We start from the raw sequence: 72,089 nt of genomic DNA, 5'->3' as shown, positions 1-72,089 counted from the left end.
ATACCAAACAGGCAGTCCCGCTTCCTCCCTCTTCCACCACAGTGTCTTCCATTGCCCCCTTATTGAATTCCCATTTTTTTCTCTCAAAAGATGTGTTTGAAGTGTGCAGATTTACCTAATATTTTGCTTCCTCTCTGAGGAAGAGGCACATCCCAGCTGCATTTGGTCAACCGTCTTTATTCTCAATCAAAATAAGCAATTCTGTCTGATAAAGCCATTGAAAAATGCAGGAGAACACTAAGAAAAAAAGAAAGTATGTATGTTGAACAGATTTTTTTAATGGTATTTGAAAGACTCCCACATATATCAAGAATATTTAAGGAACTCTATCATATGCAAAATGCCAGATTTTGGATTGAAAAAATAATAATTCAGAAAATTTTCAGTCTTTAATTCTGGATTTTTCCCCAATTCCTAAGGTATATCCACCTCCATTGAGGTAATATTCAGAAAGGTATATTTCATCTTTAATAACCAAAAATGAGTATTCCTGTGAAAGCTGCTAAAATGACAATCAGGAGATTCAGTAAATGTGGCAAATTGGCCATTATGTAAATGCATTAATTTGAGGAGAATTGATTGTGTTGTCACCTAGCATCACTAAGCATATCAGGGAGAGTCGTGAACATGGAGGATCTCTCTCCCTGGCCACTTTACGTCCACTTATTCTAAAATTGACCACATAATTGGAAGTGAAACACTCCTCAGCTAATGCAAAAAAAAAAAAAAAAAAAAGGAAATAGTAACAAACTGCCTCTCAGACCACAGTGCAATCAAACAGGGGAAAGGCAGCTCACTGTTGGTCAGGTGAGGCAACTGGATTCCAAATCTCTTAATTTGGGTCACTAAAACAGACTGGGTATTTATGGCATTAAGGGGTTGCTCACAGGGAGATCTGGCAAGATGGTCAAATAGGAACAGCTCCGGTCTGCAGCTCCCAGCGAGATCGGCGCAGAAGGCAGCTGATTTCTGTATTTCCAACTGAAGTATCCAGTTCATCTCGTTGGTACTGGATGGACAGTGGGTGCAGCCCACGGAGGGCAAGCAGGAGCAGGGTGCGGTGTCGCCTCACCCAGGAAACACAAGGGGTCGGGGGATTTCCCTTTCCTAGCCAAGGGAAGCTGTGATAGACTGTACCGGGAGGAACGGTACATTCCAGCCCAGATACTGCGCTTTTCCCATGGTCTTCACAACCAGCAGACCAGGAGATTCCCTCCAGTACCTGGCTCAGCAGGGTCTCACCCCCACGGAGCCCAGCAAGCTAAGATCCACTGGCTTGGAATTCTCAGTGCTAGCACAGCAGTCTGAGGTCGACCTGGGATGCTCGAGCTTGGTGCGGGGAGGAGCGTCCACCACTGCTGAGGCTTGAGTAGGCGGTTTTACCCTCACTGTGTAAACAAAGTCGCTGGGAAGTTCGAACTGGGCGGAGTCCACCGCAGCTCAGCAAGGACGACTGCCTCTCTAGATTCCTCCTCTCTGAGCAGGGCATCTCTGAAAAAAAGGCAGCATCCCCAGTCAGGGACTTTTAGATGAAACCCCCATCTCCCTGGGACAGAGCACCTGGAGGAAGGGGCGGCTGTAGGCACAGCTTCAGCAGACTTAAACGTCCCTGCCTGACAGCTCTGAAGAGAGCAGCAGTTCTTCCAGCACAGTGTTCGAGCTCTGCTAAGGGAAGGACTGCCTCCTCAAGTGGGTCCCTGACCTCCATGTATCCTGACTGGGAGACACCTCCCAGTAGGGTCCAACAGACACCTCAGACAGGAGAGCTCTGGCTGGCATCTGGGGGGTGCCCCTCTGGAACGAACCTTCCAGAGGAAGGACCAGGCAGCAATCTTTGCTGTTCTGCAGCCTCTGTTGGTGATACCCAGGCAAACAGGGTCTGTAGTGGACCTCCAGCAAACTCCAGCAGACCTGCAGGAGAGGAGCCTGACTGTCAGAAGGAAGACTAACAAACAGAAAGGAATAGTACCAACATCAACAAAAAGGACGTCCACTCAGAGACCCCATCAGAAGGTCACCAACATCAAAGACCAAAGGTAGATAAATCCACGAAGATGGGGAGAAACCAGCACAAGAAGGCTGAAAATTCCAAAAACCAGAACACCTCTTCTCCTCCAAAGGACCACAACTCCTCACCAGCAAGGGAACAAAACTGGATGGAGAATGAGTTTGACTAATTGACAGAAGTAGGCTTCAGAAGGTGGGTAATAACAAACTCCTCCAAGCTAAAGGAGCATGTTCTAACCCAATGCAAGGAAGCTAAGAACCTGGAAAAGGGGTTTGACGAATTGCTAACTAGAATAACCAGTTTAAAGAAGAACGTAGATGACCTGATGGAGCTGAAATAAACAGCACGAAAACTTCGTGAAGCATACACAAGTATCAATAGCCAAATCAATCATGTGGAAGAAAGGATATCAGAGATTGAAGATCAACTCAATGAAATAAAGTGAGAAGACAAGATTAGAGAAAAAAGAGTGAAAAGAAACAAACAAAGCCTCCAAGAAATATGGGACTATGTGAAAAGACCAAACCTACGTATGATTGGTGTACCTCAAGGTGACGGGGAGAATGGAATCAAGTTGGAAAACACTCTTCAGGCTATTATCCAAGAGAACTTCCCCAACCTAGCAAGACAGGCCAACATTCAAATTTGGGAAATACAGAGAACATCACAAAGATATTCCTCGAGAAGAGCAACCCCAAGACACATAATCGTCAGATTCACCAAGGTTGAAATGAAGGAAAGAATGTTAAGGGCATCCAGAGAGAAAGGTCGGGCTACTGACAAAGGGAATCCCATCAGACTAACAGTGGATCTCTCTGCAGAAACCCTACAAGCCAGAAGAGAGTGGGGCTCAGTATTCAACGTTCTTACAGAAAAGGATTTTCAACCCAGAATTTCATATCCAGCCAAACCAAGCTTCGTATGTGAAGGAGAAATAAAATCCTTTACAGACAAGCAAATGCTGAGAGATTTGGTCACCACCAGGGCTGCCTTACAGGAGCTCCTGAGGAAAGCACTAAACATGGAAAGGAACAAACAGTATCAGCCACTGCAAAAACATACCAAATTGTAAAGACCATCGACGCTATGAAGAAACTGCGTCAACTAACAGGCAAAATAACCAGCTAGCATCATATTGACAGGATCAAATTCACACATAACAACATTAACCTTAAATGTAAATGGGCTAAGTGCCCCAATTAAAAGACACAGACTGGCAAGTTGGATGAAGAGTCAAGACCCATTGGTGTGCTGTATTCAGGAGACCCATCTCACGGGCAAAGACACACATAGGCGCAAAATAAAGGGATGGAGGAAGATTTACCAAGCAAATGGAAAGCAAAGAAAAGAAGGGGTTGCCATCCTAGTCTTTGATGAAACAGACTTTAAACCAATGAGGATCAAAAGAGACAAAGAAGGGCATTACATAATGGTAAAGGGATCAATGCAACAAGAAGAGCTAACTATCCTAAATATGTATGCACCTAATACAGGAGCACCCAACCTCACAAGGCAAGTTCTTAGAGACCTACAAAGAGACTTGGACTCCCACACAATAATAGCGAGTGAAGCAGACCTAATAGACATCTACAGAACTCTCCACCCAAAATCAATGGAATATACATTCCTCTCAGCACCCCATCGCACTTATTCTAAAATTGACCACATAATTATTCTAAAATTGACCACATAATTAGAAGTGAAACACTCCTCAGCTAATGCAAAAAAAAAAAAAAAAAAAAAAAAAAGGAAATAGTAACAAACTGCCTCTCAGACCACAGTGCAATCAAATTAGAACTCAGAATTAAGAAACTCACTCAAAACTGCACAACTACATGGAAACTGAACAACCTGTTCCTCAATGACTGCTGGGTAAATAACGAAATGAAGGCAGAAATAAAGATGTTCTTGGAAATCAATGAGAACAAAGACACAATGTACCAGAATCTTTGGGACACATTTAAAGCACTGTGTAGAGGGAAATTCATAGCACTACATGCCCACAAGAGAAAGCAGGAGAGATCTAAAATTGACACCCTACCATCACAATTAAAAGAACTAGAGAAGCAAGAGCAAACAAATTCAGAAGCTAGCAGAAGACAAGAAATAACCAAGATCAAAGCAGAATTGAAGGAGACAGAGACACAAAAAGCCCTTCAACAAATCAATGAATTCAGGAGCAGGTTTTTTGAAAAGATCCACAAAATAGGTAGACCACTAGCCAGACTATTAAAGAAGAAAAGAGAGAAGAATCAAATAGACGCAATAATAAATGATAAAGGGGACATCGCTACCGATCCCACAGAAATACAAACTACCATCAGAGAGTACTATAAATACCTCTATGCAAATAAACTAGAAAATCTCGAAGAAATCAATAAATTCCTGGACACATACACACTCCCAAGGCTAAATCAGGAAGAAGTCAAATCCCTGAATAGACCCATAACGAGTTCTGAATTTGAGGCAGTAATTAATAGCCTACCAACAAAAACATGTCCAGGACCAGAAGGATTCACAGTCGAATTCTACCAGAGGTACAAAGAGGAGCTGGTACCATTCCTTCTGAAACTATTCCAAACAACAGAAAAAGAGGGACACCTCCTTAACTCGTTTTATGAGGCCAGCATCATCCTGATACCAAAACCTGGCAGAGACACAACAACAACAACAAAAAGGAAATTTCAGGCCAACATCCCTGAAGAAAATCGATGCCAAAATCCTCAAAAAAATACTGGCAAACCAAATACAGCAACACATCACAAAGCTTATCCAGCACGATCAAGTCGGCTTCATCCCTGGGATGGAAGGCTGCTTCAACACACACAAATCAATAAACGTAATCCATCACATAAACAGAACCAATGACAAAAGCCACAAGATTATCTCAACAGACGCAGAAAAGGTCGTCGACCAAATTCAACAGCCCTTCATGCTAAAAACTCTCAATAAACTAGGTATTGATGGAACGTCTCTCAAAATAATAAGAGTTATTTATGACAAACTCACAGCCAATATCATACTGAATGGACGAAAACTGGAAGCATTCCCTTTGAAAACTGGCACAAGACAAGGATGCCCTCTCTCACCACTCCTATTCAACATAGTATTGGAAGATCTGGCCGGGGAAATCAGGCAAGAGAAAGAAATAAATGGTGTTCAATTAGGAAAAGAGGAAGTCAAATTGTCTCTGTTTGCAGATGACATCACTGTATATTTAGAAAACCCCATCATCTCAGCCCAAAATCTCCTTAAGCTGATAAACAACTTCAGCAAAATCTCAGGATATGAAATCAACGTGCAAAAATCACAAGCATTCTTATACACCAATAACAGACAGAGAGCCAAATCATGAGTGAAACTCCCAGTCACAATTGCTACTAAGAGAATAAAATACTTAGGAATACAACTTTCAGGGGATATGAAGGACCTCTTCAAGGAGAACTACAAACCACTGCTCAAGGAAATAAAAGAGGACACAAACAAATGGAAGAACATTCCATGCTCATGGATAGGAAGAATCAATGTCGTGAAAATGGCCATGCTGCCCAAAGTAATTTACAGATTCAATGCTATCCCCATTGACTTTCTTCACAGAATTGGAAAAATCTACTTCAAATTTCATATGGAACCAAAAAAGAGGCTGCATAGCCAAGACAATCCTAAGCAAAAAGAACAAAGCTGGAGACAACAGGCTACCTGACTTCAATCTATACTACCAGGCTATGGTAACAAAAATAGCATGGTACTGATAGCAAAACAGACATATAGACCAATGGAACAGAACAGAGCCTTCGAAAATAACACCACACATCTACAACCATCTGATCTTTCACAAACCTGACAAAAACAAGCATTGGAGGAAGGATTCCCTATTTAATAAATGGTGTTGGGAAAACTGGCTAGCCATATGCAGAAAGCTGAAACTGGATCCCTTCCTTACACCTTATACAAAAATTAACTCAAGATGGATTAAAAAGTTAAATGTAAGACCTAAAGCCATAAAAATCCTAGAAGAAAACCTAGGCAGTACTATTCAGGACATAGGCATGGGCAAAGATTTCATGACTAAAACAACAAAAGCAATGGCAAAAAAAAGCCAAAGTTAACAAATGTGATCTAATTAAACGAAAGAGCTTCTGCACAGCAAAAGGAGCTATCATCAGAGTTAACAGGCAACCCACAGAATGGGAGAAAATTTTCGCACTCTATCCATCTGAAAAAGGGCTAATATCCAGGATCTACAAATAAGTTAAACAAATTTACAAGAAAAAAAAACTCCATCAAAAATGGGCAAAGGATATGAATAGACACTTCTCAAAAGAAGACATTTATGCAGCCAACAACCATATGAAAAAATGCTCATCATCACTGATCGTTAGAGAAATGCAAATCAAAACCACAGTGAGATACCATCTGACACCAGTCAGAATGGCAGTCATTAAATGTCGGGAAACATCAGATGCTGGAGAGGATGTGGAGAAACAGGAACGCTTTTACACTGTTGGTGGGAGTGTGAATTAGTTCAACCATTGTTGAAGACAGTGTGACGGTTCCTCAAGGATTTAGAACTAGAAATACCATTTGGCCCAGCAATGCCATTACTGGGTGTATGCCCAAAGGATTATAAATCATTCCACTATAAAGACACGTGTACACGTATGTTTATTGCGGCACTGTTCACAATAGCAAAGACTTGGAACTAACCCAAACGCCCATCAATGATAGACTGGATAAAGAAAATGTGGCCCATGTACATGGAATACTATGCAGCCATTAAAAGAAGGGTGAGTTCACATTCTTTGCAGGGACATGGATGAAGCTGGAAACCATCACTCTCAGCAAACTATCACAAGAACAGAAAACCAGACACCACATGTTCTCACTTGTAAGTGGGAGTTGAGCAATGAGAACACATGGACACAGGGAGAGGAACATAACACACCCCGTCCTGTCAGGGGGCGGGGGCTGGGGGAGGGATAGCATTAGGAGAAATACCTAATGTAGATGATGGGTTGATGCGTGCAGCAAACCACCATGGCACATGTATACCTATGTAACAAACCTGCACGTTCTGCACATGTACCTCAAAACTTACGGTATAATAAAAATGAAAATAAAAAAAGACATTGCTCAATAGTAACTAAACCTAATATTTTTTGAAGCATTGGCTAGCTGCCGGATAGTGCACCACATGCTTTACACGTGTTGTCATCTTTATTTCCTACAACCCCTTTAGTCTTATCCTCAGTTTTGCAAGTTAGGAATCTGAGGTTGAGGGAAACTAAGTCATTTATCCACGGTCACGGCAAAGAAAGTGGCAGAGCCTGGATTCAGAGTAAAATCTGTCTGACTCTTAAACATTATACTGTCATTTGAAGGCTCTTGGCAACTTTCCAGACATATTTATCCAAGGCACCAGAATACTTTGAGAAGTCACACCCTCAACAAACAGGTTGTGAGTAAGTTAGCAGCTTCAGTTCAAAGGGTTTCAGAGACAGGTTACTCATGTAAACTCAAGTCTTAGGTTACCAACGGGATCCCTGATCAATGACCATGTGATATTTGTTTATATGCAGAGGTTGATTCAAACAGAGAGGGATGGAGTTATATTTCCATGCTGTGGTGTAAAGAGCAGTCTCTTGGGTCCCTGCTGCTTTCTACTCAAGAGCCTATTAATAACTGCCCAGGTGGTGGGCTGCATCAATATAAATCAAGCCATTTCAGTGGGAAATCCTAGGTTGGTGCTAAGGAGTTATTCAAAACCAAGCCCAGCTGTTGAAATAAACTTCAGTTTCTAGCTCTTCATATGGGAGATCTCTGCGGCACCTCATCTGCACTCTTACTCACTGAGGCTCCCAGCCACTTCTGAAGTGAGTAGGAATAAAACTAGTTGTGACAAGAGACACTAGCCAGGCTGCCGCCAAATATGCAGGTAAAGGCCTGGTCATATTTAAGACACGGTGGTCAAAAACAGCCCACATCCTTGATCCTCCATCCCTGCCCCCATCTTACTGAATTAAGACATAATTTGGTGACCAGGTTCAGGCTTGATGATCATACGGTTTTAAATGTTTTGGTTAAATGGAATCTACTTGAGAATGACAACTTTGAGATGAAAGGTGGTAAGCTATATGTCTTTGCTTCTAGAGCTCCGGTTGTGGTCCCTTTCACATGGTCGGTAACCCATAAAGTGATTATTGAGAGATACGTAAGTTCCAAGCACAGAGGACCACCTAACAAGAAACACCCTCGTGGGCAGGTATAATGAAAAGTCTTTCAGAGAGTCAGCAAAATCAGCAACGTAAGGACCTCTAAAAATTCTCCCTTTCGTAAATGCAATGAGAAAACTGGCAAAAATGGTCAAAATGAATGGTTTTGGAAACCTGCAAATTCACCTAAAGCTGAGGGGCAACCTTGGGCACGTTTATTCAAGAAAAACAGCAGAATCTTGGCAGGAACAGTGAACTATGTGACATTTCAACTAGCCCTATCCTCATGGCCCTTTATGCAACTCCATGGTAGCCTTGAATACCAACAGCCTACAATCATGGTGAAAACCAGCAGCCTGGCAGCCACCAGAGGGAAGAGAACAGGGTTGGAGCTCCTGCAAAACCGCATTCCTGAGCATTGTCATTATTTGATCTGTCTGGCAGTTCCCTGGAAGGCCCTACTTACATGGCTGTCTTTATTTGGAGTGACTCAGAATGTGCCCTGTTTGAAATGCCTTTTTCCCTGGATGCATTTGTCAACAAAATTTGGAGGCAGTTGCTCAACATTGCAGCTGCCTCAGGCAATGTATGACACTTGGGGCACACAATAGGCTAACCAATACCTTAAAAGGAAATCTAGGTAATGAGGTGTCCATTGGGACTTTTAAAAGCGATTACCTATTCCTGGGAATCTAGAAGGCCAGACACTTGCCTAGGACTATGACGTGGTCTGCAAAGACCCAAAAGGTGCCTAAACGGCCAACTCTGGTTTACTTTGAGGCTCTGTGAAAGAGTTGTCAATTGCCTGGCTGCGAGTTGAAGGCACGTCCAACATATGCACAGAACCCCATGGCAATGACTGGGAAACTTAACTTTCCCAGGCATATAGAGACATCTCTGTCCAATCACCAGGTCACCACTAAGCCAACCAAGCAGGGCATTCAGTAACCACACATAACAGAGGATACAGACTTTACGGAAGTAGTTCAGAAAAGTCACTAAACAAACAAATGACAGCAGGATTAACAGCACCAAACAACAACAACAATACCTTGAAAGAAGGGAGAATCTGAATTTCAGAGTTGCCACGTTCTATTACTTAAAGTGTCCAGTTTTCAACAAAAAACTTACGAGACGTGCAAAGAAACAGGAAAGTATGCAACACACAGAGAGAAGCCCAGACATTGGACTTACTAGCAAAAGACTTCAAATCAGCTCTTGTAAATATGTTCAAACAACTAAAGGAAACCATGTGAAAAGAATTAAAGAGAAGTATGAGAATGATGTCTAACATAATTGGAACTCAAGAAAGAGAGAACATTTGAAACAATAATGGCCCAAACTCCCCAAGTTTGATTCAAATTACTAATGGACACAAATGAGAACCACAGAAACTCCAAAGAGGACGAATTCAAGAAAATCTTCACCGAGGCACATCTTAGTCAAACTGTTGAAAATCAAAGACAATGAGAGAATGTGGAAAGCGGCAAAGAAAAACGGCTCACCACATACAAGGGATCCCCAGTAAGATTAACAACTGAGTTCTTATCAGAAACCAAGGGGACCAAAAGGTAGTGAGAAGTCACAGTCAAAGGGGTTAAGGAAAACAACAACAACAACAACAACAAACAGTTAACCAAGAATGTTCCATCCAGAAATACTATCCCTCAAAAATGATGATGAAGGAAAGCTATTCCCTGATAAAGAAAAGCTGAGAGAATGTATCGTCAGCAGACTTCCCTTACAAAAAAATATTAAAGGGAAATCTGGAAAAGACAGCAGACAGTAACTCAAATCCTGATGAACAAATAAGAACACCACTAAAGGTAACTGCAACAGCATTGATAAAAGACTGTACGAATGTATTGTTGTTTGTAAATCTTCCCTTCTTTTACCTGATTTAAAGGGCAATTGTTGCATAAAGCAATCATTATAGAACTATCTAGATGGGCATTACAGGCATAAAGAAGTAATTTTATGACAATAGTAGCACAAAGGAGGAGAGACTCTTGAGCTTTATAGGGTCACAGTTTTTGTATAATATTGAAATTAAGGTGGTATCAATCTGAACTAGATTCTTTTAAGTTAAAATGTGAACTGTGGGGCAACCACTAAGAAAACAACTCAAAAATACAATAAAGAAACAACAGGGAAATGAATAGAGTATATGAGAAAATATCTGTTTAGCAGAAAAGAATACCTCAGTGCAGGGACAGAGGAACATTAAGACGTGAGAAAGAAAACACAAGAAGTGGCAGGCATAAATTCTACCCCAACAGTAATTACATTAAGTTCAGTGTGAATAGACTGAACAATACGAATGTGTTTTAAAGCAGATATTGGCAGGATGCAGTAAACACATGATTGAACTAGATGCTGTCTACAAGATACACACTTCAGATTCAAAGGCACAAATAGAATGTAAAAGGATGAGAAAATAAATACACTGAAAACAGCAACCACAAGAGAGCTGGAGTAGTTTTGTCAACTCCAGAAAAAACAGAGTTTAAAACACAAAATATGACTAGAGATAAAACATGAACATTCTACAATTATAAAAGTGTGAAGAGGAAGATATATAAATTATAAATATATTTGCACTGCACAACAGAACACCAAAATGCCTGAAGTAAACACTGACAGTAATGAAAGGGGGAATAGATAATTCAGCAATCATTGTTTGAGACTTCAACACCTTGCTTTCAATCATGAATAGAAAAGCTAGTCAGATTATCAACAAGGATATACTAGATTTGAAAAAGCAATAAATCAAATGGACCTAACAGACATTTATAGAACACTACACCCAACAACATCAGAATATATATTCCTCTCAAGTACACCTGAAACGTTCTCCAGGATAGACCATACGGTGGGCTATAAAACACCATTTGCTGAAATCAGAAAGAAAGAGGAGACACTACTATCTACATTATGGAAATACAAAGGATTATAAAGAAATAATATGAACAATTGTATGCCAATAGACTTGATGGCTTAGATGAAATGGATGAATTTCTAGGTAGACATAAACCATGCAAACTGACTGGAGGAGAAACAGACAAGACAAATAGATCAATAAAAATGAAAGAGAATGAAAGAGTAATTAAAAAAAAAAACTACCCAGAAAAAAAGATCAGGCTCAGATGGCTTCAATGCTTAATTCTACTAAATACATAAATAAGAATTAATAGGAATTCTTTAATATGTCTTCCAAAAGAATAGAAGAGGAGGGAAAACTTCATAACTCATAAGCCTGGCAACCAAATCATATATAGACTCAAAAGCAAAACTACGAATAGGAGAGAAAAAATCCCCAACAAAATATTAGCAAACCAAATCCAGCAACATAAAAAAATTTATACTCGGTGACCAAGTGGCATTTATCTCAGACACATAAGGTTGCTTTAACAGCTACCCATCAATAAATGGATTTTATCATACGAACTGATAATCATTCAAAAAGCACGTGCTCATCTCAATTTATGCAGAAGAAGCATTTGAAAAAGTTCAACAGCCTGTCATGAGAAATACACTAAAAAAAAAAAAAAAAAAAAAAAACCAAGAAAAAACCTGGGAATAGGAGGGAATTTTTCTCAAACTGATAAAGAGCACCTATGGAAACACCCACAGGTAACATCATATTTGATGGCAGAAGACCGAATCTTTTACGCTTAATGTCAGAAACAGCACAAGGATGCCTGATGTAGCCACTACTACTCAACAATGTATTGAGGGTTGTGGCCATGGTAACTGGTTTTCAAAAAGATGGGAAATGAAGACATAAAACTACCTCTATTAGCATATGGCATCATCTTGTAATTACAGAATCTTAAGGAATCCACTAAAAGACTTTAAAGAGAATAACTGAATTTGGCAAGGTGAAGGAATACAATGTCAATACACAAAAATAATTTCTATTTCTATAGAGTAGAAAAAAGGACATTGAACACAAAATTAAGAAAACAATTCCATTTGCAATAGTATCAGAAATAATAAAATACATAGGAATAAACCTAACAGAAAGTGCAAAACTTATACTCTGCAAAACCACGAAGCATCATGGAAACAAACTAAAGGACTTAACATGTTGAAAGACAAACAATAGTTGGAGACGTCAGCATCCCATTTTGAGCATTGAACAGATCATCCAGACAGAAACTCAACAAAGAAATATCGGGCTTGCTCTCTTTGATAGACCAAATGAACCTAAGAGATATTTACAGAGCATTTCCTCCAACAGCTGTAGAATACACATCCTTCTCCTCAGCACATGGATAAGTTCTCAAGGATATACCATATGTTAGGCCACGAGACAAGTCTTAAAACATTCAAAAAATTGAAATAATATCAAGTATCTTCTGTGAACACAATGGAATAAAACTTGAAACCAATAACAAGAGAAATTCTGGGAACTACACAAAAATGTGCAATTTAAAGAATGTGTTCCTGAATGACCAGTGGGTCAATGCAAAAATTAAGAAGGAAATTGAAAAATGTCTTAAAACAAATGACAGTGGAAACACAAACTACCAAAACCTATGGGTTGCCGCAAAAGCAATACTAAGAGGGAAGCTTATAGTTATAAGCCCCTATATTAAAAAAAGTAGAGAAACTTCTGATAAACAATCTAACAATGCATCTTAAGAAACTAGAAAAGCAAGAGCAAACCACACTCAAAAAAGATCAGAGCAGAAATACATAAAATCTAAACGAAGAAAACAATGCAAAACATCAATGAGGCCGGGTGCGGTGGCTCACGCCTGTAAACCCAGCACTTCGGGAGGCCGAGGCGGGCAGATCACGAGGTCAGGAGATCGAGACCACGGTGAAACCCCGTCTCTACTAAAAATACAAAACATTAGCCGGGCACGGTGGAGAGCACCTGTAGTCCCAGCTTCTCGGGAGGCTGAGGCAGGAGCATGTCCTGAACCCGGGAGGCAGAGCTTGCAGTGAGCCGAGATAGCGCCACTGCACTCCAGCCTGGGCAACAGAGCGAGACTCCATCTCAAAAAAAATAAAAAAATAAAAAATCAATGAAATGAAAAGTTGGTTTTCTCAAAAGAAAAACCAAATGGACTCACTTTTAGCCAGAATAAATGAGAAATAAAAGAAAAGAACCAAATAAATGAAATCAGGGATGATAAGGGAGACATTACAACTGATAGTGCAGAAATTCAAAGGATCATTAGAGGCTACTGTGAGCAACTATATGCCTATAAATTTGAAAACCTTGAAGAAATGGATAAATTCCTACATACATACCACCTACAAAGATGGAACCACGAAGAAATTTAAAACCTGAACAGAACAATAACAAGTAATGAGACGGAAGCCGTAATTTAAGTCTTCCAGGAAAGTAAAGCCTGGTACCCAATGGCTTCACTGCCGAATTGCGCCAAACATTTAAAGAAGAACAAATACCAATCCTACTCAAACTATTTCAAAAGGCAGAGGAGGAGGGAATACTTCTGAACTCATTCTATGAGACCAGTGTTGTCCTGATACTAAGACCAGACAAAGAAAGACACACACACACACACACACACACACACACACACACACACACGCGCGGAAAACTATAGGCCAATATCCCTGATGAACACTGATGCAAAAAATTCTCAACAAAATACTCACTCACAAACCGAATTCACCAACACATTAAAGAGATAATTCATCATGACCAAATGGGATTTATCCCAAAGATGGACGGATGATTCGACATATGCAAACCAATCAATGTAATACATCATATCAACAGAATGAGGGACAAAAACATGATAATTTCAATGGATGCTCAGAAAGCATTTGATAAAATTCAACATCCCTTCATTATAAAAACTCTGAAGAAACTGAGTATAGAAGGAACATACCTCAGCATAATAAAACTCATATATGACACACCCACAGCTAGGATCATACTGAATGGGCAAAAACTGAAAGGCTTTCCTCTAAGATCTGGAACATGCCCAGATCTGGAAAGGATGCCCACTTTCACCGCTGTTATTCAACATAGTACTGGAAGTTCTAGCTAGAGCAATCAGACAAGAGAAAGAAATAAAGGGTGCCAAAATTACAGAGGAAAAAGCCAAATCACCCTTGTTTGCTCCTTGTTTGCAGATGACATAATCTTATATTTGGAAAAACCTAAAGACCCCACCAAAAAACGATTAGCACTGATAAACGAATTCAGTAAAGTCCCAGGGTATAAAATCAACATACGAAAATCACTGCCAACTGTGAACAATCTGGAAAAGAAACCAGTTAAGAAATCCCACTTACAATAGCTATCAATAAAATAAAATACCCAGGAATTAACTTAACAAAGGAAGTGAAAATCTCCACAAGGAACACTGTAAAACACTGATGAAAGAAATTGAAGGGGATTGCAAAAATATGAAAAGCTATTCCATGTTCGTTGATTGGAAGAACTATTGTTGTTAAAATATTCATGCTATCCAAAACAATCTACAGATTGCCAAAAGAAGAGCAAAAGCTGTCCTGAGTAAAAAGAACAAAACTGGAGGAATCATATCACCTGGCTTCATGTTATACTACAGAGCTATAGCAACCAAAAAGGCATGGTACTGGCATAAAAACAGGCACATAGATCAATGGGACATAATAGAGAACCCAGAAACAAAACCACACACCTACAGTGAACTCATTTGCCACAAAGGTGCCAAGAACATACACTAGGGAAAAGAGTCTCTTCAATAAATGGGCCTGGGAAAACTGGATATTCATATGCAGAAGCATGAAACTGGACCTCTATCTTTCACCTTATACAAAAATAAAATTTAAATGAATTACAGACTTAAATCTAAGACTTCAAACTGTGAAAGTACTAAAAGAAAGCATTAGGGGAAACTCTCCAGTATATTGCACTGGGCAAAGATTTCTTGAGTAATATCCCCCACACACAGGCAACCAAAGCAAGAAAAAAAAAAAAAAAAAAAAAAAAAGACCAGTGGGATCACATCAATTTGAAAAGCTTCTGCCACAGCAAAGGAAACCATCAACAATGAAAAGAAAATAGAGAATAGGAAACCATGGGGACAAAATCAATGAAACTAGGAGTCTCAAGTGGAATCCTTTGTTCATCAACAAAGTAAAGAGACAAACCCACAGAATGGGAGAGAAAATATTTGCAAACTACCTGTCTGACAAGAGATTAATAATCACAATACATAAGGAGCTCAAACAACTCTGTAGGGAAAAAATGTAATAATCCGATTAAAAAATAGTCGAGGGATCTGAATAGACACGTCTCAAAAGAAGACATACAAATGGCAAACAGACATATGGAAAGGTACTCAACATCATTGATCATCAGAGAAATGCAAACCAAAACTACAATGGGATAGGATAAACAGGACTTCATTAAAATTAAAAACTTTTTGCTCCAATTAATAAGACCATCAAGAATGTGAAAAAAGAAGCCTCAGAATGGGAGAAAGTATTTGCAAATCATATAACTTATAAGTGACTTGTATCTAGATTATAGAGATTAGTTTTAGAAATTAATAATAAAACATATAACCTCATTGAGAAATGGGCAAAAGATGTGAACAGCCATTTCTCTCCAAAAAATATACAGACAGAAGTAAATATAGGCAGAAGTAAAATGATACCACGTGGAAACTAGGATTGACCAAGAGGAATGAACGAAACCTATGGCCATATATAAAAGATAGCATTTTCCTCGTTAAAAAAAAAAAAAAAAATATATATATATATATATATATATATAAATGACAACTGACAACTGACAGTTTATAACAAACTACCTTCAAAGTGGAATGGTGTTTATAACATACATAAGTTATAGCAAATGTAGAAATAAAATGCGTAACAATAGCACTGCAAAAAAAGAGAAGAAAAATAAGGTATACTCTAGTGAGAGTCAAACATTGTATGTGAAATGGTATAGTATTACTTGAAGATAGAGTGTGATAAGTTGAGCAACCATTTAAATAAATTGAAATAGATATAGCTAATAAGACAGTAGTGAAGACAAATGGAATCCTAAAACGCCCAACGAAAATGTGATGAGATGAAAAAAAACGGATGAGAGGAGTAAAGAACAAATGGGAAAATAGAAAACAAACATCAAGTACATGGATTTAAACAACATATATTGATGTCCATTAAATTTATTTTTATTTTTATTTTATTTATTCTATTTATTTTATTTTATTTTGTTTTGTTTTGTTTTGAGACGGAATCTCTCTCTGTTGCCAGGCTAGAGTGCAGTGGCACAATCTCAGCTTACTGCAACCTCTGCTTCCTGGGTTCAAGCCATTCTCCTGTCTCAGCCTCCCGAGTAGCTGGGACTACAGGCGCCCACGCCCGGCTAATTTTTTGTATTTTAGTAGAGACGGGGTTTCACCATGCTGGCCAGGATGGTCTCGATCTCCTCACCTCGTGATCCGCCCGCCTCGGCCTCCCAAAGTGCTGGAATTACAGGCGTGAGCCACAGCGCCTGGCCTAAATTTATTTTTTATCTCCAGGAACTAGGAAAAGAAGAACAAACTAACTCCAAAGTTAGCAGAAGGAATGAAATAATAAAAATTAGAGCAGAAATAAACAAAATAGAGAATAGAAGACCATAGGAAGATAATCAATGAAAGAGTTGGTTTTTTGAAAAGATAAACAAAATTAACAAACCTTTAGCCAGACCAAATAAGAAGAAAAGAGAGAAGAATCAGGGAAATAAAATCAGGCATGAAAGAAGAGACTTTACAATTGATGCCAGAAATATAAAACGGACCATAAGAGACAACTGTGAACAATTACGCAGCAATAAATGGGTCAGCCCACAAGTGGATAAATTCATAGACACATACAGCCAACCATGCCTGCATCATTAAAAAACAGAAAATCTGTACAGTCCAATACGGAGTAAGGAGATTGAGTCAGTAATCAAAAACCTCCCATTAAAGAAAAGCTAAGGATCAGATGGCTTCCCTGGTGAATTCTACCAAACATTTAAAGAAAATTAACCCCAAACCTTCTCAAACGCTTCCCAAAGCTTGAAGAAGAGAGAATGCTTTCAAGTTCGTTCTATGAGGCCAGGGTCACCCTGATACCAAAGCGTGATGAAAACGCTTCAAGAGAAGGAAGCAGGAGGACACTATCTCTGATGAACATAGATGCAGAAATTCTCAACAAAATACGAGCAAACCAAACTCAGGAGCACATTAAAAGGATCGTTCACCATGACTAAGCAGGATTTATCCCTGGGAAGCAAGGATGGTTCAACTCGTGCAAATTAATTAATGTGATGCACCACATTAAAAGGAAAATTACAATTGAGGCACTAATTAATAGCCTATTGACCAAAAAAAGCCCAGGACCAGACGGATTCACAGCCAAATTCTACCAGAGGTACAAAGAGGACCTGGTACTGTTCCTTCTGAAAGTATTTCCAACAATAGAAAAAAGGGACTCTCCCTAACTCATTTTATGAGGCCAGCATCACCCTGATTCCAAAACTTGGAAGAGACACAACAAATAAAGAAAATTTCAGGCCAATATCCCTGATGAACATCCATACACAAATTCTCAGTAAAATACTGCCAAACCGAATACCGCAGCACATCAAAAAGCTTTTCCACCACGATCAAGTTGGCTTCATCCCTGGGATGCAAGGCTACTTCAGCATACGCAAATCAGTAAACGTTGTCCATCACATAGACAGAACCAATGACAAAACCACATGATTGTCTCAATACGTGCAGAAAAGACCTTCAATAAAACCCAACACCCCTTCATGCTAAAAACTTTTGATGAACTAGGTATCGATGGAACATATCTCGAAATAATAAGAACTATTTATGACAAACCTGGAAACATTCCCTTTGAAACCCGGCACAAGACAAGGATGCCCTCTCTCACCACTCTTATTCAACATAGAATTGGAAACTCTGGCCGGGACAATCAGGCAAGAAGAAGAAATAAAGGGAATTCAAATAAGAAGAGAGTATCTAAAATTGTCTCTATTTGCAAAGGACATGACAGTATATTTAGAAAACTCCAACGTCTCAGCCCCAAATCTCCTTCAGTTGATAAGCAACTTCGGCAAAGTCTCAGGATACAAAAATCAATGTGTAAAAATCACAAGCATTCCTATACACCAATAATAGACAAGCAGAGAGCTAAATCATGAGTGAACTCCCATTCACAATTGCTACCAAGAAAATAAAATACCTAGGAATAAAACTCACAAGGGATGTGAAGGACCTCTTCAAGGAGAACTACAAACCACTGCTCAAGGAAGTAAGAGAGGACACAAACAAATGGAAGAACATTTCATGCTCATGGATAGGAAGAATCAATGTCGTGAAAATGGCCATACTGCCCAAAGTAATTTATAGATCCAATACTATGCCCATGAAGACCATTGACTTTCTTCACAGAACTAGAGAAAAAAAAAAAAAAAAACTACTTTAAATTTCATATGGGATCAAAGAAGACCCCGTATAGCAAAGACAATCCTAAGCAAGAAGAACAAAACTGGTGGCATCATGCTACCTGTCTTCAAACTATACTACAAGGCTACAGTAACCAAAACAGCATGGTACTGGTACCAAAACACAGACATATAGACCAATGGAACAGAATAGAGATCACAGAAATAACACCACACATCTAAACCATCTGATCTTCAAAAAACCTAACAAAAACAAGGGGAAAGGGTTTCCTATTAAATAAATGGTGCTGGGAAAACTGGCTAGCCATATGCAGAAAACAGAAACTGGACCCCTTCCTCACACCTTATATAAAAATTAACTCAAGATGGATTAAAGGCTTAAATGGAAAACCCAAAACCATCAAAACCCTAGAAGAGAACCTAGGCAATACTATTCAGGACATAGGAATGGGCAAAGACTTCATGAGGAAAACACCAAAAGCAACTGCAACAGAAACCAAAATTGACAAATGGAATCTAATTAAACTAAAGAGCTTCTGCGCAGCAAAAGAAACGATCATCAGAGTGAACAGGCAACCTACAGAATGGGAGAAAATTATTGCAATCTACCCATCCGACAAAAGGCTAATATCCAGAATTTACAGGGCACTTAAACAAATTTACAAGAAAAAAACAAACATTCCCATCAAAAAGTGGACAAAGGATACGGACAGACACTTCTCAAAAGAAGACAGTTACGCCATCTACAAACATATGAAAAAAAGCTCAACATCACTCATCATCGGAGAAATGTAAATCAAAACCACAATGAGATACCAACTTATGCCAGTCAGAATGGCCATTTATTAAAATGTCAAGAAACAATAGATGCTGGTGAGGCCGTGGAGAAATGGGAACACTTTTACACGGTTGGTGGCATGTAAATTAGTTCAACCATTGTGGAAGACAGTGCGGTGATTCCTCAAGGATCTAGAACCAGAAATACCATTTGACCCAGCAATCCCATTAATGGGTATATACCCAAAGGAATAGAAGTCATTCTACTATGAAGATACATGCACACGTATGTTTATTGCAGGCACTATTTACAATAGCAAAAACTTGGAACCAACCCAAATGCCCACCAATGATAAACTGGATAAAGAAAATGTGGTACATATACACCATGGAATACTATGCAGCCATAAAAAGGAATGGGATCATGTCCTTTGCAGGGACATGGATGCAGCTGGAAGCCATCATTCTCAGCAAACTATCACAGGAGCAGAAAACCAAACACCGCATGTTCTCACTCGTAAGTGGGAGTTGAACAATGAGAACACATGGACACAGAGAGGGGAACGACACACACCAGGACCTGTTGGGGGGTGGGGGATGAGGGGAGGCAACCTAGAGGATGGGTCAATAGGTGCAGCAAACCACCCATGCCACATGTATACTTATGCAACAAACCCGCACGTTCTGCACATGTGTCCCGTTTATTTCTTTAGAGGAAATAAAGAAAAATAAAAATAAAAAAAAAGAAAAGAAGACATTTGAAAGCTGAGGAAAAATTTTTAAGCACACTCTTCCAATAACTACATATAATTAATTAATTGGTGGTCATCCCTAAAGACCTTGTTAAGGTTAAAAGAATGGTTATGTGGAGACTTTTTTCAATCAAATTTATAAATCATAAAGAAAACTTCAGTCTTCAATAGATTTACTGGTGAGCAGTATCATACATTTAAAGAAAACATAGTAGTAGTCCTAAAAGAACACATTTAGAAAATACAGGAGGGAACACTTTCCAATTCATTTTATGATGGCAGCATTACTTTTACTTTAAAAAAGATAGAAAAAAGATTCCAGAAGAAAAAAAAAAAGTACTACAAACCAGTGATCCTAATGAACGTGGATACAAAACTCCTTGATAAAATTTTAGCAACTTGAATCCAATAATATATGAAAAAAGTAATCTACTGCCAAGCACTGTCTGTCCTAGGAATGTAAGGTCATTTTACCATTAAAAATCCGTGAATGTATTTCGCCATATTAATGGAACAAAAGAAAAGAAGAGTTATTATCAAGATATATAACAGAAAAGTAATTTGATAACATGAAACACCCATTCATGACCAAAAAAACCCAAACCACTTGATAAGTACATAAAGCAACGTCCTCAACCTAATAAAGTGCTCCTACAAAAAGCCTGCAGCTGGCACCATACCTAATGGGGAAATACTGAATGCTTCTCCCATAAGATTAAAAATAAGGCAAACTCTTACCATGTGTACACAATTGTACTTGAGGTCCCAGCTAGTGCAATGAGCCAAGGAAAATAAATAAAAGGCATACAGATTGAACAGGAAGGAATAAAAAAAAAACTCTCCATTTACAAAGAGCATGACAGTCTGTATACAAAATACTAAGGAATGCGGGGATAAACATCTCCTAGACCTAACAAGTCACATAACAAAGTTACAAGATAGAAACTCAACATACAAAAACCCACTGTCTTTCAACATCCTGGGAACAAATAATTGGAGATGACATTATTTAAAATGTCATTTATAATTATAGCAAAATAAATCAGGTATCTATTGAGAATTTTAATGTAATATGTGAAAGACCTGTATGCAGACCACTGTAAAATATTGGCGAGAGAAAGTGAAGACCTCAATAAACAGATATATAAATGTTCATTGATCAGAAGACTCAGGTTAAGATGTCACTTCTCAAGTAATTGATCTATAGGCTCGCCATAATCTTCAATAAAGTGAAGAACTGTTTCTCAAAGTTATATATAAATGCAAACGACATAGAAGATCCAAAGTCATTTGGAAAAGAACAAACATGAAGGACTTACATCACCAAAGTCTCTGACTTAATGTAAAGACATGGTAATCATGACAGCCTGGTATGACCTTAAGAATTCACATAGGGATCACTGGATGAAATAGAAGAAGGGCTAGAAATAGACTTACATATATATAGTAAGTTGATTTTTAATAAAGGCTCAAAGATAATTAAATTAGCTGACAATTAACTAATAGTGCTGGAAAAAGTAGATCTCTTTATGGAAGACCCAAAAAACTTCAACATCTCACCATTCATCCCAACATTATTCACACTTCTTGCAGGCATTAATTCAAAATAAATCCTAGATCCAAGTGCAAATTGCAAAATATTAAAACCTACAAACAACAGAAGAGAACATCTCTGTTGTGAGGCTAGGCAACGATATCTTAGGTAGGACACATGAAGCATGAATCACACTGGAAAAATGATCAATGGACTGCTATCAAAATTCTATTAAACATATACACTTTGGGTTCTCAAAAACCAGGGTTCCGTGTCTCTGTGAGGCACAGCTTTTCAGGTTCCTGTACTGGAACCTTGTGACTGACTTTGACTTCTATTAAACCCTAGAACAGAAAGCCAGGCCTACATATTTTCAGTTGCAAAAATTCACGGTATTGTCTTGGGCTTCGACTTGTGATGCTCTCCCTTTTCTCTATTTCTTGACCAATTTCCTTTGTCCCTCCTTTCAGGCACGCCTCCTCTGGGAACTCTTCACTGACTCCGTTCCAATTCCCAAGGCTGAGTGACTGCCCGCCTCCCCAGTCCTCCCATAGCCCCATGATCGTCTCTCCATCACTCCCTGTTACATTCATGCCTCTCTCGGTTTCTCCCTCACAGAAGAGCTTGAAGCAGAGCCTCACTCAGGGCACGGCCCATGATAGGTTCACAGAGATCAGCTCTGCAGCCTCAGGGTTATGTAAGAGATGCTTTCCTAAACAGCACTATTATTTCAAAAGCCAAATAAAAGACTCTGAGGCCACCTACTTCCACTTTCCCTTCAGGGTACTGTTTGCAGGGAGTTCCTGTGAAGTCAGCGGTGCAGACCCCACAGACCTGTTTAGTAAACAGGGGGCATAACTTGGCAGCATTGCTTGTAACCCAAATGTCAAAGCCTGATTTTGACATAGCAAAACTAGGCAACAGGGAACTTTCACCTCTGCTGTTGTACTTTCTTTTGTTTGTTTGTTTGATTTGTCAGTTTGTTTTTGAGACAGAGTCTCCTTCTGTCTCCCAGGCTGGAGTGCAGTGGAGTGGTGTGATCATGGCTCGTTGCAGCCTCCGCCTCCTAGGCTCAAGCAATCCTCCCCCCTCAGCCTCCTGAGTAGCTGGGGCTACAGGTGTGTGCCACCATGCCAAGCTACTTTTGAAATGTTCTGTGGGGGCAGGGTCTCCCTGTGCTGCCCAGGCTGGTTGGCTGCTCTACTTTCAAGTCACCCCAGGCCAGGCCCTTCACCTCTCACTCTCTCTCACATTTTCCAAGCCCTCCAGGCCCTAAACCACCTGACACTGACTGTTACACAGACATGGAGCCTCACACAAACCTCTGAAAAGAAAACTGCTGTTGATTTGGACTCTGAATACCATTACTCAGCTCACCCTCCTTGCTGTGACAACTCATTTGGACTCATACACCTGCCCAGGGCAACCATGTACATAATCCTGTGAATCAAAGGCAGGAGAGCACCCACATGGACACTCTGGTCTGTGGCATCCCCACCAAATGATGACTCACCACCAGCTTGAAGACCTCTGCTTTTTCCACTCGGCAAGGAGAAATGTGGCTCAAGCCTGCTGAGAGGGCCAGGAAGAAGAAGCAAAGGAAAGAATGATTGGAGGAGTGGGAGTAAGAGATACAGAAACAGGTGGAATGTGACATACCAGAAATGTATCTGCTGCTAGAGCACGAGGCTATAGGAGGGAGGGACGATGGGGCAGGGGTAGAGGGGCTGAATGGGGCATGGAGGGGGCAGGCCCTCGGCCTCTTTGCACCCGGCAGAGTGATGAGCTTCGCCGGTGTCTTCATTGAAGTCCTGTTGGTCCCTACCGGCACATTACACACTCCTGGAAGCATGATCTTCACTTCCTTCCTTCCACATGCTGACCTGGTGAGTCTGGCTTCCCTCCATTGTCCTGGAATGTCCCCTAGGAGGCTGGGCTTTGGTCTGTGCAGGTCAGTGCTGCATCCCCAAGCCATGGAAGAGGGCCAGAGATGCACACAACAGTTGCGTCACAGAAGCCAGGGATGGGAGGGACCGTTAGGATCTGGCTATTTAGTCTGTCTTTCAGAATGTGAAAGGGCCCCTAAAAGACCTTGAGGAATGGGTGGCTGTGTCTGACGCCATGGAGGACCCATCCAGTGGCACAGCCTTGCCCAGGGAACCTGCTCTTCCGTGAGGGTCTTGGAGGATCCGGTTCCAGAGGGCCCTGGCATGTTTCACCAAGTGCTTCAGGGGAGAGATCCTTCGGAGCCAGCCTCTGCCCCTCTCACTGCTCACCACCAAGCCCATCCGCCTCCCCTTCCTGTTCCACCAAGAGAACCTCAGGCCAAGCCAGAAATCCCCAGGGCTCCCGAGGGTCCACTTGTCACTCTGCTTTCCTCCCTAGGGGAGGATACCGGACACACGAAATCTGAGACCACCGGAGCCACAGACACAGAGCCATGAACGGTGACCGAGCCCCCTCTGCTGCTCCATGCCCCTGCTCGCCCCAGTGTCCCAGTCGCCGGGCCTGAAATAAATGCTGGCACGCTTGACTGTTTTTGCTTTGTGGCATTTGATGTAACTTTCAACACGTCGGGTGACCTGGGGGTGGTCAGTTTTGGCGGCGGTGGAGTTGTGGAGGGAGAGAGCTAGCATCTTCCTTAGCCCTGTTAGGCTGCCCGCCCTCCTCCTCGAGGCAATGCTGCTTGTTACTAGGTCCTGGTGACAATGGGCTATGGCCAATCAATGGTGAGTTTTCCACAGCTCTCAGCTCTGACCCTGGCGTGGCACTTACATGCAGGAATGAGGATGGAATAACATCTCTCTTCCCCTCAGCAATGCACATGGTCTTCATATCTGAGGAAAACTGGGCGGTGCTTATATGCGGAGATGAGAGGGTCATGTGGAGGAAGAATCTGTGGATCTCAGAAACGGCCTTAACCCCTATACTGACAAAGAGTTCCCAAGCCCCCCTACTCCACCACAAGACAGAGACCCCTTCCAACACACGGCTTTGTCTCCAACTATGCATTGTTCCTTTCCATAAGATGAGGACTTTATTTTTTTTCTTTTGCCTTCCTAAGGTGACCTTGATATGTGTTGCAATACAGGATCAGCAGGAGAATTCTGAAAGGGGTGTTGGAGCATAATTGTCCCTAGGGGTTAACTAACAACCATGGAGGAGGCCCCGTTAAAAACTGCAACACCAGGAGTCGCCAAAGTAAATGGACAAGGATATTGGATGTGCTTTTTAGCATCACGAAGCCTAACTAGGACACGGGAACACCAAAATTCTCTCTCCCCCTCCCCCATCTCATGGAGTCCTCTATGCAAAGCCAAGGGAGAAATAAAAATGCTTTCATAGGGCCTGCTGAGTGAATTACTCACCCTCTGGTTCTTCAGATGTCCAGGGCCTTTAAGCTCAAATGAAATCCAGATGGGATAAGGTTCAGGTAGGCGACAGCATTTGGAAGTCCCACAGCCCCTTTTCCTATATTCCCAGGGAACAGCCACGGTGAGACCCATAAGTACTGAACAGACGAAGCTGCTAATTATGGAGTGATGGAATTCTTTAGATCCCACATCTCTGCAGCTTTTTCGACGGCACAGGTACCACCTATCTCCCCACAATGCCTCTGTCCTCCTGAGCTGGGCCCTACCTAACTCAGTGGGCGAAGTTCAGCTCCATGTCGCTGCTTCTCCAAAAGGGGCTAGGACTTCACATCATGGGGATTAGCCCTGTCCAAAAGAGGAGCAGCGTTCCACCTCCCTAGGGCTGGGGGCCTGTTGGGTGTTCATTCCTTCATAGCTGCTGTCATAACCATGAGCTCAGTCATTGCACTGGTAAGGAAGTGTCAGGGAGAGTGTGCATGGGCATGCTTGTGCTTGTGTGTGTGCGTATTTAGGATGTGAATACTTGTTGAAACAAGAAATGATGTGGGGAAATCTGGTGGATAGGGCACAACTTGGCAGTCACACTTGAAACCCAAGTGGCAGAGATGGGATTTAAAGGTAGTCAGATTCAGCAACAAGGAGCCCTTCTCCCCAGCACCACACTCTGTCCAGGGCTCTCCAATCTGATCCTAACATTGTCCAAGTCTGCTTTGCCCAGAACCATATGCCCACTACCCACCAGATGCTGACTGACTCCCACACTCCTACCCATCATCTCCTGAAAGGAATACCTCCACTGCTGATTTGACCTCTAGTTGCCATCGTCCACCTCAGGCCCTCTTGGCTCGGATGGACCATGCGGACTTCTCTGCCTTCCTCATTGCGCAGGCCAATGGACTCTGCAGCCTCACAGCAGAAGATGCTTTCCTCTGCCAGTCCTGTATGCACAGGAGATTCGACTCCTGTTGAAATTTGATCCCCAAGGTGGTGGTGCTGGGAGGTGAGGCTTAGTGTAAGGTTGTTGGTGTCATGAGGGCTCCGCCTTTGTCCCTGTAGGTGTCTTGGTGCTCTCCTCACAGTAGTGTGTGAGTTCTTGCTCTGGCGAGACTGGATTAGTTCTCACAGGAATGGACAAAGTGCCCAAGAGAGTAGGTTGCTATACAGCCAGGACGTCCCTCGGGTTTCCTCTCATTGCATGTGTCCGCTTCCCCCTTGACCTTCCTCACCACATTATGACACAGCACACAAGCCCTCGCCTGAAGCTAGGGCCACGCCCTTCAACTTTCCAGCCTGCAGAACCATGAGCTAAATAATTTTTTTTTAAATTTACAAATCGCACAGTCTCATGTATTCTGTTATAGCGACACAAAACAGATGCTCATGCATCTCGGGAGGAGGCCCATTACCCATTGCATGAAGAACCATTTGAGCATACAGGGCAATCACATGCAGGAAGGGGAAAAGACAGGTCAGCAATAGGGGAAGGCATGGGTCGTCAGCTTTACACCTTTGTTTCTGAAATACGACTGTGCCCGAGTTATGAGTTCTTTTCCTTTGCTTATACCTCCCCCCGACCCATGTTTACATCACCTGACAATCCCCGTGCCTGAGGGATGTCTCAGGTAGGTCAGTAAAGTGGACAGTGCCTCAGAAGAAGGTGTGGGGTCAGAAATTCCACTGCTCTGGGATCACCCAGCACTTCCAGTGAACAGAAGACCATTGGACTGTGTAAATGAGCAAGAGATTAAGCTTGTTTTTCTGCGCCACCCATTCTCAATCTCTCCGGTGCTACGTTCCCGTGAATCCTGGGCAACCTTACCGAGGTAGTAACATTTGTACTTAGCTCCAAGAAATGTTACACAGCCTGCTGTGTTACAGGAGCGTCACCTGTTCTCGTTTTATTATTCCACCATCCGGATCAAGGTGAGTGGTGTGATCACCATTCTGAGGTCGCATCGCCAGCACAAGAGGGAGCCAAGATACAGTCCCTGGTTGATCTGAGGCAAGGACCCTTCCATTACAGCAATGCAGTCAAAGAGCCACTGTCACCAACTAGAAATCTAGGGGCTCCTAATGGACTGTGAGGTACAGCCCATGCTCTTGGTGATGGGGACACTGTACTTGCAGTCCTACATGCAACAAAGCTAAAACATTGATGGAGTCAGGGTTCCCAGGTAACAGGGTGCTTGGAGGCAGTTCCCACCACACAGTGCCCAATCTCCTCTCACACTGCACCCACTGGGGAATTGTTTTGACTGGTAAAAATGACAGTGTGACTTAATGGGGAAAAAACTGCATCTGCTGTGCCCCTCCTCCAGCGCTCCCCATGGTCACCTGAGGTAATTCTACAGACCTCCAGAGTACTCCTGAGAACAGTCGGAAGACTGCTGGTCTCCTACAAAAGATGGAGCCTAATCGTGGGCCTTCCAGACACATACTAATGAGTGATGGGACCTCACATTGGTCATATCAAATCACATTCATCTGTTTTATTTCCTGTAGGGGGAAAGCTGCATCTCCCTGGATCCCCCAGAGTGGTGCCCTCAGCATCACAGGGTGGGCAGCTCAAACTTTAAGCCATCCCAAGGGAGAGCACCCGCTCCAAGACCACTCTCATAAAAGGCTGACCCATCCATCCTCCCTGCACTGATTACAAAGAGGGACTTGGCTTTCCTGGGACTCCAGCATGAGGAAGTGTAATGAGATCATGCCAGTGAGGGTCAACGTGGGCTTTGCTTGTTTCCGTGACCCTGCCAGTTATTTTATTCATTCACTGGCCATCTTTAGACACCCATAGTCTCAATCCGAAAATAGATGGGCATAGGGAGAAAGTGTACCCAAAGAAGATGCACTCACTCACTCGTGGGTTTTAAAGTTTGTGGGGAAAATTAGTGGAAGAGGGTTTGGAGGGAAGTGGCATTATTTGAGAGAGGCTTTTCATAGGATAGACAGAATGGTGCTGTCTTAGGTTGGAGGTGGGCCTGGGGCAAGGTCCAGAGAGGGGCCAAGGATGACACCCAGGTTTCTGGTTTGAGTGACTTGTGGCCCTGGGGTACCATTGACCAAAATAGGGACCACATGCAGAGGAGGAGAATTCAGTGAAAGGCTGAAGAAATCGGGTCTAGTCTTCGGTTCTGCTAAGATTCATACAGCTGATGGGTTGCTGAGAAGCTACGTTGAACATACTTGGCAATCATACAGGAAATAACCAGAATTCTAACCCATTCAGGAAATTTATACACATCCTGTTCTTGTTTCAGCTTGGTTTGCAGTTTTTTTACATACGCGATAACACAAGTATGTTTTGGTGTATGGTGCAAAGGTGAGGCTCAAAACTGGTGGTGCTCGACCATGTTGGGTAATATTTGTAGGCTGTCCCAGGCCCTAATGGGCCACTTAAGGGTGGACAAGACCTGTATTGCAGAGACATCATTAACCATTGGCACACACCATGGAGCATGGATTAGGAGGCTTTGGCCTTGGTTCACTTATTCATCACTGTCCTCTGGGGATTGTGAGGGGAGGGTGAACAGCCTCCTCCCAGAGGTAGGAGCTAGACGGAACTTATTCACTTGCTGTGAGAACTGGATGGGATACAACGTGTGGGGGCATGCCAGGCAAAACCTGGTTCCCAGTAACACTGACTTCCCACATCTACTGAGAGGACAGGAGCTATGGATTCTTTGGGTGGCATTTGTAACTCCACTGTGAATAGTATCATCGGTGGGCATTTAATGATTAGTAGTAATATCGATGACCATTTATCTCATAATACACAGCTCTGGCATGTTTTCTGCAATTGCCTGGATGAGTAGTCTGTTGAACTTGCACCGTGTTCCTCATGTTCTTGTTTTGTTTTTTTGTTTGTTTGTTTGTTTATTGTTGTGAGTACAGGGCGGGTGTATCTCACTTTCTAATATCTTCCAGGGCGTTGGGAGTTTTCTCATTACTCCTCACAGCAGTCCTGGGTGGTTGAGAAGGACCGATGCTATTACTCTTTGTGGGGGCAGGAAAGAAAGCGTCTCACAGAGGGGTTGTGAAGATTACATGGGTTGCCCCCTCCACAGAGCAGCTGGTGTTGTACTGGGCCTAGAGGCAACATCCATCAGATTCCTTGAGATCAGGCCCTTTGGGATACGCTTTGGATGCCATTTGTCCCCAGGTCATCATCCAGCAGCAGTCATTTACATGATGATACTAGTAATAGCTGCTAAGCCTGAGAGGGCATTGATAAGAGCTATGGGCTGCTGAAATGATTGCTGGAGGTATATCTCACCCCCTTTCCTTTTATTCCAGCTGGGATCAAAGAACTCACCTTTCCCACACTTGCAACGGTGGCTCAGAACTGTTATCTGGTTATTAGAGAAGTGGCCAGGAGACAGCCAGTTACTTAGACAAAGTCACAGTTAGTGGTGGGTCTTGTCCTGGCCCTTAGATCTCCCAACCCTCACTACAGTGTCCTGTCCAGCAGGCCCATTATTGTGCCCCTTCTTCTGCCATTCCTTGTCTTGTGGGCTTTGAAGTAGGCACTCTCCTCTGAGGACAAAAGAAGGCTTGTTCTGCTACATGCTGTGTTCCCTCTGTGTCTAGGAGGAGGCCAGTATGAATAGGGCTTTAATGTTGGCCTATAGCCTGCCATGGGCCCACGTCATTGCATAGCTTTCCAGTTAGGCACACATAGGTTGGGATCTTGGATTAGAATCTGGGGACAAATCCCTGCACCTTTTCTTAGCCCAGCTTTCTGCATTTGAACACTGGGGTAAATAGGAGGAGTGACGTCAGCAAGATGGCTGAACAGATGATCCCACAGTATCACTCTTCCTACAGAAGTATAACTACAAATTAATCAAAGACAAGAAAACCACCCTGATTTCACTAGAACTTGGGGGAGAAGCAAGGAAACTTTCTGGGATGACAAAATTGAGAAAAGCCACAACCAGTAAGAGGAACAACAGTCACGTTAGACTGTGCCACCTCCTCCCCCAAACCAGCATAATGCTACTCACAGAGAATTTCTCTAGACCCACAATTTCTGAGGTGGGAGGAGGGAATTGGAGGTGGACATGTGAGCTCCCCATCAGTCTGGGAATCTTCATGGGAAATTCCCTCCAGCCCTATCCCACGGGTACCCTTCAGAGTTCCAGAAGAGAGCTAAAACACCTGGGGTGAGTTGGGAACAGAAAGTGGGTGCACTGATCACAGCAACTCTGACGTGGATCTTCACAGCTGCTCTGTGCCACGATCAGTGGGCATGCCAATGCTGAGGAGACTGGCCAGAACCATAGCACTGCTGGGGGCGCAACACACAGGAAGGCCCAAATCCTTGGCCAGATTTCCCACTAAGCCCATGTGATCACCTGGAGCCTTCCCTTGTCCTGGAAAGAACTAAAAGGTTGTCAGTAATGGGCCAGTGTTCACTTAAGCCTTCCCCAGACCAAGAAATAGTGGCAGGGCAGCAACATAGTTCCAGTGGAGCATTTAAGTTCTGGTGCTCACAGTAAGTCTTTTCCAGACTGAAAGCAACAGCTGAGCAGGGATTAAGTTCCAATATTAAGTAGTAAAGGTTTAACACCACCAAGGAACGGCTGCAAAACCTGGAAGAGGTGGGCATCTCCTCAAACACACAGACATCAACATAAAGAGACAAGGATTGTGAAAACTCACAAAATATGACACGCCAAAAGAAACCAAACAAACTCCAGTAACAGACCCAGAAAAATTGAAGATCTGTGGAATGTCTGACAGACAATTCAGAATAATCCTAAAGAAGTTTGGGGAAGTACATGACAATATGGATAACAAATTAAATAAAATTTGAATAACAATCCAGGAACAAAACAAAAAGTTTGACAAAGAAATAAAAACAATAAAAAAAAAAAAAAGAAAAAAACAGAAGCCCTAAAATAGAGAATACAGTAACTGAACTGAAAACCTCATTAGAAAGGTTTAACAGCAGAGTTGACCAAACAGAGGAAAGAATCTGCAAGCTCCAAGGCAGAACATATATAGAGGAGGAAAAGGACAAAAGCATTTTAAAAGAGGGAAGAAAGCCTTTAAGAATTATAAGACATCATCAAGAAAATTAGGTTCTGCATAATAGAAATTGCTGAAGAAGACGAAAATAAATAAATAAATAAATAAATAAATAAATAAAAAAAAACAAGGTCTAGAAAGCATATTTAGAAAAATAATGGCTGAAATTTCCCAAATCTGGAGAAAGATCATAGCATTCAGGTACAGGAAGCTCAGAAGTCACAAATAAAATTCAACCCAGAGACAAATTCCCCAAGGCACACCATATTCAAATTATTTAAACAAATCAAAGGCAAAGAAAAATGCTCAAAGCATCAAGAGAAAAACAACATATCACACTCGATGGATCACCAATACAGCTTTCGGTGGATTTCTCACCAGAGACCCTGCAGGCCAGGAAAGGGAGAAATGATGCATTCAACGTGATGAAGGGGAAAAAACTGTCAGTCAAGAACACCGTATTCAGCAAAGCTATCCTTCCAAGAAAAAAGAAAGAAAAAGACTTCCTGAGACAAAAAGAAAAAACAGAAAAGAAAAAAGGTGAGAAAAATCATCAACACAACACCTGTCTTACAAGAAATGCTAGAAAAGAACACTAACATGTAACAAAAATATATATGAAGGTATAAAACTCACGGGTAATAGTAAGAAAGCAGACAAATTTACAATCCTGTAATATTATCATCACGGGTTGCCAAATACATCTTAAGTATGAAAGATGAAACTTTCATCTTGAAACCTAAAAGACAAAACTGTTCAAAACAGTAATAACTACAACAATTGGTTAAGAGATAGGAATATAAAAAAGATGTAACTTAAAACATCAAAAAGTCAAAGTGTGGCGGGAGGGACGCGCTAAAGTGTAGAGTTTGTTTTTGTTCATTTTTCCTGTGATTAAAGTTCAACTGCTACCTGTTTAAAATAACCTGTTGTAATTATAAGACATATTTTGTACATCGCATCATGGTAACCACAAAGCAAAAACCTATAATAGGGACACTAAAATATAAATAGCAAGGAATCAAAATTTGCTACTAGAGAAAACCACATAACAGCAAAAGAAGACGGTAAGAGCAGAACAAAGGAAGAACAGATCTACAAAAATAAAAATAAAAACAAAACAGGTAACAAAATGGTAGTGTTAAACTTTTACCTGTCAATGATAAACTTGAATGTAAATGGACTAAGTTCCACAATTAAAAGACATAGAGTGGCTAAAAACACAAGCCCCGACTATATACTGTCTAAAAGAAACTCACTTCACCGACAAAGACACACACAGACTGAAACCAAAGGGTTGGAAACAGACATTCCATGCAAATGGAACCCAAAACAGAGTGGGGGTACCTCTATTTAGATCAGATAAAACAGACTTAAAAAGAAAAAGACAAAGAAGGCCATTATATGATGTTAAACAGGTCAATAAAGCAAAAGGATATAACAACTGTAAATATATGTGTTTGTATATATATACATATGGTTTTTAACAATTGTATATATAGTAATATATATTACAAAATATATATTTTTAACAACTGTAATACATTTGTAACATATATTTCATTGTTAAATATATTTTTAACAATTGTAAATATATATATATTGTAAATATAATAGTAAATATATATAGTAAATATATATAAAGTAAATATATATATAGTAAAAATATATATATTTATAAGTGTTGTAAATATATGCACCCAACACCAGGGCATCCAAATATGTAAAGTAAATATTAAAAGACCTAAAAGGAGAGATTGACTATAATACAATAATCGTGAGGGACTTTAATACCCCACTTTCAGCAGTGGACAGATCATCCAAACAGAAAATTAACGAAGAAACGTTGCCATTAAACTGCACTCTAGACCCCATGGACCTAACAGATATTTACGGATCGTTCCATCCAAAAGCCACAGAATACATATAGGAAATGCAGTTCTAAGAGGAAAGTTTATAGCATAAATGCCTGTGTAACAGAAGTGGAAATATCTCAAATAACCTAATGTTATGCCCCAAGGAACTAGAAAAAGAACAAAAAAACCCAAAGTTAGCAGAAGAAAAGAAATAACAAAGATCAGGGCAGAAATAAACAAAATAGAGATTTTAATAAAACAACTTAAAAATCAAAAAACAAAGAGTTAGCTTTTTAAAAGATAAAGAAATTGGCAAATCTTTAGCTAGACTAACTTAGGAAAACAGACAGAAGACTCAAATAAAAACAGAGATAAAAAAAGGAAACATTACAACTGGCACAACAGCGGTGGAAATGATGATAAGAGACTATCATGAACAACCATCTGCCAAGAAATTCAAAATCTAGAAGAAAGAGCTAAGTTCCTGAACACATACAAGCCACCAAGATTGCATCACAAAGAAATAGAAAACCTGAACAGAAACAATAAGGAATAATAACATTGAAGCAGGAGTAAACACTCTCCCATCAAAGAAAATTCCAGGACCTGATGGATTTGCTGGTGAATTCTACGAAACATGTAAAGAACTGGTACCAATTCTTCTCAAAGGCTAAAAAAAAAAAAAAAAAAAAAAAATGAAGAGGAGGGAATACTTTCAAAAACATTTTATGAGGCCAGCATTACCATAATTCCAAAGCCAGACGAGGACATTACAAAACAAGAAAGCTAAAGACCAGTATCCCTAATAAGCATGGATGCGAAAACCCTCAACCAAACACTAGCAACACATTAAAAACATCTTCCATCATGACCAAGTGGGATTCATACCAGGGATGCAAGGTTGGTTCAATATATGTGCAAAGTAATAAAAGTGATGCCTCACATCAACAGAACAAAGGACAAAATCCATACACTCATTTCAAGAGATGCTGAGAAGCATTCAAAAATTTCAACATCCCTTCATGATAGAAACTCCCAGCAAAGTGGGCATAAAAGGAACATACCTCAACAAAATAAAGGCCACATATGATAAACCCAAAGCTAATATCACACTGAATAGGAAAAAGTTGGAAGCTTTTTCTCTTAGAAAGTAAAGAATGCTGACTTTCACTGCTTAAATTCAACTTAGTGTTGGAAGGTCTAGCCGGACCAATTAGGCAAGAGGAAGAAATAAAGAGCACCTGTATTAGTCTGTTTTCACACTGTTGATAAAGACATGCCCGAGACTGGGTAATTTATTTTTTAAAAAGGGGCTTAATGGACTAACAGTTGCACGTGACTAGGGAGTCCTCACAATCACGATGGAAGGCAAAAGGCACATCATACACGTCGGCAGGCAAGAGAGAAAATGAGAGCCAAACGAACAGGGAAACACCTTATAAAACCATCAGATCTCATGAGACTTATTCACTACCACGAGAACGGTATGGGGGAAACCGCCCCCAAGATTTTATTATCTCCCACCAGGTCCCTCCCACAACACGTGGCAATGATGGGAGCAACAATTCAGGATGAGATTTGGGTGGGGACACAGCCAAAGCATATCAGCATCCAACCGGAAAGGAGGAAGTCAAATTGTTCCTGTTTGCAGATGACATGGTCTTATACAGGGAAAACCCTAAAGACTCCACCAAGTAACTATCAGAACTAATAAGTGAATTTGGTAAAGTCGCAGAATATAAAATCAGCATACAGGAATCAGTAGCATGTCTGTTTGCCAATAGCAAACTATCTGAAAAAGAAATCAAGAAAGTAATTCCATTTACAATAGCTACAAAAAAATAAAATAAAATAAAATCCCTAGCAATAAACTTAAGCAAGGAGATGAAAGAGCTCTACAGTGAAAACTATAGAACACTGATAAAAGAAATTGAAGAGGACAAAAATATATGGAAAGACATCCCACATTCATGCACGAATTAATATTGTTACAATGTCCATAGTAACCAAAGTGATCTCCATGTTCAACATTTGACATCCCTGTCAAAATACCAATGATCTAGACAGAAAAAAAAAAAAAAATCCTAGATTTGTATGGAGCCACAAAAGATGCTCATAGCCAAACCAGTCACAAGCAGGAAGAACAAAGCTGGAGACAACACACTACCTGACCTCGAAATACACAAAAGCAACCAATACAACAGGACACTGACATAAAATCAGATACATAGACCAATAAAACATTACAGGGAACCCAGATATAAATCCATGCATTAGCAGCCAACTAATTTTCTACACAGGAGCCTAGAACATACATGGAGAATAGGGCAGTCTCCTCAATAGACGGTGCTGGACAAACTGTATGTTCACAATCAGAAGAAAGAAACCAGACCCCTATCTCTCACCATACACAAAAGTCAAATCAAAATGGCTTAAAGACTGCAATGTCAGACCTGAAACTGTGAAACTTCTAGAAGAAAACATAGGGGAAACATTTCACGAAGTTGAACTGGGCAAGGATTTTTTTTTTTTTTTTTTTTTTTCAGTAAGGCCTCGAAAGCATAGGCAACAAAAGCACAAATAGATCCAAAGGATTATATCAGACTATAAAACATCTGCACAGCAAAAGAAACGATCAGTCGAGTAAAGAGACAGCTTACAGAAAGGGAGAAATAGTATTTTCAAACTATGCATCTGACAAGGGGTTAATATCCAGAATATATAAGGAGCCCAAACAATAGCAAAATTCATAATAATTCAATTAAAAATTGGGGAAAATGCCTGAATTGACTTTTCTCAAAAGAAGATGTGCAAATGGCTAACGGATATTTGAAAACACTCAACATCACCAATCATCAGTGAAATACAAATCTAAACCACAATAGGATATCACTTCGCCCCAGTTAGAATGGCTGTTATCAAAAAGACGAAAAGTAACAAATGCCGGAGAGGATGTTGAGAAAGAGGAACACTTATGCACTGTTGGTGGGAATGAAAATTACTACAGTCATTATGGAAAACAGTGTGAAGATTCCTCAAAAAATTAAAAATAGAACTGCTGTGTGATTCAGCAATCTCGTTACTCGGTACATAGTGTAAGAAAAGGAAATCATCACGTTGAAGAGACATCTGCACTCCCGTGTTCGTTGCAGCATTATTCACAATAGCCAAGATATGGAATCAACCTAAAAGCCCATCTACAGATGAATGGATAAAGAAAAATGTGGCTTGTATATACAATGGAATACTATCCAGCCATAAAACAAAATGAAATCCTGTCATTTGAGGCAACATCGATGAACCTGGAAGACATTATGTTAAGTGAAATAAGCCAGGCACAGAAAGACAAACACCACGTGACCTCACTCAGGTGTGGAATCTTAAAAAGTTGATTTCATGGAAGCAGGAACTAGAATAGTGGTTACAAGAAGCTGGGGAGGGAAGGGGGTGTGGGGCAATGGGAGGGGTTGGTAAAGGGTAAAAAGTTACGGGTTAGACGTAAAGAACGAGTTCTGGTGTTCTGTTACACAGTAGAGCGAGTATAGAAAATACCAATGTAGTGTAGACTTCAAGATTTTAAATCTAGAAGATTTTAAATGTTAACACTGCAAAGAGATGATAAATGTTTAAAGTGATGAATATGGTAATTGCCCTGACTTGATGATTATACAATGTATACAGGGGTGGAAACATCACACGGTACCCCATAAATATGTACAATTTTGTGTAAGTAATACATTTTTAAATCGTGAATGAAAAAAAAAATTTCAGAGTGTACCTGAAACTCTTACAGGTGGAAAGCTCTGTAAGGGTAGAGCTCATTATTGTGCCGCCAGCCCTCATTGTGATCTTGGCGCATGGAACTATGGTGATTCTATCCCCAGTGCGCAGAGTATCTCTGACACCTAACTCAATAAGTACTTATTAAATGTAAATAAAACCAACCAAACAAAAAGAAAACTGAGGTGAGTACTAACAACCTCACATGGTTGTGGTGAGGCCTGAATAAAGCAGCCTGTATGAACGCCCCAAATGAAAAGTGTCCATACAAGAAGACACAGGAAATCAAATGCAAACAGAAGTGAGAGACTGGGAGCAAACATCTTCTTCAATTATAACAGACTAAATAATCGTATTTGCAACATACAGAGAGCTTTGATGAGACAACTCAAGAAACACATGCGAGAACAAACAACTATAGAAAAGCTAACGAACAATCTGAGCAGGCCATTTATAGAAATACAAATGGCCACTATGAAGGGAAGAGGAGCTCCACATCACAAGTCATAATGGAATTAAGATAACAATGTGATTCCACTTTTCAAACTGCAACTTGACAAACATTTAAAATTATAATAATACCAATCGGGTATCATATACTGAGGTTCTGACTCTGGTAGTGTGAATTGGCACAGATTCACGCTATGCACCAAATGTGCACTCCACATTTGGAGTGCCATTTGTCAGGGATTAAACGGTTTAAATATATTTACCCTATGGTGCATCCCCAAATTCTTTCTTCCTCCTGACACCAATCATAAGTAGAAGTAGGGTGGGAAAACTGATGCTTCTTAGACTAGAGGCCTGGAGGCTCAGATGCCACTGTCTCAAGGCCCATCACGGGGTCCTAAAAGGGCTCTGTCAAGTCCTTGACAAGCCCTTGAGCATCCGAAAGGCCAGGACCTTGGAAGGCTCCCGTAGGCTGAGCCTGAGCCTTGACTGAGCAGCCCGACTCAAAAATTACAGCTAAAAATCTCAGGGCTCTGTGAGACACAGTTTTCTACATCCACACTTCCCTCAAGCGCCCTACGTTGGCTTCCACTAATGCACAGAAGAGAAACCTGGAGTTTGATTGTGGATCCCCAGCAATGCTGGGGTTCTGCTCACTGGGAATTTAGGAGTAGTTTCATGTCTACTCACTGAGGTTCTTGACATGAAGATGGAGCTGGTGAGGGGAAAAATATAATTGGCAAGTACCCCGGTTTGAATTTCAGTAAACCTTAAAGATAACAATGCACAAATAGATCTTTCCTTAAGTCTTTAGGTTTATATAAGTAGAGTAACGTGAAAATCAGAAAACGTCACTTTCAATTAGTCATTTAATCATCTATGTGAGAGTCGCGTTGTGGGACTGGAAGCTGATTAGAGTGGGTTCAAGGCACACTCGGGAGAGAGGAAAAGGAAGTGATGATACTAGTCAATGAGGCAGCTCAGCACTTGAAGGAGTTTATGAGAATGTATCTTTTTTTTTTTTTTTTTTTTTTTTTGAGACGGAGTCAACTGCTTGAAAAGAGCGTACTCATCTACAGGAGGAGAGGGTGAAGATCCAGGCCAGGGACAGGCGGATGGATTTTCACGGAGGGGACAGGCCCTGAACCAGAGGCCCAGCACAACGAAGAGTTCTGCCGGCCTCTGACAGTAAATCCTTTCAGACACCACATGAACATCGCACTTCTCAGAAAACATGAACTTCCCTGGCATTCCTGCTGCTGCTGAGTCCTGATCTGACTGTATGGAGAAAGCCGCATCCCCCAGACTAGTGCCCTCAACTTTGCAAGGTGGGCAGCTCCAGTTTTTAGCCTTCTCAAGGAAGAGCAAACTCTTGAGGACCCGGTGAGCCTGATTTCCCTCCAGTGTGGCAGATAGTCAGCCCCAGGAGAGCTGGGACCTAGATTTCTAGAGTTCGTTGCTGCATCCCCAGTACCTGCAACTGATTCTGGTGTGCAGATAACAGGCCCTCCGCGAACACCCGATGAATGAAGGAAGCCATGTTAGTGCTGGCTAGAATGATTTTTCCCTATTTTCCTGAACAGGACTGGCTCAGCTAAAGACACTATGCCCTTGGTTTATTTTGCCAACAGCATAGAGGCCCCATCCAGCGGCACAGACTTGCCCAGGGAACCTGTTCTTCTGAGAGGGTGTTGGAGGAGCTGGATCCAGGGAGCCCTGGCATGTTTCACCAAGTGCTTCAGGTGAGAGCCCCTGCTTCTCTCACTGCTCACCGCCAAGCCCACCAAGAGAACCTCAGGCCAGGCCACAATCCCCAGGGCTCCCAAGTGTCCACTTGTCACTCTGTTTTCCTCCCTAGGGGAGGTTACCGGACACTTGGAAGCTGAGACCACGGGGGCTGCAGACACAGAGCCGTGAACGGTGACCGAGCCCCTTCTGCTGCTTCATGACCCTGCTCACCCCAGTGGGCCTGAAATAAATACTGGCACACTTGACTCTTTTGGTGTTATGATATTTGATGTCCCTCTCCACGTGAGTATCCACCTCCTGTGATTTGTGGTTTGCCTCTTTCGGTGGAGGTGGCAGGGAAGGAGGTCGTTGTGGAGAGAGAGTTAGGCACGGGGTACCTAGCCAAACGGGTTGTTGTCCTTGTGCCTTGGAGCAGTACTGCATGTCCCCCAGTCACTTTTGCAACAGCACAATGGTTGATGGACAGTAAACATGCTACTGGTTTCAAACACTTCACATAGGGTGGCTGATGTGCACTGACTGAGTGATAACCCTCGGGCCGGGGAGGAGGGCTGTAGGTTGAGGGACAAGGAGGTGACGTCAGAAGGAGAGAAGATGTCGCAGAATGCACAGGAAAGGCTTCAGAGGCATTAAGTTATAATCTGAGCACAACAACCCCCACCCCAACCTTGGAGAGAGCCCCTCCAACACATGGCCTCATCCATCACCTCAGGTTGTTTATCTCTTATTATGATACCGTGTCTCTTTGTGAGCTGCCCCTGATATGCATTGCAAGAAAATAGCAGCAGTGGGAAGAGCTGAGTCTGGTGGATGCTTCCCAGAAGTGGAAAAAGCCCAGGCTTCTCTGGGATGGCTATGCTCCTGGCTAAGGTTCTGCCATGGGAGTCCAGCCACCTGCAGTCCCGATCCCCATGGCCTAATGGAACCACTGGGTTCCTAGGAAACTCACAAGTTCACCATGCCACCCCCTAGCTTGAGGCATTTGGCTCTGAGACACGTCGGGGAAATGTGGAGTGTTGGGGTCCTGAGAGCCCCTCCTTCTCTTCTGTTTTCTACTTTTAGAGTATTGTACTACTGAAATATTTCAAACCTACAGAAAAACAGAGAGAAGAATACAGCAGCCACCACCCCTACTTAAAAATGCTTTGCTATATGTGCTTCACATCTCTCTCTGCTTTTGAGTTAAATACATTATGGAGACACACAAATCATCCCCAATCTATACTCACTCCTCTCCTCCCTAGAGTAGGTCCCCGATCTTAGGCATCTGAACACCTCTGGGTCTCCACGCAGCTTCAGAGCAGCTCCTTCTCTGGCATGGGTGCTCCTGCATTGCTTTAGAGATGCTTCTGTGATGCCTGCTGGAGAACATGGGGGGATTCTACCCAGAATCCCAACCCAGAGGGCAAAAGCAAGAACATCTCAGCAGCTTTCACAGATAACTCTGGACCCAGCCCTCTCCCACCTATACCCGTGTTCTCCTGAGGTGCACCCTGTCTCAGTGGGAGAGCTGAGCTCTTCACCTCTGTTTTACCGGGAGAGGCCTGGAGCACCATCCTGGGTCCCAGTCCCACCCAAGTGATGGGTTTGCGCTTCAGTCACAGGGAGCAGGTCCATTTTCAGCTGCTGTGACATCTCACGGGCTCAGTGGCGGGGAGTAGCTGGTAGGGACGGGGAGGAAGGCAAGGCCAGGCAGACTTGGGTCCTGGGTCTGCTGGAAGAGAGGTGGGCTCAGATAGATGCAGGCCACATAGCACAGTCCAAGGTGGCCCATCAACCATTTGCTCCGTCAAGGCGGTTGATACCCAAAGGGACTCACTATACTGAGGTGGGTGCAGGAGCAGGTGTGGTGGGCAGCCTTCCAGAATGGCTTTCAAGGATCCCCCTTCCTGGCACCCATGCTCCTCCTACGGATTCCCTCCCCTTGAGGGTGGGCTGGACCTAGTGACTTGCTTCTAACCAACAAAATTTGGCAAAGGTGATGGTGTGTCATTTCCATGCTTAGGCTATAACGAGACTGTGACTTCTGACCTGCTGGCATTCATTCTCTCCCTCAGGCTCTTCTTGTATGCGTGCTTGCCCAGATGGAGAAGGCCAGCCGGCGAGGGGCTGATGAAAGCCTCTGGCCAACAGCCATAGAGGAACTGAGGCCCTCAGGCCAGCGACCCACTAAATCCTGCCAACAATCACATGAGTGAGCTTGGAAGTCTGTCTTTCCCACAGTTGAGCCTACAGATGAGGAACTAGATCCTGCCAACAGCCACATGAGTGAGCTTGGAAGTCGATCCTTCCCCAGTCAGGCCTACAGAGGAGACTGTTGTCCCTGGGCTGGCAGCCTTGTGAGAGACTGGGAAGTAGAGGATCCAGTTAAGCCATACCCGGATCCCTGATCTACAGAACTCTCAGAGAAAAACTGCTTATCATTTTAACTTGAAATGTTTGGGGGAGTTTTTTTTATGCAATAATCAATAACAAGACAGCAGGAATATCTGGGGGCTAGGGACTGGGTGCAAGACACAGAAGGCTCGATTAAGGCTGGGAGGGGTTCTTGGGTGCCAGGGTGGTGCATGGTGCACCCATGTTTTAGTCAGACCTGGGGTCAAGTCCCAGCTTTTTCAGTAAATATCTGTGTGACCTTGGACAAGTATCTTGAAGTCTCCGGCCCCAGTTTAGACCTCTGTAAAATTTGACTGACATTGAACTTCCAGGACCGTTGGAAAGATAAGTGCCGGCTTAAGTAATCCACACGACAGAGTGTGTGATATGTATTAGGCCCTCAGTAAGTGACAGCCATGAATAGTAACATAGTTGACCTGGGACTCTGCATCCTCCTCTTGGGAGCTCCCGGTGACTCCGGGTCATTCCAGTGCCAAAAAACAAAACCCAAAACCCAAAAACAGTGCAGGAAAAATATCTTCCTAGCAAGTAGGACAAAGGCATCTGTTCTCCAGGAAGAGAGGCCCAAAAGAGTGGATACTTTTCCAAAAATTCTGGTGTGAGGGAGGCAGCCCCAGCAGGCTGCAGCTCATAGGCCATATCCCTTATGCAAAGGACCAAATGCTCTCCTCCCTCCCTCCCTAGATTCTTCTCTTCCTCCCTGCCCCCATCCATCCCTTCCTCCCTCTCTCCCTCTGTCACTCCCTTCCTCTCCCTCTCCTCACTTTCTCTCTCTCTCTCTACCTTCCCCTCTCACCGATGCCTGATTCCAATATCTTAACCCCACAGCTCTGCCTCTTTGCACTCATTTGACCCCTACTAGGAAACCCAGCCCTTCTTTATGTCATCCTGGTTTCATTCTAGATGAACCCATATCAATGTCCTCATTATGCACTGTTTGCCAGCTTCCCCGGCCACACAGGATGGTATCCGATCACTGGCTTCTAGGGGACAGCTTGGGTGGGCATCACTCTGACCTCACCATTGCGCTTTAGAGTTGGTGTGTTTAGAAAGCCCAGTGTATGCACTGTAGAAAACTGCACAGGGACGGGAGCCCAGGACTCATCCTGGACCAGCAATGGAGGCTTCCTTCTATACCACCCAGATCCAAATGAGATGATTCTGTAAGAGCCCCTTTCTATCCAGGACATCGTCTCTCATCCCTCAGACTTTCCATCTGGACATCTCAACTCTGTTCCTCTCCTACAGCCTCGTCTTCCTCCACAGCATGGCTAAAATTTGCCTTCAGTACCCTCGAAAATAACTGTTAATTCTGCCCTGCCTCAGGGCCTTTGCATTATGGCTCTCCTCTGGAGCCACCATTTCCTTACTCAGCCTTTCACTTGTCCTTTTGATCTCTGATGTTCCTACCCTCCAAAAGAACACGTCCTTCTTCCCTTGGTAACATGTCTCCTCTCCACTAGGCCAGTCCCAAGCACAGTGTCCTCACTTGACTGTCTCACCATAGTGATACATTTTCTCTCTGTGTTACCTTGAGGAAGTTGCTATACCTTTCTGGGCTTCCATTTCCCTATCTATATGATGAAATATTTGACTAACACACAAACATACTGTGTACTCTTCTCTATCATAGTATTTCTCATGCTAGACTGCCCCATCTGGCAGATTAATTTGCACGACCGTCCTCATCCGGGCTCTCATCGCTGGAGCATGAGCTCTGCCTTGTTAGTCCTGGAACAGCCAGTACCTGGACACAGGGCTTTACCTACAGCGTGGCACCAACAAATCTTTATTGAAGAAAACGAATCAATGAGCATGTGTCCACTAGAGCTTTGCTGTGCCTGGACTCTCCAATCTGGGATAAGGGTGAGAAGTATTCCTTCTATTTCCTCTAGCTTGGAGCCCAGAGCCTCCCGCTCAGCAGGAGCCAGATGTTTTCAATGTCTGGACTCAGAGCTGTCTTCCTGGAGGTGCTGAGGCCTTTTCTCCAGTCCAGAAATGAATCTGGGCTGGCTAAATGTAGGTAGGGCAAGGGATATGAGACTGTGGGACACAGATACGGATGAAGCTGCCACTGCAGCTTAAAAGGCTCAGGCCCAGGGGACAAGATTTGAGGCCACCTTGTTCCCTCCTTCCCTTGGGCTTGGAGGGAGGACCCTTGGCTGCAGTGATACCACCCTCCAACCAATCCGGTGGGTTACGAGGGGCCATAACTTGGAAAATAGCAGTCGAAACCCAAGTGGTCATAGTGGGATTTAATAGAGCAGGGCTTGGTGACAAGGGGACCTCACCTCTAGAACACACACACACACACACACACACACACACACACACACAGAGAGAGAGAGAGAGAGAGAGAGAGAGAGAGAGAGAGAGAGAGAGAGAGAGAGAGAGAGAGAGAGAATGCCAGCCTGGAGCCCCCTGTTCACCACCCATCAGAGGCTGATTCACACACCAAAACACCCTCACACATTATATCCTCAGAAGCACAACACTGCTGCTGATTGGGACCTGGCTGCCATGAACCTCCTCAGGCGGTTTGCTGTGATGACCCATTTGCACAGGCTGTTGATTTCTAGAACTTCTCAGGTTCAGGGGAAGACAGGTTTCATCTGTCAGTGTTAGTCACAGTGCCCTCACTTCACTGGTTCACCATAGTGATACATTTTCTCTCTGTGTTGAGCAAGTTGCTATACCTTTCTGAGCTTCCATTGCCCTACTGACATACTGAAATCTTTGGGTAAATGATCTTCAAATTCTTGTTCTTCTCAGACATTTAGTGACCCCGTGGCTTAGGGGACTGCTACATTCACAGCTACCTGCTGTGTCAGCCAGTTGCCTAGTTGCAAGTGCCCTGGGGGCTACTATGCCTCCCATGAGCCCTAATGCAAGTATTTTCAGTATCCTCTAAGGGTACCCTCACTATCCCCTAAGATACTGCATGACACCATTGGCATCTCACCCTGCCTAAAATGGCTTCTTTTCATATCCCAGAGCTACAGAATGGGTGGACAGCTGACTAGAGTCTCCCAGGCTAGGTCCTCAAGGGACTACACACACACACACACACGCGCGCACACACACACACACACACACACACACATATATATATATATATATATATATATCACTATCTTATGTCCCATGACAGACTTCAGAAACTCTAGGCCAGGGCCTGGACACAACCCAGAAGATCCTCAAGGGCTGGACCTTGGGACTCAGGCTACCCCTGATTGAGCACCCTCATTCTAGAGAACTGCAGTAGAGGAACTCGGGGTCTCCATTGGGACACACGTTTCTAATCCGGCACTGCTTCATGGTAGCCAATCTTGACTGCTACAAGTGCACAGAATAGAAACTGGGTCAGCTTATTTGCAGTTTCCAAAATCACCTCCTTGGCCTGGTCTTTGTGCTTCAAGCGCTGTTCCTCCTCTCCCTTTCCCTGTCTGAATGCTTTCCTCACACATTTCAGGCATCCAATCCTCTGGGAAACCTCCACTGACTCCATTAACATCCCCAAGGCTGAGTGGGTGTCCTGTCTGAGCCTTCTCATGGACCCCGAAACTTCCTCCTGTCACTCTCTGTTGTACTCTGTTGTGCCTTTCTCGGCCTCTCCCCAACCGGCCCACTGGAGGCGACATCTGAGTATGGGCTTGCGGACATGACCAGTCCTGGACCTTCACAGATTCTGTAAGGAAGGCTTTGTCTCAAAACCTTTCATAGATCAACCACCAGATTAGCAAATATTTAAAGGGACGAATAACATCAAGAGAGACGGTGAAGGACAATGAACACTATCCTACACTGCTCCTGAGAATAAATTGCTGCCACCTCTTTTCAGATCCATTTATCAATGGTTACTCAGTGTTGAAATATTTGTAGGGTTTTGTGCCAGAATTCCATTTCTGTGTATCTCTTCTAGAGCAACACATCCTCTGCGAACAAAGATATTGGAAAAACTTTTGAGAACTTTAAAAGCTGGGGAAAAAATGTGAAGGTCCTTGTGTGTGAAAGTAGTTAAAGAATTATGGCATATCACTTAGAACACTATGTAGAAGTTAAAAATGATGAGACAGTTCTCCATGAACTGACAGGAGAAGTTCACCCAGACTTGCTGTAAAATGCAAAAATCAAGTGCCACACAATACGTGCATCATGAGCCAGTATGTATCTTATGGCCCCATAAAAGACAAGCATAGGTTTCTATTAGTACATGTATGTGTATGTAAATGCATTGATTGAGGAATTTTTGAGGAAACATATTAAACCATTACTGAGGGGCTGGTGACGGAGAGGGGTGGACAAGGGAGACTATTGTTTTATCTGTATTGTTTTCGTACACAAGGATTATTTGCATAAATAAGACAATATTGTAAACAGGTGATATACCTGTACTTACTAGGTCTTTAATAAAAAGAAACTGTTATTGTTTGTAATCATAAGAATCACTTCCCCTCTTGCAGGAGCTTCTGCGAAACTCGCTTGCAAGTCAACAAAATTCTACTGAGATCCTGTCACGTACCCAGTGCTTTCACACATATAATTTACCTGTAATTTATCCAGTTCAATCTCGGGGCTGGCAAAATCCAGTTGACCCCTACTCCCTGTAACATCCACTCCAAATTTAAAATATCAACTTTTTCTTGAACCCCAACACACTTGTTTAATCTCAGCTGAGGGAGACATGGTATAAAGCTGGCGGCTGACATGGTAGCCTTTCTCGATATAAATCCCATCCATCTGCAGGGTGGTGTGGGGCGGGTCTTATCACCATCACTCATAGCCCCTCCCTGACTCTTTGCAGAACTCTGGGTCCATTCAAGGCAGTTGCACAGAGGCAGCTTATTTTCTCAAAGGAGATTCAGAAAGAAAAGGAAATGTTACTGGGCGGGACAACAGGGTTGTCCAACTCACCTGCCATCAGGCTTCGGGGACTGAGCAGCCTGGCCTCCTGGGCCAGCCCGGGTCTCATTTCTTTGAAAAATCGCTAGGTTGGTATATTAGTCTTCTCGGGCTGCCATAACAAAATATCACAGGCTGGGTGACTTAAACAACAGACATTTATTTTCTCACAGTTCTGCCACCTGGGAAGTCCAAGATCAAGGTGCTAGCCGATTTGGTTTCTGCTGAAGGCTCTCCTCATGGTTTGCCTCCTTGCTAAGATATCACATGGCCTTTCCTGGGTGCATGCAGTGCAGAGAAGAGGAGACATCCCTGCTGCCCAAATGTCCCTGCAGAAGCACAGTTGTCACTACCTCGAGATATGACACGTACAATGAGCCCCGTGGCGTCTCTTCTCATAAGGACACTGATCCTGTCGGAGCAGGGCTCCACCCTTATGACCTCATTTAACCTTAATTGCCTCCTAAAGGCTCTAGCTCCAGATACAGTCCCATTAGAGGTCAGGGCCTCAATGTATTCATTGCAGGGTGGGGGAACGCAATTCAGTCCACAGCAGTTGGCAAGGTTTTTTGTTGCAGACCCTCACTTTCTGGCGTTTCTGATTCTCTGCTGTCCAAATGTCCCTGCAGAATCACAGATGTCACTACCCTGACATACTGACAGATACAACTGGCCCCGAATCCTGCCTAAAGCCACCTACTACCACATCCCAGGGTTACTAATGAGGAGGTGAATGGGATCGCCCAGCCCAGAGGCCCTGCTGATCGATGTCACTGCCTTAAGCGTCATCATAGATGTCAGAAACCCTGGACAAGGCCCTGGGTGCACGCTGGAATGAATATCTTAAGAGGTCAGATCCTTGGGATGGTTCCCCAGGACTGATTCCGGCCCCTGAGAAAACTCGCCCAAATACTGCCGCAGAAGGGCCTCAGGGACTGGGTGGGGCAGTTTTCTCGTCTTGTTCTGCCACCTGGTGGCAGTTGGCTGCGTCTACAAGGAGACAGGTGGAAGCGCCACAAAATCTGGGCCTTTCTTCCTGGGAATTTCCAGCACTTTGGAACAACCTTCCTGCTTAGAAAATGACTTTCTTTATATGAGAATGAAAGTTGCGCTGGGAGATGACAGTGTAGTTATTTGGGTCTTCATTTCTATTCATTTTTTTAAGTTAACAATTTAAACCCAGCTTTTATCAAGCATTTAAACACAACTTGGTTTAATTGTGTTTGGTCATTTGAATCACATAGCTAGTCATATACAACTATAAGAAACATTACTTGCACTTGTTCATTGGCTCATGCTCAATTAACTCCTAAGTTTCAGTGGAGTGGTATAGGAGAAAATCTAACTGGGGTAGATTCAAGGAGAGAAAGGGGAGATAGGACAGACAGTGAGACCTGCTCACTTCTTGGAGGAATTTCTAAGTATTTCACAACACTTGCCTGGAAATTCACAGGATTTTGGTGAGAATTTTTGTACACATCAGAGGGAATTATGTATTTACATGAAAGCTAAGGGCTCTTTACCGCTGATTTGCACACGAATCCTATGAATCACAGGGCTGTCTGAAACCATTTGAACCCTCCTCTCTGCAGCATACTGTACAAGTGACGGCTCAGGCTGTGCTTCAACACCTCTAATGTTGATCATCCCATTACCTTACAAAGCCAGCGATGGCCTGGCTGTTGGGAAGGACATCTTCGTGTGAATCCCATCTGCAGCATCTGCGGTCATGTTAACCTCTTTCCCGGCTCCTTCCCCTGCCCTTGTCTCTCTGCAATTCTGGGTCCATCTAGAACTCTGCGGTGACACCCCAAGAGCAGATGTGATGGCTGAGGTCCAATCATAGGCTTTCAGTGGATATGTATTCAGGGGGCAAACACATAATGCTGCATTTACCTCCACACTATGAAGATATAAAGAGCCTTCAATACACATCGATTACTCATAAATGTCTACGTCTTATGTATCAGGATCACTCTTACAATTTCATCTGTAAGGTTCAACTATTAAATGTGAGAAAAACAGTGCACAGTAAAGTGACAATAGTGTCCACATGAATGAAGTAGGGTGACCAACCGTTCCAGTTTCCCTGGGACTGAGAGCTTTCCCAGGACAGGGGCCTTTAAGTTGTAAAACTGGAATGGTCCCACTCATGGCAAACTAGGACCATGTGCCACCTCGGCATGCAATGAATCATTCATTGCCGAATAAAATGAACTACCTGTAGAAGACCTCTACACATCACGTTCTCTCGAGGAGGACCCTCGGGGTTGTTTTGCTCGGCAAGCAGAAACGTGACTCAAGCCTGCTGGGAGGGCCAGGAAGAAGAAACAAAGGACAGAGAGATTGGAGGAGTGGGAGTAAGAAACACAGGAACGGACCGAACGTAACATACCACAAATGTATCCCCTACTGGAGCACAAGGCTGTAGGAGGGAGGGACGATGAGGCAGGGGCAGAGGGGCTGAATGGGGCGTGGAGGGGGCAGGCCCTCAGCCTCTTTACACCCGGCAGAGTGATGAGCTTCCCCGATGTCTTCAAGGAAGTCCTGCTGGTCCCTACCGGCACATCACACACTCCCGGAAGCATGATCTTCACTCCCTTCCTTCCACCTGCTGACCTGGTGAGTCTGGCTTCCCTCCATTGTTCTGGAATGTCCCCTAGGAGGCTGGGCTTCGGTCTGTGCAGGTCACTGCTGCATCCCCAGCCCCTGGAAGAGGGCCAGAGAGGCACACAACAGTTACTGGACGGGGTGAAGGAAGCCAGGGATGGGAGGGACCATTAGGATCTGGCTATTTATTCTGGCTTTCAGAATGTGAAAGGGCCGCAAAAAGACGCTGAGGAATGGGTGGCTGTGTCTGACGCCACGGAGGACCCATCCAGTGGCACAGCCTTGCCCAGGGAACCTGCTCTTCTGCGAGGGTCTTGGAGGAGCCGGTTCCAGAGAGCCCTGGCATGTTTCACCAAGTGCTTCAGGCGAGAGCTCCTTCGGAGCCAGCCTCTGCCCCTCTCACTGCTCACCACCAAGCCCATCCGCCTCCCCTTCCTGTTCCACCAAGAGAACCTCAGGCCAAGCCAGAAATCCCCAGGGCTCCCGAGGGTCCACTTGTCACTCTGCTTTCCTCCCTAGGGGAGGATACCGGACACTCAGAATCTGAGACCACCGAAGCCACAGACACAGAGCCGTGAAAGGTGACCAAGCCCCTTCTGATGCTCCATGCCCCTGCTCGCCGCAGAGTCCCAGTCGCCGGACCTGAAATAAATGCTGGCACGCTTGACTGTTTTTGCTTTGTGGCATTTGATGTAACTTTCAACACGTCGGGTGAACTGGGGGTGGTCAGCTTTGGCGGCGGTGGGGTTGTAGAGGGAGAGAGCTAGCATCTTCCTTAGCCCTGTTAGGCTGTCCGCCCTCCTCCTCGAGGCAGCGCTGCTTGTTCCTGGGTCCTGGTGGCAATGGGCTGTGGCCAGTCAATGCTTAATTTTCCACAGCTGGCGGCTCTGACCCTGGTGAGGCACTTACATGCAGGAATGAGGACGGATTAACATCTCACATGCAGGAATGAGGACGGAATAACATCTCTCTTTCCCCTAGCAATGCACATGATCTTCATATCTGAGGAAAACTGGGCGGTGTTTACGTGCGGAGGTGAGAGGGTCATGTGGAGGAAGAATCTGTGGATCTCAGAAAAGGCGTTAACCCCTATACTGACAAAGAGCTCCCAGGCCCCCCTACCCCACCGCAAGACAGAGAGCCCTTCCAACAGAGGGCCTCGTCTCCAACTACGCATTGATTCATAACAGGAGGGCTTCATTTTTTTTTCTTTTGCCCTCCTAAGGTGACCTTGATATGTGCTGCAACATAGTATCAGCAGGAGAATTCTGCAAAGGGGGTTGGAGCATACTTCTTCCTTTAACCTGTTAGAAATTGCAACACAAGCAATCACCAAGGTTCAATGGAGAGACGGCGGGCCTTTCAGACACACAGTAATGGGTGGGAGGCCCTCACAGGGGCCCATGTCAAATTACTTTGATCTGCTTACTTTCTGAATGAGGAGCTGAGTCCCACTGGTGCTCCCAGAGTGTGCTCCTCGGCTTTGCAGGCTGGGCAGCTCTAGTGTCTCAGCATGCCCAGGGGAGAACAACACTCTCAAGGACCCACTCCCACAGGAGGCTGACCCATCCTCCCTGCTGGCACACTCTCTTGCTTCTCTCTCATTAAGACTGAAATAAATCTGGAAGTGTTTGGTGGCTTTATGGGTCAAGATCTTTTTACACCTCTTGAGAAAGGTATTTAGTTGGGATAGGGTTGGCTGTTGGAGATGGAGGGGAGCTTAAGACATATATACGTATCTGGGCTCATGTATGTGGTCATAGTCATGGGACAGCATTGCTTGTTCCTAAGTACCTGTTAGGACTGTGGCCTATAGACAATGCTTTTTCCACAGGTATCTTGCTATGGCCTTGAGGAGGGCAATTCAGTGTAACAACGCAGAAAAAGTATCATCTCTCCCTGCCCAAATGCATACACCCTTCATACCTGACAATGTTTATTGGCTTCAAATGGAGAGCAGGTGACTTGGGATTTGGAGGAAAGGCCTCAGACTGAGGTACACATAATCAGCTCCCACTATCCCCACCCCAAACTAAGACAGAGCCCTTCCAAAACCCTTTCCCCATTCACCTCAGATTGCATGTTTTCATATTATCATACCTCCACCCCCGCTGCACCACCCCACCCCCACCACCACCACCACCACCACGTCCAGCCTTTCCTTGACGCCACCAGAGGAATGCGAGTGAGGGGTTACAACGTAATATTATCTGGATCCTGCATATCCTAGGGGAGGCCCTGAGAGAACTGGTGCCAGGATCCCACGGTGTTTGTGACGAAGGGCACAAAAAGGCTTTGCAAGGCCAACGGGCAGGGATGTAAAACATGCACGTCAATCTCTAAGAACTGAAGATAATTTTAGGCTAGTTATTATGATCACTATACCCACCAGGACCATTCTAAGGCATGGAGAATACTGGTCCTTTGAAAACCACGCTGGTGCTGGCCACTGTAATTTTGGTATGGTTCGGCCTTCATCAGATCCTTCCCTGCTCAGGAAACCTCCATAGCTTCCTGGGGCCCCCAAATCAGGTTAGAGCCATCAAGGCTCTTCCTGGCTTCGCTCCAGGCTAGTCTAGACTTATCTCTCACCCCGACAAACAGTTTTCCCTCGATATAAACAGGATAACTTATCCATTCTAACATCTAGGCCTTTGTTTCTTAAAACAACAACAACTAACTGTAGTCATATAACCCACTGAGCTCTGTCTCTCCCAGGCTTCAGGGGCGAACATCTGCTCAGTGGCTTCTGGGAATCAGCTCCGGTGAGTGCAACACTTACCCTCTTGCCCATCGCTCCTTACGGATGCTGAATATAAAGCACCTGCTGTGTGCACTGTAGAAACTGCACAGGGACAAGAGTCCAGGACAGCTTCTAGGCATGCCACAGGTGGAGTCTTTTCTCTGGCTCATCCAAGAGCCAAGAGCAGCTGCTTTCCAAAGAGTCACTTTCCACTACATGTTTGTTTTATTATTATTATTTTTTAATCTCTCAGCCGTGAAGTCCACCAACTGAGGATCATGGCTCCCGTACAGGTCCCCACCCCCAGATCATCTCTCCCCAGTCTCCCCAAATTCTAACCTTCCAGTTCCACTGAAGAACATGGATTGCTCCCGACGCCCACAATACCCTGCCTCGGGGACACACTGCACTCACTACTCCTTCAGTGCTTCAGATCTCAGATGGCATCTCACTACAGGGTAGCCCTCCTTGTTCCCAGACATCCGCCACCCAGGGTTAAGTGTCTTTCCTCTAGGCTCCCATACCACCTGGTCCTTATCCTCATCCCGGCAATTAATACATCAAACTGCCACATCTGGCTGATTTACTTACATGACAGCCCCATCTAGACTCTCAGATGTGGGGCAGAGGCTGAGTCTGGTGCATTCCTGTATCTCCAGCGCCCGGCACAGTGCCTCACATATAGTAGGCAGTCAGTAAATGTATGTTGAATAAATGAGTCGATGAGCAAGGTGTCTAATTCATTGAATTTTTATTTTTCCCTACATTACGGAGAACTAGGCAAATACAAGCAGAGAGCGGTTGTAATTTTGTGCAACAGACACTGACCGGCTTTTTATTTTATCTTTTTGTATTTGGAGGGGGGGAATGATTGTACTGGTAAAGTCTCTCAAACTTTCAAAGAACAGCTTATTCCAATGCTATAATAAGTTACAGGCATAAAATGAGATCGTCTCCCAATTTCTTTTATGAAACAGCAAATCTCTCCTGCTAAAACCGAAACAGGGAAAAACAAAACATTTGACCAATGTCATTCATAAACCTAGATGTTCAACTTAAGTACTCAATCAAGTGTCTATGGAACAAAGGATTTTGAAAAAACGCTTAAGTATGGCGTTTGTTTCAACTTTGATACAATTCTGCCATCATGTAGTTTTAACCAGTTTACTTCCTGTAAATTGATCGTCATTATTAAAAAAAGTTAATTAAGGCAAACAAAACTTTGCAATATGCAAATTGAAAGCTAACTCACTGAGAAACACAAATAGAACTGGAACACAGATACCATGGGCGGCAGGTTCTCCCTAACCCCACTCTACCTTTTGACTCTCGAAAAGTCAGGACCCCAGCGCCCACTGCTGTGGGGCCCTTTTGACTACCCACAGCAAAACAAAGTGAAGACTCAGCCTCAGCCTTCAGTGCTGGCAGGAGGAGTCCCTGACGCTAGCCTGAGATTGCAATCACCCTGGCACTGTCCCGGGACTGATCATTGCTCCAGCCATGGCTCTAGCCCTGGCACTGGCAACTGGCACTTGCATTGGTGCTGGTGCTGATGCTTGCTTCAGCCATGGCATAGGCCCTGGAACTGGAACTGGCACTAACACTGGCACTTGTCACGTCACCAATGGCAGCTGCCATCTCGGGCACGGTGAAGGGGTGGCCTGCCCCTCCACACCTGTGGGTGTTTCTCGTTAGGTGGAACGAGAGACTTGAGAAAAGAAATAAGACACAGAGACAAAGTATAGAGAAAGAAAAGTGGGGCCCAGGGGACCGGCGCTCAGCTTACAGAGGACGCATGCAGGCACCGGTCTCTGAGTTCCCTTAGTATTTATTGATAATTATCTTTACCATCAAAAAGATAGGGGAGTGGCTGGACAATAGGATCATTGTAGGGAGGAAATCAGCAATAAGACATATGAACAAAAATCCCTGTGACATGAATAAGTTTAAAGGAAAATGCTGTGCCTTGAGATGCATATGCAAACTCTCCATAAACCTTTTAGCAGCATTGCTCCAGCAAGTCCCACCTTATTCCTAAAGGCGGTTTTCTCCTTGCTCAGTAAACAAAGCATACAATCGGGTTTTACAGGGAGATGTTCCATTGCCCAGGGACGGGCAGGAGACAAATGCTTTTCTCTTACTTGAGATTAAGAGAATGGTGATGACCTTTAACCAGCAAGCAGCCTTTAGGCACTTGTTTAACAAAGCACATCCTGCACAGCCCAAAATCCATTAAGCCTTGAGTCACCACAGCACATGTCTCTTGCAAGGACAAGGTTGGGGGTAGGGTCACAGATTAACAGCATCTCAAATACAGAACCAAATGGAGTCTCTTATGTCTACTTCCTTCTATATAGACACAGTAACAGGCTGATCTCTCTTTCTTTTCCCCACACACGGGGTATCTCCTCCTCTTCTCTCAATGCCTCATTTACTGCCACAGAAAGGAACTGGGGTGGGTGTCCTTCACTTTGGTCACAAACTCCGGGACTTCCATCTGTCTTGTTTCCTTTGAGAGCCCCCACAAGAATACCTAGAGCGTGGGATTACTGTGGGACACCTATTTGTGCACCAGATACTTCTGCTGCACACTAGCTTTGGTGATGAGCTTCACGGACTCCCCAAAGACGAAATGCTTTTTAGAAGAAATGTGCCTCCAACACCCTCAACACCTCCCAGACCACCTCCTCGGGGACACAGCTGGCCTGCATGAAGATGGAGTCCAGAGTAATCATCAGGAGCCGGGTCTTTGGTGTGCCCTGGTCGCCTGTCAGGCCCCAAACCAGGGCAGGATCGATTTTTCTGATCAAGACATAGGAGTGCTCTGCTGAATCAAGTTCCTTCAGATAGAACCCAAAAACTAACTCGGGGAGGTCAGAGGCTTTCTTGAAAATCTCAGAGAGGAAGCTCCTGTACCTTTTGATGACATACTTCAGCATGTCTGCCCTTTTGATCGCCACCGTCTTCCGGTTCTTAACCAGCAGGTACTGCACCAGCTCAGCTACTTTCTAGCTCACAGGGCCCCTGGGCATGCGCATCGGGGATGTTGGGGGCCCGCGGGGTACTGCGGGGGCGGGGGGCAGGGGGCGGGTGGCGGCGGGGGCGCGGGGCGGGGCAGACAGTTGCCTAGGGGTTTCTGGGGTCCACAAAGGAACTTTCAGAAGCACCTGAGCAGGGGCTCCACGCCTCAGAAGAAGTGCTCCCAGGGCTCCGGGGAGCACTTGGTGTCCCCGCTGCAGGCGCCCCCATGGGGGTTTCTCAGGCAAGGAGGAGAGGAGGAGGCCACCGGGTCTCTGAGACCCGCAGGCCCTGGGTGTCACCTCTACCGCGGACGTTCTCACCTGCGGCTTTGGCTGGCCCAGGAAGCAGGAACTCTGGGAAGAGATGCGCGTCCAGGGGCATTCGGCGGCCTGAGCCCTGTGTGCCAGGCCGGGAAGACAGTGACGTCGCCGCGGCTGCTGCGGCGGCTGCTGACTTGAGTCGGAGACCGCCGCCCTCAGACCGGCAGGAGGAAGAGGAGGAAGCGGGAGGGGAGCGGGGTAAGCCTCCGCCGCCCGGGTCTTCCCGGAGCTGTGGGAATGGGCGGGCGCCGCCCCGCAGTGCCTCTTCTGGCAGAAAACAGTACCGCAGGCTAGAGCCTGAGGGATGCGGGGGCGCTGCTCCCGGAGGTGGGGCTGCTCATGTGAGGCTTGAAAGAGACCATAAGCCTAAAAGCCTGGCCCAGTGTAAGCGCGTAATGACTGCTACCTGTTGTGATGAATCCGATCATTCTGGATTATCTTCGTATCCCTCCTTCTCTCCCGTGGAGAATACTCCCTAAGAGCGTAGGCATTTCTGTCCAGCGGCTGCCTCTGCAGCTTCCTCTTCAGATCATCCACCTGAAGTTGCTTTGCTCAGTGCCTGGCCTAGAGTAACCACTTAGTGAATTTTCCTTTGCGTTCGTTTCATTATTATAGTGTACATCGTATCTACATTGCTTGCACCCTGTGTGGTCATCGAGATGTGGAGGAAGGACCCGGGAAACAAGTGACCTCCATGGAGAACTGAAGATACGTTACCTTTTCTTTATGATCAGTGGATCTGGGGTGCACAACATCAGTTCTCTTGTGTGTTATTTCTCTCCTACACAGTCTGGAAAGTTATTGTTAATTGTAATCTAACTTTCCAAACCACCATTCGCATAATGACATCCTCTTCTTACTTCTCTTACTCCCATGTCACTGCGCCTCATCCTTTCTCTACAGAGCGCACTCCCATTTCAACTCTCATCGGAGATTTGGGGACCTTAAATCGACTCCTGCTTTGAGGTCAACCGCCAGGAAGCCTGCAAATAAATAGCAAGAAGACTCCTCCACTCCACCAAGTGCGTTCTCTTATTGTATCATGTGGTACAACTTAGCATTCCTTTCTTTCATCCTAACCTTTCTAGACAGTAACCAGTACAGCCTCCTCACACATAACAAAACGGTCACGTTGTTGTTGTTGTTGTTGTTGTTGTTACGGAGTCTCGCTCTTGTCACTCAGGCTGGAGTGCAGTGGTGCGATCTTGGCTCACTGCAACCTCCGCCTCCTGAGTTCAAGCTTCTCCTGCCTCAGCCTCCTGTGTAGCTGGGATTACAGGTGCCTGCCACCACGCCCGGCTATTAGTTGCACTTTTAGTAGAGACGGGGTTTTGCCCTGTTGGCCAGGCTAGTCTTGAAGGCTTGACCTCAAGCCCGCCTTCCTTGGCCTCCCAAAGTGCTGGGATTACCGTTGACATTTTTTTTTTTTTTTTTTTTTTTTTTTTTTTTTGGACACGGAGTCTCGCTCTGTCGCCCAGGCTGGAGTGCAGTGGTGCAATCTCGGCTCACTGCAAGCTCCGCCTCCCAGGTTCATGCCATTCTCCTGCCTCAGCCTCTCGAGTAGCTGGGACTACAGGCGCCTGCCACCAGGCACGGCTAATTTTTTGTATTTTTAGTAGAGACAGGGTTTCACCGTGTTAGCCAGGATGGTCTCGATCTCCTGACCTCGTGATCCGCCCTCCTCGGCCTCCCAAAGTGCTGGGATTACAGGCGTGAGCCACCGCGCCAGGCTTACAGTCGACTTTTATATAGCAATTGTTATACCTCGCAATAACATGTACTAAATTTCCATATAATGTCCACACTTGCACTTCAGATTTCTTCCATTGATCTAAATTCTGTTGCTGCTAATTCTGCTGTAAAGATTTAGAAATTGTTTTTGTGTGAGTAGAACTAATTCCCCCCTCACTATTCTTCTTTTACAAAATTTTTTCAAAGTATTTTGGAAAATGTTGTCCTCTACAAGAACTTCAAAATCAAAGTTTTCAAGTTAAAAAAAAATCCCTGGCTTGAATTTTAACTAGAATTTCTTAGGACTTATAGTGTACTATGAGAATAAATAATATCTCACTAACACGAGAAGATGGAGGCTCCTCAGCCACAAAATATAGCATGTTCTTCATCTTCTTCCATTGGTTCTGCTTTTTCATCAGAATACTTCAGTCACCTTTTAGTTTGCTTTATATAGCTTTTGCATAATTCTTAAGTTTGTCTTTAAGTTTGGCAGTCTTTTTAGTTTCATTGCTGCTGTGAATTGTGTATTTCCCATTATGTCTTCTAATTACTTATTTCTGGCATACAGGAAACCTCCTGGTTTTGTATACTTTGGGGCATACGGCCATCTTAATATCACCTCTCCTTAATCAGAATGCTTTTTCAGTGGATTCTCGCACATTTTCTACGTAGGCAATCACAGTCTCTGCATATTGTTAATACAATATTCATTTTCCCTTTTCTTATCACATTGACTAGGACCGTGGTACCCTGTTAGCTAATAGCGGTGATGTGAAACTTTTTTGTTGTCGTTGTTCCCGCTCTTCACGGGAAGGACTCTGTTCATTTGGGGCCAAATATGTTGTTGGTTTCGGATACCGATTGTGACATTTATCAACATATTGTCTGTCAGGTCCAAGTTACTCCTTCTTTGCCCTGCTTTGTCACACTAGAGGTGATCCTTGTGAATCTTTCTGCTATGCCAGCTAACAGAATGTTAGGCTCTGGCCATAGAGAGCACTGGGGGTGACTCTACAAATCCCAGCAGGAAAATTCGTCCCTCCTCCTAGTAGCAGTCTCCCGTTTGATGATATTCACTGAAGGAGATCAGAGACCAGTGCAGGCAAGCTCCAGCTGCACCTCCAGACCATGATCTCCCTACTATCAGTTGCCTCTGAGCAGCTCCAGCCTTCGCATGCACCACCACCGCCCACCACCTTCCTGCCTTGGTGGTCTCTTCCACAGACCAGCAAAGGCCCACACTCTCTGGTAAGTTTCCACACCACTGGCAGGCTGCAAGTTCTTTTGGCAGCCACATCCTCTTCAAAGAGGTCTGATTCTCAGCTCGGGAGGGACAGTGAACTCTCCTACTCCTTTATTGCCTGCTATTCCTCATCCTAGAGGTAGTAGCTGCTCTTTTGCAACTGCTACTCCTGGACCTCTTAAAGTTCTCTAAGTTCTCTTTTACGCCTTTTAGTAGGTAACCTCCTTCTACCACTTAGCTATGTTTTGTATTCACTGTGCTCTGTCCAGATAACCTGCATGGTTTCTCTCTCTTGATTGGGCCCCGACTCACATACCATTTATCAACCTGGAGATGTTTCCCTGTAAACCAAACATTCTAGCAAGCTTTCTTTTCTTCTTCACCTTCGCCCTCTCCTTCATCTTCTTCCTCTTATTCTTGTTTGCAAATGTACTTTAAATTGCATCAAATATCTTGTCATTATCAATCAAATTATTCACATGGTTTTTCTTCCATAAGGGAAAATGCAGACAACACCAAAAAGAGATATGCATTAGAAATCATTGCAATGGGCAGGGCGCAGTGGCTCTCGCCTGTAATCCCGGCACGTTGGGAGGCCGAGGCACTCGTATCACGAGGTCAGGAGATCGAGACCATCCTGGCCAACATGGTGAAACCCTGTCTCTACTAAAAATACAAAAATTAGCTGGGCATGGTAGCGTGTGCTTGTAGTCCCAGCTACTCGGGAGGCTGAGGCAAGAGAATCGCTTGAACCTGGGAGGCAGAGGTTGCAGTGAGCCGAGATCGTGCCGCTGCACTCCAACCTGGCGACAGAGCGAGATTCTGTCTCAAAAAAAAAAAAGAAAAGAACAGAAAAGAAAAAGAAATAATTGCAATGCACAGTAGTGGGAATTATACAAATTTCTTTAAAACTGCAACTGGTGAGTCTTTGGCTGCAGACTCTCATTAAGATACTGTAAGTACTATAGAATCCTCTCTGCATTGCCCACTGAACCCAACTGCTGGTTATGTGGAGGGTTTTAGCCTGTGAGGTGAAGGAGAGCTCTGTTCCCTGGAATGCTCCCTACTGTAGTATTTGCTCACAACTGCTCTCTGTTCTCCCCATGACAAAGTCACCCAACCTCACCAAAAAGCTATCCAATCCACTACTCTGTCCACAGACAGACCTGAGAGGGCCTCTGCAGGCCAAGGAAAGAGTAAAAGCCAAGGCCAAAATGCTTTACACTTTTGAAGAGGCACTGCCAGAGGATGACCCAAGCTGAGAGCAGTGTGCTTGCTAGGCATACTCAGGCTGAGTGATGCATTCAAGCTTCCTTCTCCTCATGCTCTCTCTCTGCTTCTCTCTGCAGCAGCGTAGGCCTATGCCCTGCCTCCCTTTACCACCCCACACACTGCCCACGCTAGCCTACTCTAAAAAAGTAAAGAAAATGTAGAAAACGGGCAAAACATACAGACCTACTCCTCAGAGTCAGAAATTCAGATGGCCAACAAACCTGCATGCTGTGCACATGTACCCCAGAACTTAAAGTATAATAATAAAAAACAAACAAACAAACAAAATCTATAGGTCGGGCACAATGGCTCACACCTGTAATCCCAGCACTTTGGGAGGCTGAGGCGGGCAGATCTCTTGAGGTCAGGAGTTTGAGACCAGCCTGGCCAACATGGTGAAACCCTGCCTCGACTAAAAATACAAAAATTAGTCGGGCATGGTGGTGGTGCACGCCTGTAATCCCAGCCACTCGGGAGGCTGAGGCAGGAGAATCGAAAAAAGAAAATTCTTTGATCCCACCGGCAATCAGGGAAATACTCAAAAAACAACAAAGAGATAAAATTGTTTACCCAACATTCAGAAAATCCATTTTTAAGCAGATTAATATCAAATATATCAGAACACCATTGTAAAGACTGTCAATCAGCTATACAATATTAAATGCGTATACACTCAACAACAAAAATTCACTTATGGGTATTCATCCTTCGTATTGGTACCAAATAAAATAATGGACTCCCAGTTAAGCTTGAATTTCAGATCCACAGCAAACACTTTTTTAGTATAAGTGTATCCTGTATGCGATATTTGAGACATTCTTATACTAAAACACTTACTAAATGCTAAGAAATTATTCATTGCTTATGGGAAATTCAAAGGTAACTGGGTTTCCGGTACCTTTATTTGCTAACTCTAGCGACCCAATCCTATGCACAAAGAGATGTGTGCAAGAATTGTCATTGCTGCCTTGTATATAATGGTTACCAAAATTGCAAATGACAGAAATATTCATCAATAAGAGAATGCTTTTAAAAACTACACTGTGACTAACCACCATGTGTAAGTTGAATGATTAAGGAAGACGTACAGGTATGACATGAAAAAACATCTATTCTTGAGTTTTAAAATGTTGAGGAACAATATATAGGATTGTAATTATTTAGTAACACAAAGCAAAACTCAATTATACATTTCTATGGGTAAAAATACACTAGTGTAAATGCACAGAACAGGTCTAAAAGGCTACTCATCAACCTTTTAAGAGTGTCACCTTTGGGCCGGGCGCAGTGGCTCAAGCCTGTAATCCCAGCACTTTGGGAGGCCGAGATGGGCGGATCACGAGGTCAGGAGATCGAGACCATCCTGGCTAACACGGTGAAACCCCGTCTCTACTAAAAATACAAAAACTAGCCGGGCGAGGTGGCGGGTGCCTGTAGTCCCAGCTACTCGGGAGGCTGAGGCAGGAGAATGGTGTAAACCCGGGAGGCGGAGCTTGCAGTGAGCTGAGATCCGGCCACTGCACTCCAGTCCGGGCGACAGAGCGAGACTCCGCCTCAAAAAAAAAAAAAAGAGTGTCACCTTTGGAGTGGGGCTTTTTATTTGGGGGGATTAAAGTATGTACTTTCCATCAAATGTTCATCATTGCAACACTGACTTGCAGTGCCAACAGATGTTACACTTATCAAATTCCCTACATGCAAAGGTCTGTCTCTGGGCTTTGTGATCTTTTCTGTTGACCTATTTATCTTGTCTTGAGCCAGCACAACACTGTTCTAATTAGGATATCTTTATCATATGCATAATTTACATTATGGCAAGTTCCCCCTGAGTTCCTACTATCCAAAATTGCATAAGAGTAGCTGCATGTCCTATTCTGTTCCGTCCATAAGAAAATTCTCAACTGGCAAGTTCAGTTTGACCTTGGTCAGGGAACAAGGATCAGCCATATAGTTCCATCCCAGCTCTGTTCATTGTAGCTTCCAAATATATCTCAGGTTGTTGAGCTATGGGTTGTTCATATATGGCCAAATAATACGGCATGTGTAAGTCTTAATGTAAAATAATTATAGTAAACGTAATTGTGAATCTGCTAAACTCACCAATTAAAAGAGACCCTCGGGTTGGATTTTTAAAATGAGAACCAAGAAACATGTTTACATCAAAAAATAAATGAATAAATAAATAAATAAATAAATAAATAAATAAATAAAATAAACAAAGACAGAACAAAAGTGCGGAAAACAATATAAAACAAAAAGAAAGTTGGGATAGCAATTTTTTTTTGTTTCATTCCTTTTCTTATACTGGCAGCACTTTAAATTGGGAGTATCAATTACATACACAAAAATGCACAAATCCAAATGGTTAAGTATAGAGCTGGTTGATTTTCATCCAATGCATTCACTTTGGTAACTGTCACACAGATCAGAATAGAGACGACTTTAATCACCCCAGAAAGTTCCCTTGCGTTCCTTTGCAGTCAGTATTCACCCCTCCCTCCAGTGGCAACCGCTTTTCTGATTTCTATTACCGCAGATTAATTTTGCCTCTTCCACAACTTTATAGAAACTTAACCACAGTGCGCATTTTTTTCAGGCTTCTTTTGCTCAACTTAACGTTTTTTGAGATTCATCCTTGTTGTTGTGTGTATTGACAGTTTGTTCCTTTTTATTGCTGAGTAGTATTCCATTGTACAAATACATCACAGTGTGTTTATTCTCCACAGTGGTACAGCCCGACGACCTGGCTAGCTGTCAGGTCTGCTGCTCCCCTCCTTTTAAAGATATCAGTGTCAAGACACTCCACACCAGGGCCGGCAATTATCTCAAGTATTTCAAAGGTGTGTTACTCACTCGGGGTAAAGTGAGGGGCATCCCAGAGGAAGGGAGAGGGAGGCGTGGGAGAGGGAGTCGAGCATCTGGAAATATATACAGGAAAAGGAGCCCCCCTGTAGGAGTTTTTAATAGTGTCAGGGGAGGGGGTATGGACCAATTTCTGGCAGCCCACAGAGTGGAGGGGCGGGTGAGGAGTGAGTGGAGTGAGGAAGAGCAGCGTTAGCAATGTGCAGGTGAGGTTTCTAAGAGTAAGCTTAGCAGGCAGGAGTCATCTAGGAGACTGGCACATGCCACTCTCAAGTTTACCTGGAGGTTCCTTTATAATGTGGGGTGTTATGTCCACTTATGCTATGTGGGCATAGGAAAACATATAGGACCACATGCATTTGGATAGTTGCCTGACCTGGAATCAAGGGCCTGGTACCAGACCTGATACATCAGCATCCCCTCGATCTGGACCTGGACAGCATAGAGGAAAACCCAAGGCCTTAAAACGATAACGTGTGGTAAGGATGGCTTTATGGGTTTGTTTCATGAGCTTTGGGTCAGCAAATAAGAGGGGGCACTGCTCGTGGGGGCAGGAAGCAGGCCTGGCATTGAGTGAGGTCTGGCCTTTGGTATGTAACTTCAGCTGTGTATACACACGGATTAGCACAGGGGGTAGGTAGCCTCAAGCAGTAGCCTTGCCTCAGGAGGCACACGCGGGCAAAGTTTTAGCCTTAGTGGGAATGGGCTTTGTTCTACTAGGGTGGGTATGGAAACTCTAGTGAGGCTGGTCTTAAAAGTGCGGTTTTATGCACACAATGAGGAAGATGGGGAAGGAGAGGGTTATGACCCAGGAGTCTAGAAGGTGGTAGTTGTTTGGTCTGTGGTCATCCTTTGAGATACTTTGGTTGGCTGGACTGTAGTCATCATCCAGGATGTGGCGATGGCCTCCCAGGGCCAGTATGACTCTTGAGCCAAATCCAGGACTTGGAGGCACAGGTCAAGGTCAGAAAGTCTATCATCATAACTACGCTAAAGGTAGCTCCAGGGAGCACTGCCAGTGTAGGACTACATTATTTTCTGTTCTTCCTGATGGCTGGACAGGATACTGTTCATATGCCTAGTCTACGGTTTTGTAGAGGACTAGTTGTACACTATGGATAGAGATGACACTGTGGGTGCAATACTGCCTTGGTGGCCTGGCATTTAGTAGGGGAAACTGTGTCCCAGATACAAGCCATCAGCCATATCAGGCATAGCTAGACCAGTGACAGCCATCTTTTTCTCCTTTCTGCAAGATCTACATGGTGGTAGGCATGAGTCTACAGGCCAACACTTTTATTTCCTGTTGGGAAGGACCTGAAATTAGCTAACCTTTAAATGCATCATAACTGTGGAAAGCCTTAGAAAGTGGTAGTGCCTGCTTTCCAGAAAAAAGAGAAAAGTCGAGTCAGATATTTTACTGTTCCATCTACTGCCAGTGGATCCCAGTGTAGTATCCTGCCCTGGGTCCAGGTGTTAACTCTTTGTGGATTGCATTTGGGTCAAAAAAATAAAAAAAAATAAAAAAAGGACACAGAAATGGAGTACGGGGGTTGTGCTCAGGAAATGAGAATCAGAGTTGGGAATCCATGACTTGGAGTCCAAATATATTCATATATTTGTGGAGACTGACAAATTTCACCCATATGGAAAGTATTACTGGGGTCCATTTGGCTCCAATAGTTAACACAATCATTTTTAGTTTGACCCATCTTGGTGTCCTTTGAGTCAGGGCATCAATGCAAATTATCAGGCTGTTGAATTTAATGAGTACTATGGCCATGGTAAAAATCACACAGAATAATGGTCTCAATGGTGAGGGTTGGCAGGGTATTGCATACCCTTGCTTCTATAGCCTATAATCCACCTTGGTGAAAAAGAATCCTCTGCTTGAATTTGGAAGGATCCCCAGGAATCCAAGTGACCAGAGAACCTGTGTTGAGTAAGGCTAGAAAGTGTTGAGTATTATGAGGGAACCAGTGGACCACCAGGGCTGTATATGGCTATATGAACCTGGAGGGTGGCACCAAAGATGGCCAAGTCTCTATTACATGGAACTATCGGTTCTATTGACAAAAGTTGGGGAAACTAGAGAGGCCGTTTAGTGGAAGAGCCATAGAAAATCAATGGTCCAGTATTTGCTCCAGAAAAGGATACCTGTGGGCCATTCGTCCCATAGTTCATTTTCGTTTTATTTCCGTACGGTTTTCAGGAACAGGTGGTCTTTGGTTACCTAAGTTCTTTAGTGGTGACTTGTGAGATTTTGGTGCACCCATCACCCAAGCAGTATACACTGTACCCAATTTGTAGTCATTTATCCCTCACGCCCCCCCAACATTTTCCCCCAAGTCCCCAAAGTCCACCATATCATTCTTATGCCTTTGCATCCTATAGCTTAGCAACCATTTATGAGTGACAACATACAATGTTTGGTTTTCCATTCCTGAGTTACTTCACTTAGAGTAATGGTCCCCGATTTCATCCAGATTGCTGCAAATGCCAACATTTCATTCCTTTTAACGGCTGAGTGGTATCCACTCATTGATTGATGGGCATTTGGGCTGGTTCCATATTTTTGCAATTGCAAATTTTGCTGCTATAAACATGCATGTGCAAGTATCATTTTCGTGTAATGACGTCCTTTCCCCGGGAAGATACATAGTAGTGGGATTGCTGGACCAAATGGTAGTTCTACTTTTAGTTCTTTAAGGAATCTCCACACTTCTCTTTTCCACGGTTTGTACTAGTTGCACACTAGTGCTTTGTACTCACTTACATTCCCACCAGCGGTGTAAGAGTGTTTCCTTTTCACTGCATCCCCGCCAACATCTATTTTCTTTTTTTATTTTTTGATTATGGTCATTCTTGCAGGAGTAAGGTGGTATCACACTGTGGGTTTGATTTGCATTTCCCTGATCATTAGTGATGTTGAGCATTTTTTCATGTGTTTGCTGGCCATTTGTATATCTTCTTTGAGAATTGTCTATTCATGTCCTTTGCACATTTTTTCATGGGATTGTTTGTCTTTTTCTTGCTAATTTGTTTCAGTTCCTTGTAGATTCCGGATATTAGTCCTCTTTTGGATGTTTAGATTGTGAAGATTTTTTCCCACTCTGTGACTTGCCTGTTTACCATTCCTTTTGCTGTGCAGAAACTTTTTAGTTTAAGTCCCACCTATTTATCATTGTTTTTCTTGCATTTGCTTTTAAGTTCGTGGCCATGAAGTCTTTGCCTATGCCAATGTCTAGAAGGGTTTTTCTGATGTTGTCTTCTAGAATTCTCATAGTTTCAGGTCTTAGATTTAAGTCCTTGATCCATCTTGAGTTGATTTTTGTATAAGGTGAGAGATGAGGATCCAGTTTCAATCTTCTACATGTGGCTTGTCAATTATCTCAGCACCATTTGTTGAATAGGGTGTCCTTTCCCCACCTTCAGTTTTTGTGTGCTTCGTCAAAGATCAGTTGGGTGTAAGTATGTGGCTTTATTTCTGGGTTCTATATTCTGATCCATTGGTCTGTGTGCCTATTTTTATACCAGTACCATGCTGTTTTGGTGACTATGGCCTTATAGTATGGTTTGAAGTCTGGCAATGTGATGCCTCCAGATTTGTTCTTTCTGCTTAGTCTTGCTTTGGCTATGTGGGCTCTTTTTTGGTTCCATATGAATCTTAGGATTGTCTTTTCTAGTTCTGTGAAGAACGATGGTGGTATTTAAATGGAAATTGCATTTAATTTGTAGATTGCTTTTGGCATTATGGTCATTTTCACAATATTGATTCGACCCATCCATGAGCATGGGATGTGTTTCCATTTGTTTGTGTCATCTATAATTTCTTTCAGCAGTGTTTTGTAGTTTTCCTTGTAGAGGTCTTTCACCTCCTTGGTTAGGTACACTCCAAGTATTTTATTTTATTTTGTTTTGTTTTATTTTATTTTATTTATTTTTGCAGCTATTGTAAAGGGAGTTGAGTTCTTGATTTGATTCTCAGCTTGGTTGCTGTTGGTGTATAGCAGAGCTACTGATTTTTGTACCTTAATTTTGTATCCTGAAAGTTTGCTGAATTCGTGCTTCAGTTCCAGAAGCTTTTTTGGAGAAGTCTTTCGAGTTTTCCAGATATACAATCATATCATCAACAAATCGCAACAGTTTGACTCCCTCTTTACTGATTTTGATGCCCTTTATTTATTTCTCTTGTCTGATTGCTCTGGCTGGGACTTCCAGTTCTATGTTGAGTAGAAATGGTGAGAGTGTAGATAACCTATAGTTCTGAAACAGTTTTCCCTGCTACTAAGTGGTTGAGGAAGCCTAAATCTCAGTTTCTAGTGTCAGAGAGTCTGTTTGAGATCTTGGCGATTTGGGTGTCAGGGATCCTTATTGTCACCCATGGGCCTCTTTCGTTTAAAGGCTTTATTTTGTGTTTGAATTTGATAGACAATGGCATCTCCTCAAAGTATTCAAAAAAATTAAAGAGGAACAAATTCTCCCTAACTCATTCTATGAGGCTAGCATTACCCTGATACCACAACCAGACAAGGACACAACAAAAAAGGAAAACTACTGGCTGATATCCCTGATGAACTTAGATGCAAAAATCCTCAGCAAAATACTGGTAAGCCAAATCCAAGAGCACATCAAAAAGAAAATACACCATGATCAAGTGGATTTATTCCAGTGATGTAAGGGTGGTTCAACATACAGAAATCAATAAACATGATACATCACATCAACAGAATGAAGGACAGAAACCATGTGATCATCTCAATAGACACAGAAAAAACATTTGACAAAATTCAACTCCCTTTCATGATAAAATAAAACACTCTCAACAGACTAGGCATAGAAAGACAAAACCTTAAAATAATAAAGCCCATATGCAACAAACTCATAGCTAACATTATACTAAATGGGGAAAAATTAAATGCCCTTCCACTGAGAATTAGAACAAGACAAGGATGCCCACTTTCACCACTTCTATTCAATACAGTACTAGAAGTCCTAGCCAGAGCCATCAGGCAAGAAACTGAAAAAAAAGTCGTTCAAACTTGAAAAAAGGAAGTCAAAATATCCTTCCTTCCAGACAACATAATCTTATATCTAGAAAAAACAGAAGACCCCACCAGAAAACCACTGGAACTAATCAAACACATTCAGTAAAGTTTCAGATACAAAATTGACATCAGAAATCAGAAGCAATTTCAGTCACCAATTATGAAATAGCTGAAAAAGAAATCAAAAAGGCAACTCAGAAAGCAATGGGGTTACAAGCATGAGCCACTGTGCCCAGCAGAGAATTCTTTATATATTCTTAACACAAATGCTTTATCAAATATATGCTTTGCAAATATTTTTTTCTCAGTCTGTGGTTTGTCTTTTCACGCTCTTAACTTGGGTCTTTCCAAGAGCAAAAGTTTTTAAATTTGACAAAGTCCAATTTATCAGTATTTTTCTTTATGGTGTTTTTTCTTTCTTTATCCTTTTAGTGTCACATGTAAGAATTTTTTGCCTAATCTATTATCATGAAGGTTGTCTCCTATATTTTCTTTTTTATCCCTTGTACTGACATGGAATAATTTACATACATGTGGGTACATGTGAATTTTTTTACATGCAAAGAATGTATAATGATTAAGTCTGAGTAACTGGAGTACCCATCACCTTGAGTGTTTATCATTTTACGTGTTGGTATCATTTGAACCCTTCTCTTCTAGTTACTTGGAAATGTACATGGTATTGGTTTTAAGAACAGTTGCCCTAATTCACTATCCAAACATTAGAACTTAATTCTTCTAACTGTATGATGGTAACCATAACCAACCTCTCTTCATATCCCCTTCCACCCTACCCAATCTCCCCAGTCTCTGGTATCTATCAGTCTATTCTCTATGTCCTTAAAATGAACTTTTTTAGCTCCCATATACAAGTGAGAACATGTGAAATTTCTCTTTCTGCACCTGGCTTATTTCACTTAACACGATGACTTCCAGTTCCATCCACGTTGTTACAAATGACGTGATTTTATGTTTTTCTGTGGTCAGATAGTATTCTATTGTGTGTACATACCACATTTTCTTCATCCATTCATCCACTGATGGTCACTTAGATTGATTCTTTATCTTGGCTATTGTGAATAGTGCTGCTATAAACATGTGAGTGTGGGTATTCCTTTGATATACTGATTTCTTTTCCTTTGGATAGATACCCAGCAGTGGGATTGCTGGGTTGTATGGTAGTTCTATTTTTCATATTTTGATCAGATCCTGCTGGTTGTTGCCTGGAAATTATTTACACAAACGGGGTTTCCAGCCAGGATTCAGCTGAACTTGTCACTGTACTGGACCTGAACCGTCAACTCAATAAGAGTGTGCATATCTAAGACCCCTTGTTGTGGCTATCTATTCAAGGTGTCATCTTACCCGTGGCTGGTAGAAAGTTGATGCTGAATTAACCTTTGAATCTCCTCATCATTGGGTTTGTTGAATCCTTCCGTCATTGGGTTTATTTCAGTTTCCTAGGAATACAGTCCCTTGGGATTTGTTTGATTCACTGGTCAGATTTGTGTTGTTCCTTGGTGCAGTTGCTTTCTGGCCTTCTAAAGCTGCTCTTATGGTCTGTCTGCTTGTTTAGTATCTTAAGTGCCATTTGTCTGTAAAATGATTACTGAGTGGAGGAGGATAGGCATAAACTCAGTAAGTCTGTCTGCAAGCCAGTCCCTTGGACTGAGAAGCTCAGAAGATCTCCCAAGACCGTTTTCCTTCAGATCTATGTTGCCTCAGGTCACCATATCAAAACATTTTAAGGACCTTTTTCATAGTCTTGTGTTTGTGTCAGTTTGCCAAAACTGCTTTTTTCAATTTCACTTGCCCAGAATAGCAGGTATTGTCTGGCCCCTGATAGGTGACAACTGGCCTTGCACCAAATTCCACAGACTAGGTTACAGAAGTGCCATCCTTATAGACTGTTGTTTCTTACGGGGTCATTCTGTCTTAAAACTGCATTTCTTCCAGGACAAACACCTGTTTCCTTCATGTTTTCTCATTGTAATGTTAGCATGTGTACTTGTCCCTAACTGACACAATTTCACTGGGGCCAATTTGAAAATTGCTATGGCCTTTTTTGGGACAATTTGACATGAGTTAGATTTTTCATTTGACAGGTACCCTAAAAACAAAACAAAATGTGAATCAATCTTCATGAGGAGATTGTTTGTCCTGGCTGCCTAAATGAGAGATCATTCTGTTTAATATAGGAGTCAGTGTCATCTTCATTTCCATCACTTGGATTAATGCATCCCAGCTCTTTATTCATATGGCTTGATAATAGTGTCTAGGGCTTGAGTCCTCAAATCAGCCACACTGTCACTCTCTTTAGTGTGTGTGTTTATCAAAATGTTTCTCTATATCTAAACTTTGTTTTCTCTCCTCACAGGAAGCCCTATAAAATGGATGTAAATCTTAAAACCTTGACATCTTTTACTTGCACTTAGAGGTATGGCCATAATGAAAGTGGAGTTTAAACAAAAAATGCTTCATGATATTTCTCACAATTACAGAGATAAATTGGCCATGATGTTGAAGCATTCAATATTAGTTGAGTAATTTTAAGAATATTGCCAAGAAAGTTTCCAATGCATATCTACTGGCTGATGACACAATCCTGGCAAGGCTATGCAGGCAAGACATGGAACAAAACCAAAACCTCAAGGTCTCTTTGAACACCTCCAAATGGATTTTCCACAAGTGTCTTCAGCATCGATCCATAAATATGTTCTGGTTATTGTTTTTCGTTCTTAAGGTGGGTGCACTGTCTTAGTTGAACAGCTATGGCTGTCGTGATTTTTAAAATTACTTTACATTCAAAAACTGGAGAATTCCAACTTATCTCTTCAGCAACATGGACACATATTTCACTAGAACTATTATTAAAGAATAATTTACTACCTTTTATTCAGAACTCCACTGTCCTTATCATCTGCAGGCTGCAGAAAAAATAAAGAGAGCTAACAGAATTCTCAATTTAGAATTTTCAAAGCTCTCAGGTATCCTTAAACTTCCAAGCACCGAACTATTTCCACTGGCCTTGATGACAATAAGATCAATCCTCCTCACGCCCTGCAAGTTCTCTACTCCTGAGTTAATTATCAGACTGCCCCACACATTTGGAAATTGCTTCCAGTCCTACTTTCTGCCACACTACAATGTGTCTGAATACAAGAGATCATATGATGCTTCCAGGTGTTTCACCAAGTACAAGCTTCATTTCCAAAACCCCACCTAAGTAGCTTCTGTAAGATCTGTAACTGGGAGATTTAGTCTTCTGTAAGTGACGTAAAAGGAAAAGTGCCCTTGAACCTCAATGAAAAAGACCTTATTAGGCACTGCTAATAACTGACACAACAATAAAACAACACAGACTAGGTCTAGGAATCATACCTGCCAATTAGAAAAAAATACACCATTTTGTCCCAACTACTGGAAGCCCATTCCATTAGGGAACCTCAAACTGAGGATTCTTAGAAATTCTTCAGAAGCAGCTGATTTCAAAAATGGACAGATTCCGTCCAAGACTATAGAATGAACCACCTACTTTGGAAGTGGACAACTTCTTCCCAAAACTGCAGAACGAGATTAATTTTCTGATTTTTTTCCAGCACTTTTTTCACCAGTCCTATGGCCTATTAGGCTGTGTCACCCTCTGGAACATTAACAAGATCTTTTTATCTTTTTTCTGCCCCCTCTATGGTTTTCTTCTACCACTTAAGAAAAAAGCAAAATTCTTTTGTACTTTTTCCCAAACTCTAGCTATTGCTCTGAAGTTCACTGGTTCTAGGATTTATAATCCCTTGTTCTCCTTTCTGGCCAAAATTTAATAGCCATCCCTTTAAACAGTTCAAAACGTAGGGCCGGGCGTGGTGGCTTATGCCTGTAATCCCAGCACTTTGGGAGGCTGAGTCAGGCAGATGTCTTGAGGGCAGGAGTTCGAGACCAGCCAGACCAACATGGTGAAACCCTGCCTCTACCAAAAGTACAAAAATAAGCCGGGTGTGGTGGCACCTGCCTGTATTCCCAGCTACTCCCGAGGCAGAAGAATTGCTTAAACCTGGGAGATGGAGGTTGCAGTGAGCCAGGATCATGCCACTGCACACAAGTCTGGGTGACAGAGTGAGACTCTGTCTTAGAAAATAAATAAATAGATGCTGACTTAGGAAGATGGCCAAGTAGGAACAGCTTCGGTCTGCAGCTCCCAGCAGGAATGACACAGAAGATGGGTGATTTCTGCATTTCCAACTGAGGTACCTGGTTCATCTCATTGGGACTGGTTGAACAGTGGGTACAGCCCATGGAGGGTGAAGTGAAGCAGGGCGGGGCGTCGCCTCACCCAGGAAGCACAAGGGGTTGGGGTGTTTCCCTTTCCTAGCCAAGGGAAGCCATGACAGGCTGTAGCTGGAGAAACCGTACACTCCTGACCAAACACTGCACTTTTCCCACAGTCTCAGCAACCGGCAGATCAAGAGATACCCTCCCATGCCTGGCTAGGCAGGTCCCACGACCACAGAGCCTTGCTCACTGCTAGCGCAGGAGTCTGAGATCAACCTGCTATGCTGCAGCTTGACGGGGGGAAGGGCGTCCGCCACTGCTGAGCCTCGAGTAGCTTATCCTGTAAACAAAGCGGCTGGGAAGCACGAACTGGGTGGAACCCACTGCAGGTCAGTGAGGCCACTGACTTTATGGATTCCACCTCTGGGAGCAGGGCATATCTGAACAAAAGGCAGCAGACAGCTTCAGCAGAACTAAACATCCCTGTCAGACAGCTCTGAAGAGAGCACTGGTTCTATCAGCATGGCGTTCGAACTCCGAGAATGGACAGACTGCCTCCTCAAGTGGGTCCCTGACCCCTGTGTACCTCACTGGGAAACACCTCCCCGTAGGGGCCGACAGACACCTGAAACAGCAGGTGCCCCTCTAAAATGAAGCTTCCAGAGGAAGGATTAGGCATAATTTTTGCGTTCTGCAGCCTCCGCTGGTGAT

General features: G+C 43.3%; 2 protein-coding genes across 2 annotated transcripts; one reads left to right on the top strand and one right to left on the bottom strand.

Annotated features, from left to right (window-relative positions):
* The first annotated feature begins 23,474 nt into the window (after positions 1 to 23,474).
* On the top strand, positions 23,475 to 49,647 carry FAM236B (family with sequence similarity 236 member B). The gene is made up of 3 exons (XM_010368555.2): positions 23,475 to 23,604; positions 49,071 to 49,234; positions 49,389 to 49,647. The coding sequence occupies exons 1-3, from the start codon at positions 23,500 to 23,502 to the stop codon at positions 49,414 to 49,416; spliced, it is 297 nt and encodes a 98-aa protein (XP_010366857.1). The 5' UTR covers positions 23,475 to 23,499; the 3' UTR covers positions 49,417 to 49,647.
* Positions 49,648 to 53,909: 4,262 nt separating this feature from the next.
* On the bottom strand, positions 53,910 to 68,554 carry LOC115898619 (wiskott-Aldrich syndrome protein homolog 1-like). Its single transcript, XM_030933638.1, has 5 exons — positions 68,478 to 68,554; positions 62,441 to 62,524; positions 59,057 to 59,108; positions 54,529 to 55,319; positions 53,910 to 54,414 (listed from the first exon to the last, which is right to left on the bottom strand). The coding sequence occupies exons 1-4, from the start codon at positions 68,552 to 68,554 to the stop codon at positions 54,621 to 54,623; spliced, it is 912 nt and encodes a 303-aa protein (XP_030789498.1). The 3' UTR covers positions 53,910 to 54,414; positions 54,529 to 54,620.
* Between the last annotated feature and the right edge of the window lie 3,535 nt (positions 68,555 to 72,089).

This window comes from Rhinopithecus roxellana, chromosome 7 (genome assembly GCF_007565055.1).
Source record: "Rhinopithecus roxellana isolate Shanxi Qingling chromosome 7, ASM756505v1, whole genome shotgun sequence".
Lineage (NCBI taxonomy): Eukaryota > Metazoa > Chordata > Mammalia > Primates > Cercopithecidae > Rhinopithecus > Rhinopithecus roxellana.
Note: the sequence above shows the minus strand (reverse complement) of the source record. Positions and strands in the feature narration are given on the sequence as shown.

Bases quoted from the DNA above. Each gene is read 5' to 3' on its own strand.
- LOC115898619 (XM_030933638.1), bottom strand. From the start codon at position 68,554: ATGACGGAAGGATTCAACAAACCCAATGATGAGGAGATTCAAAGGTTA. The intron at 59,109-62,440 runs GTCAGGCAACTA...CTTGGCCTGCAG, and splicing joins TACCAGGCCCTTGATTCCAG to AGGCCCTCTCAGGTCTGTCT. The intron at 55,320-59,056 runs GTGAGGTTGGGT...CCAGGCTTTTAG, and splicing joins GTGGATTGGATAGCTTTTTG to GCTTATGGTCTCTTTCAAGC.
- FAM236B (XM_010368555.2), top strand. From the start codon at position 23,500: ATGAGCTTCGCCGGTGTCTTCATTGAAGTCCTGTTGGTCCCTACCGGC. The intron at 23,605-49,070 runs GTGAGTCTGGCT...TCTGGCTTTCAG, and splicing joins TCCTTCCACATGCTGACCTG to AATGTGAAAGGGCCGCAAAA. The intron at 49,235-49,388 runs GCGAGAGCTCCT...TTTCCTCCCTAG, and splicing joins TGTTTCACCAAGTGCTTCAG to GGGAGGATACCGGACACTCA.